The 72,089-nt window shown below is 36.9% G+C and overlaps 1 protein-coding gene, 1 long non-coding RNA gene and 2 other non-coding genes across 4 annotated transcripts; 3 read left to right on the top strand and 1 right to left on the bottom strand.

Annotated features, from left to right (window-relative positions):
• Positions 1-21,924: 21,924 nt before the first annotated feature.
• Positions 21,925-22,031, bottom strand: LOC120267987. The gene has a single exon (XR_005538657.1). It is a non-coding gene; the product is annotated as a small nucleolar RNA R71 (small nucleolar RNA).
• Positions 22,032-37,310: 15,279 nt separating this feature from the next.
• LOC120267243 (probable disease resistance protein RF45) lies at positions 37,311-40,254 on the top strand. Its single transcript, XM_039274928.1, has one exon. It carries the CDS (start codon positions 37,525-37,527, stop codon positions 40,252-40,254), a length of 2,730 nt encoding a protein of 909 aa, XP_039130862.1. The 5' UTR covers positions 37,311-37,524.
• Positions 40,255-46,550: 6,296 nt separating this feature from the next.
• On the top strand, positions 46,551-49,366 carry LOC120267877. Its single transcript, XR_005538612.1, has 3 exons — positions 46,551-46,659; positions 47,042-47,152; positions 49,120-49,366. It is a non-coding gene; the product is annotated as an uncharacterized LOC120267877 (long non-coding RNA).
• Positions 49,367-61,797: 12,431 nt separating this feature from the next.
• LOC120267999 lies at positions 61,798-61,904 on the top strand. Its single transcript, XR_005538669.1, has one exon. It is a non-coding gene; the product is annotated as a small nucleolar RNA R71 (small nucleolar RNA).
• Positions 61,905-72,089: the final 10,185 nt, after the last annotated feature.

Here is a 72,089-nt window from a genome sequence, read left to right as displayed (position 1 = left end):
TGCCGCCCCGTCAGCGGCATTTATTACCCCAAACGGCGCAAATAAAAGAAAAAAATTGATGTTATACGCTCTTTTTTTACCGACATTTATAGATAAAAACACTGGAATATTGGTGGCATTTATATTGTAAAATCCGGTAAATTCGTGCTATTCTTGGAGAATCGGCTTCAACATTACCGGTGCCTTATTATGAAACACCGTGACTTTTAGCGAGTTTTAAGTTAACAAACGCCGCTAAACGGCAGCATTTTCCATAAAAACGCCATTCCTTCAGCAACGTTAGTTTGCCAGGTGTTTGCTCTGGTGTTTTCTAAAATCGCCATGGAGTGATTTACTGGCGTTTATAAATGCTGCCAAAGGTCAATAAAAACATCAGGGAAGACCTAATATGCTGTAGTGTCATAACTGTATTTACCAACCGGGAAAAAGAAGTAAGCTATCTATTTTCCATACGTTTATTTATATGGAGCACTAGATAATTTGACCTATTCATTATTTTATATAAGATTCAAAGAAATATTTAATAATTTCATTTCTTTGAATCTATTTTAGGCAAGGAAGACGGTGGATAGAGTTAACAAGTCCACAGTGGCTGTGGGTAGGGCAACAACTATGAGTGATAATCCTCAAGCTGATAATTTCACTGAGAGTGGAAATACAAATGGCTGTGGGGGCATGGTAACAACAATGAATGATAATCCTCGAGCTGATAATTCACTCAGCGAGGAAATACAAGCATCAAGTGATTATTACTAGTATTCTGATTGATTATGAGTACTTTGATATATATATATATATATATTAATCTTTAGTTGAAGATAAATATGCTTTCTCTTTGTTCTGTATTGTTTAAGACATGGTATTAGTTGTTATATACTTCTTGTACTTTCAATAAAGTGTGATTTATTCGCTTTAATGAAAAATATGCCTTATCTTTGTTTTTCCTCAATTTTATTAAAATTATATGAAATTTCAAATGTATATAATTATCTCTCCTCAAAACACAAAATAGCATTGAGATTTAATTAAACATATGAACATTAAAAGGAACTAATTTTAATAATATAGAAGAAATTGTTGGAATACAAGAGTTTTATCTCTTCACATAATAATAAAATTACACTTTTTGGAAGTTCTATAAAGATAAATTGTTCAAATAGTCCCCCATACTTTACGATATCCACAAAAGACCCCTGATTTTGGCATATCCCCAAAAACACCCTCCTTTATCATGGTCATAAATCCTTAGTCCAACCACCTGATAACGGTGTGAAAATGGTTGTGAAATTACTTTCCTACCCTTGAAGCATTATCAAATTTTCAAGGCCTTGGGACCATCTTACCAATCAAATCAGTCGCATCATAAGGAATCAAAGAAGACTTAGGGTTTATCTTCTTCTCCACATCACTGTCGGAGTTCTTGCTATCCACACCTGAGAGAAAAACACTGTGAGTGTCCCCAGTACCGGAGCCTTCCTTTACTGATTGAAGCCACGCTTCATCGAGACGGAGAGGAGAAGTGATCTGTCCTCTAGCCTGATAGGTTCAACGCCTGATAACACCCAATCTTGCAACCCTTTTGCTTATCAATTCGAAGAACTCATGTTCATATGATTTAATTTGTGTATGAGTTTGATAAGAATTCTAGATACATTATTAGTTTCTTGCATTCTTGTTCAAATATTGTGAGTGAAGTGTTAGTCTTGACGCATGGACTACCACAGAAAATATTATATACAGTAAGATAAATAGAATTTTATTTGTAATCCAGACATTTTCTTTAAAATTGTAGAAATATAATCTTTACCCTTTTTTCCATTCAAATTTTGTGTCCTTGAAGGTGTTATTGGTTGTCATCGTGGGGAAATGTCATAGATTATGTGAAGAATTGAGTAATGTATAACATCTGCAGAGTAAATCCTATAACACCATTCTTTGCACATTTGAATCCCTCTCATCATGAATTAAACTCCAAAACAATCCCATTTCGATGTGTGTTCTGTTCAGTTTTTCATAATTATTATGTATACATATACAATTTTGTTCAGTTATTGGAAAACTCAGTATTTCAATTGGAGAACCAATGCATTTACTATTATTTCAATTGAAAATTTTGGTTTGATCATTATATTTATGTTGTATATATAGAACCAATGCATATTGCAATTCTGTTAACACTAAATGTGTCCTTTACTTGTAAACAATGCTCATTGAATAGTGCAAATTGTTGTGAACCTCACTTCTGTCAGCAATATAGTGCTTACGCTATTTACCTATTCCATGAATATGTTTACTAACATGAACTGATTTGTTTGTGCAATGACAAATTATGCCAAGTGGTTTTGGGAATCTTGTGAATGGACGGTGTAATTTGGCAGCGCTTGTAGACACCATAGATGAACAGAGGAAGAAGATGGCGTGAAGGCACTGGGACATACTAAAGAGAACACCATTTAGCCATCTGATGGGCATTCAACCCATGGTCCAAGAGCGCAGTATACTAGACACATTGATGCAAGTGTTGGAGAGGCGGATGAGAACATTTAAACTTAGGGATAGCCATTTGCATTTCAGGGCTGAGGATGTATCCCTTTTACTCGGCCTAAAGTGCGAAGGTATTGTTGTAGAGTTTAAGAGGAAGAAGGAACACTGCAGGTTGGAAGAGGAATACTTCACAAAAGGAGTAGACAGAAGCAAGGATTGTTTGGTGAGGGTATTACAGGGCTTGGTCCTTAAGAAAGATCATAAGGGTAAAGAAAATTCTGTTAAGCTTTTATTGATATACATCATAGGATTCTTGCTCTTCCCGACTACTTATTGTTCAGCACCAGCATGGTTAGCTCATTATATGGATGATTTGTTCTCACTTGGTGATATGCATAGGCACACGTGAGGCATAGATTTCTCATGGAAGATGTACCTGCCACATTCGGCCGAGACAAGGATAGGTGTTCTGGTAAGTTATCAAGTCCCGGGTACTTAAGGAATTGTGTAGTTGCCTTTAATTTTTTGGTTTTATGAAGTCACCGAGACTGGGAAGAGGACCTACTATAGAAAATCACCGTGCATCTTGAGCTATAGTGAAAGTAGTTTCAAGAACAATCTAGTCTTGAAGTCCTAATGGAGACACTTAAGGGACAGGAAGTAAGTTCTTACTGTTCATATCATGTATAAATGTTTACAAATTGTGTCAATTGATTATTTTACTTGACTAATGTCATTTTATTTAACTTCATGTTTTATATTGTGTATAATTGGTTGAGATCATGAGTTACCATTCACTTATTTATGTTTTTGTTTATAATCGACAATTAGTGTGTATAAAAAAACCTTTAGTATTATGTATGTTGGTTACTTATTTATTTTATATGGGTCATTATCAGTATTTACTAATGTTTGGTATTTCCCACTAGTTCTTCGCAATGATCCCAAAGAATGAGTACGAGGTTGACCTTATTGGCAGTGGAAAACTTGACTGCAAAACCACACGAAGACCCATTGTAGAATTATCCACATTAATACAATCATCAAGATTGGTGAAAACAAAACCCGAAAAAGGAAATGTAGTTACAGAAGAACACCCTCGGAAGAAGAGCCGATAAAATATCCATCCAAATAGTCCTCAATGGATGGGTAGCCACCGTTCCTCCACTACAAGCCCTAAAGGAAAAGTTAATGATGACGAAAAACTAGATCTGGTCTTGAATGAAGTTAACGAACTTAAAGAAAGAGCTAGCATACTTGATGAAAAAGTCAGCAAAAACTATGAAAAACCTAAGGCAGAGGCAGAATTGATGGACAATGTTGAACCTTCCTATCAAGAACTAACACACACACCTCCAAGTAAATGATTGAAAAGGAATGCAATAAAGTGAGAATAGAATAAACCTTATACCGATGAACAAGTGGAGGGTACACTTTATACCAGGCCCCTTACCTGTGCTATAAAAGCTTCAACTGCAGCTCATCCCATACTCGAATCTGCCCCAGTAAAAGAGGTTGGCCTCTCTGGAAGAGGGGAAAGAAATGATGCAAAACTACCACCTGAGATGACTACAGTTGATGCTAACACATTAGACCCCATTGGGAGAGCTGTAGAGTCACTCACATCCCTTAAAAGTGGGGTATCTTTAGTTGATGGAGACAATAACCAAGTGGATGATACAGATGAAAGTGAGAAGCTGGCAGATGTACCGATAGATTTCATCACTTAAACTAAGCAACCTCAGGGTTTTGCAAGGCTGGACATGATACAATAGATGACGATGTCAGTCTTCCTCAATTGTCAGATGGATGCATAAGTTTTTTCCTAGTTTTAATTTGTTTAATTTCTTTTAGCTTATTGTTTTGATTATGCTGTTTCCGCTGTGTATATATCCTCAAAATCAAATTGATATATTACTTTTCAAATATTTTAGTTTATGTTCAATTATATAAATAAATAGTTAATATTTTTGGTATATGATTTGTATTAATTTTGTTGATTCATAAATACTGTTAGGCTGTGTTTGATTGCCCTTTTTTTCCATGAAATTTTTTCTACAAGCCATTTTCCAGCTAAATAGGCTGTTTGTTTGCCAAAATTTTCCGTGGGAAATTTTTCCACAAACTCTATCACATGACCCTTTTTCCCTCAAATCAGTGGAAAATTTTTCCTACCTCCACCCTGGGAAAAGTTTTCCAGGGAAAACGTAAGGGATTATGTGAGAAAATAACATGCGATTGAAATATTTAAAATAATTTTTTAAAAAAATTTAAAAGAAAAGTTTTTCCTTTTCTTTTAATTTTTTTAAAACAGATAAATTATATAACTTGATAATATTTTAAATAAATTTATCCAGATCAGTGAACAGATTCAACGCGTTTTGACGGTAAGTTCAATTCCACGTAGCATTGTTTATAATTTTAAAATAACTTTTCTTTTAAAAATTTAAAAAGAAAAGTTTTCTTTTTTTTAATTTTTTTTTAAAAAAGATAAATTATATAACTTGATAATATTTTAAATAAATTTATCCAGATCAGTGAACAGATCCGGCGGCGTTTTGATAGTAAGATTCAATTCCACGTAGCACTGTTTATAATTTTAATAATTTTTAAAAAAATTCCATGGAAAATGCGACTTTTTCCAAGGAAAATTGATGCAATCAAACAACAAATGAGGTCTTTTCCAGGGAAAATGTTTCATTTTCAGTGGAAAAGAAGAGTAATCAAACACCAAAATCTGAATTTTCTATAGAAATTTGTTGATTTTGTAGCTAGAAAATAATGCCAATCAAATGACTATTTTTTCATTTTCCATGTAAAATTTTTCCATAGAAATTTTTTTTCCAGCCATTTTCCATGTTGCCAATCAAACACAACCTTAATAATTTTTAATTTCTTTCCCCACTGGTGCGGTACTAACATACCTCTTGCGTGTGTGTACCGCAAGTGCACGGGTGAGTCGGATAGTCGAATCTACAAGGAATGGAAGTATTAGTAGTAACTACTTAGTTATCTAGTTGATATCAAGGTTATGGTGAAATGAACTCAATCACAAGAATATGAATGTGTCAGGCAAGCAAGGAAGAGTAGAAATAAGGGAAGTCTCAATCTATAAAGATCAGGTACCTGGGCAATGCTCCCCCTAGGATCTAACATGAAGCACAAAATTTACCATGTGTTTCTGAACCGAGTTAATCTAGTCGAGGAAATCTAAGAATAATCAGTCCATGCCTTCAGGCTACCAATACTAGTCCCCTACGAGGTCCCGGTGGAGAAATCGTTTAATCTCACACCTCACACCACATATGACCACAATAGACTCTAAGAATTCCTAAGAGTACGCCCAATTCCTAAGGATAGACCAAACCCTACTTCTAGGTGAAAGATTCTTAACCCCTACAAGGTCCCGGTAGAGAAATCTCTCAATCTCATACCTCACCAAATATGGTTGCATAAAGCCTAGGGAATATGAAGATAGGATGTACTAATCAAAGGGGAAAGGGGACACCCTACTATCTCATGACTCACTCTCTCAACCCTCTTCAATCTTGGAGTTCTAGCCTTAATGGAGACCTTTCTCTCACCAAGGTAAACAAATCATGCAATACAAATTAACCACAAGGATTAATACGGCATGCAAGCAATAAAAAAGCAAGATTGCCACTCAATTAAACTCGGATTTAATAGAAAACACAAAGTAAATCAATATAAAGATAAAACCCTAGGGTTCACATGCCCAAATACCTACTAGGGTTTAGCCCTTCATGGGGTAAATTACAAAATAATTAATGCAATGTAAAAAAAAGAAAACCATGGAATAAAACCCACTTGAATTGGTGATGATGGCCTTGATGGATCGCTCAATGTCTTGAAGGATCCCTCTCCGAAGCTAGGTCGCCGATGGCTTAGTCGATGCTATGATGAAGAAGAGATCTATCAAAGTTGGTGATGAACGCCACCAAATTTGCCAAAGACCTCCTCTCAAAACCCTAGCCGCTTTGTGATAAGTGCTTGAGTAGACATATTTTTATATATGTTTTACATGCATTGAGCATCATTTTTACTGTGGTTTATGTCTCATATTGTGTATTTGGTGTTCTTTTTATGCATATAGGTTGTGAATGCCTTGAAGAGTAAAAAAAGGAAGCAAAAGATAGGCTATAAAGACACAATGTTGGGAGTTCTTGTTCAATTCAAGGACCAAGACACGAGAGCGATTGATAAAGCGTGGAGATGTGTGCCAACTTCCAAGAAGATTCAAGTCAATTCACCATTTGGAAGGGCACAAAAGGCAGACCACATCTTCATATTCCTTCTCTTTGTGAAGATTGCAAGACCTCTCAAAGATACGTCGATGAAGAAAAGTTTTTATAGCCTACCACATGGGACGTGTGCCCGGACATGTGGCCTTAGAGAAGAGTGTTCGGGATCGCGTTTTGTGAAAAAGTCCTGTAGTAATTTCGCTGTAGCGATCGTAGCAAAATTACTGCTCACGCTGACGCGTGGAAATTCCGCCAGCGTGGAAATTCTGCAGCCACGCGGTGCGTGGAAAAATCCACGCAGGCGCGTGAGGGCACGTGACAGACGCGATCTAAGGCCTATAAATAGCCGTTTTGCCCTATTCATTCTCATCTTTTGTGCGGCTCTTGAGGGTGAGACGGCTAGGGGTTTTGTAGAGGAGGTCTTTTGCGGCTTTGGAGGCGCTTCGTCACCAACTTTGATCGATTCCTCCTCCGTCATAGCATCAAGGAAGCCACCGGTGAACCTAGCTTCGAGTGGGTCCTTCAAGACGTCGAAGCTCTCCATCAAGGCCATCGGTTCATATATAAGAGGGTTTATTTCTATGGTTTTAATGTACTTTCATTCATTGATGGTGTGTTTTTGTATGTTGCTCCATGGAGAGCTAAAAACCCTAGAGGGTATTTGGGCTTGTGAACCCTAGGATTCTCATCTTTTTGTGGATTTGCTTTGTGTTTCTATTTAATCCGAGTTTGATTAAGTTTCATTCTTGATTGTTTAATGCTTGCTTGCCTTATTGATCTTATGGTTATTTGGTTTGCATGATTTGTTGCCTTGGTGGGAGAGAGATCTCCATTAGGGTTAGAACCTCAAGATTGAAGAGGGTTGAGAGGGTGAGTCATGAGATAGTGAAGTGTCCCCTTTCCCCTCCGATTGGTGTATTCTATCTCCATTCCCCTAAGCTCTATGCAACCATATTTGGTGGGAGGCGTGAGATTGCTCGATTTCTCCGCGGGACCTTGTAGGGGTTAGGATCCTTCGCAGGGAATTAGGGTTGGATCAATCTTTAGGAATTGGTTACCAGTTTGGAATCCCTAGAGTGCTTTTGCGGTCATATGTGGTGTGAGGTGTTGAGATTGAGCGATTTCTCCACGGGACCTCGTAGGGGGACTAGTATCGGTGATCTAGAGATAGACCCGATTATGTTTGGATTTCCACGACTTAACTTACTCATCATAGAAACACTTTGCTTATCCGGTACCTAATACCTGAATCCTAGGGGGAGCATTGCCCGAATACTCCACTTTTACTGATTGAGATTCTCCTTCCATTTTACCCTTGCATATTCGTCTCCGGTGTTCATCTCTTCGCACATTAGATCACCACACTATCCCATTATCATTTGGTTAGAAAGCAGAGAAGAAGTTAGTACTAGTAGCCCTGTTCCCTGTGGATTCGACTACCCACTCACCGGGGTAATTATTACTTCGACACCCGTGCACTTGCGGTTTACACACGCATATTTGGATGTGTCACTTTGCCTTTTAAACACTATCCAAAAGTCTCCAAAAAATGGGGCAAAAGGGCTATTTATACTTGAAAACCACATCTATCACATGCCTCCATGCGACCTTGTGAGACTCCCACGCGCCCGTGTGGGCTGCAGAACCGGCCATGCGACCACGTGAAAATTTCACATGGTTACATGAACTATTTAAAAACATATAGAGAAATATGTCTACTCAAGCACTTATCAAGTACATATGCTTGGAGCAACGGATTCGGCCTTACCAACCGTGACCATCTTCACACTTTGGTTGAAGGGAAGCATATGGTCCCTAATGATGTTGTTGATGCATTTGTCTTGGTATTAGTTGATTATTTGAGGAACTTCCCCAACTTGTTTAAGCAATCAGTCATGATTACCAGACCAATGGTGCTTTCCATGTCGAAGAGACCTGATTCTAAAGAAGGATTGAATAAATTGTTAGTCCCCATCTTGGATGAATACACAATTTTTGATGTTTTCCTTATGCTGATAATACTACACAAGCATTACCATCTTCTCATTTTGGATAAAGAACACCGGAAATATTGTCATTACTCCTCACTTACAAGCCCTGTCTACGATAAAGATGCGCTTGCAATGGTTACTCCTAAAACTTAATTAATTCTTGCAGTGTTTTTGTTATTTATTTTGACTTACACCTCCATTTTCTTCTTTGAAATGTAGTTCTTACTTTTAAATAATTTATTGAAATTAAAGCTTGCCATCATTGACACCGATACATACCCACTGGTGTACACGCGTGATTGTCCCCAGCAAAGGGCAGGCAGCTTGGATTGCCCTTTTTATGTAATGTGATTTATGGAACTGATACTACAAGATGAGAAACTTTAGTTGTCAGTTGGTGATGTGGCATTTTATCAACTTGTGTATGTTATGAGAATCTTGGGAGATGGCATACTATGCACCCCAATGGTGAAAAAGGATACTACGCACTTTGAAGAGGAAAACCCTACAGTTGATGATATAAAGGAACTTGCAGCTGACAATGACAGTGCTACCCATGTTCTAGAAAAGGATCCTGTCGAGAGAATGGTATCTGAATTGCGAAAGATAACATGGCCATAGATCCCCCCGCACCACCCACATTTGGAACAATAAAGACTTCAATTGACCCACCCGAGGGGTCTGAAAATGCATTGGAATGAAATACAATTATCTACTTTATGATTATCTGACTAATATTATTAGATCCACCCAAATCTGGACTTTCTTTACATTGTTTATTCTAGGTAGTATCATCTCTAGGTTGATGAAAATCAAAACTTGTGTTTTAGTATTTTGGATTAATATTTGAATCATGAATGTCATGGACTGTTTCTCAAATTTCTCTACATAACCTCAGTTTACTGTATATAGTGTTAATTTGCTGTACATATTCTCAACTGTCTGTATATATTCTCAATTTCCAGCATATATATTGTCAATTTCATGTATATATTGATCTCGTTTTGACTATCTAATAATTATCGTGATTGGTTTCGCAAGTCTTTGTTTATAACCGTAAGTTGACTTTTACTTTAACACAGTAGTCACTATAAACTGAGTATCATAACAAAATGATTAAGGAGATAACATTCATATCAAAATAGTTGCGTTTGAACATTCAGTCTACAATGACCTCATTGCGAGTAACTCTATTGTGGCCAACATCATTACAATGACTATAGTGCAACTCCCGTTTGTCAATAGCTTGTGACTCAATCCTTCGACTCCTTGGCTGCCCTAGCCGTCTCCTTGTTATAGGTGGTCAAAGACAAAGATCTCTGCAATTATCCATTGGTTTATCATGGTTTGGGATAGGATAAATTGGGTTACCATACACTATATTGTACGTGCCAACAGTATAGTAGTCATCAATGAAATGGTGAACATTGGTAACTATTTGAATGATGGCCGCATAAGCATGTTTACATTGTAGGCCATACACTTCCCAACATTTGCAAGAGCATGTTCTCTCCTATAAGTTGACAGAGTTGCTTTGATTCTCTATCACTTCAAATTGTACCCTGTTAGAATGACCTACAACTAAACACCAACTTTCTTCCACTGTATCTTCAATCTTCTTGTGTATCTGCGGACATAGGTGAGTTTCCCATTTGTGGTAGTGCTGATGTCAATCACACATCATGTTCATCAATTTGAACTTGTGACACATAAACATCAAAGGCTATTTATGAATGGGAACCAAAATAATTGTATAATAATCTCAAAAAATGATGGGAAAATTATATAAAGACCAATAAATTGGTATAATATACAAAAAATACAACATTATAAAGAGATATATCATTAAATAAACATGAACATAGTAACATGAACATAGTATTTATAGTAGAAACAAAGCTAAATAATCACTATTACACAGTAAATAATCAGTAACTCTTAAATACTGTCAGTAAGTATAAAACATAAACATGATGGTTGAATTAGAAGAAACACTATGAACACACCTAATCGAGTCAACCATATTGCATTCAGGAAGGTGACGTGCCTCCTTGATCGAAGCATTGAATGAATCATCTATGTTAGAGTACATCTTACCCCACCGCTAACCTCTGATTAGGTAATTGGACCAATGTGCTACTTCTAATTTATTGAACAACCAGAGATGTGCTTGCGATGAAGTGGTAGATAGCTTATTCATAGCTTCTTCGTATTCTGTGGGCGTGTAGGCATATGCGACCTTGGAAATCAACCTCAAGCACTTATCTTTTAATTCCTTGCCAAGATGGATGTTGCCCTTGAGGTAGTTTTCATGTAAATGTCGCAAATAGTATGCATGTGGAGATGAAGGAAAAACCTTAGTAATAGCATTGACAAGTCCCTTCGACCGATTTGATAAAAATGTAATTTTCTTCTCATAGTCCTCATCGCCATATAATGCATCACCTAAAGTTGAAATGAACCATGTCCAATTTTCATCCATCTTATTGTCCATAATGGCAAATGCTAAATGGAAGATTCCTTCGTTACCGTCCTTGCCAGTTGCGCCTAAAAGGATACCACCATATCTTCCCATCAAATGAGTTCTGTCAAAGAAGAACATCGGTCTGCAACTGATAAATGCTAAATTGATCATATTTTCTATATCATTTACACTGCATTTAACATGAAATTGTACTTGTTTAGCATCTCATTAGTACAAAATTTTATTTTTTTGTTCACAACGACCTTTATTTCTGTTTTAGGAAGAAAAAAGTGAATTCAAGGATTTTTTGAAGCAAAATGAAGTAAGTTGCTGAATCAAGGCTGTACCATGACTCACAATGGGGTTATGGAAACACACAACGCCCGTTGTCTACACTTACCATTACTGTGATCAAGCCGTGGTAACATAATCTCACTGGTAGCAACGTAGAAGCCATAATGGCCTCACAACGGCCATTGCGAAGTCCATAATAACCATTGTCAAGATACATAACTCCCAAAGACCATATCAAGATGCGACTTGGAGCCCAAGCAACAACTTACTCACAACAGGCATCACAACACCTATGGTGAGGTCGTGGAGGAGCTGATTACTATAAATACCACCGTATTCTCTAAATTCGGGTAGACTCTTTTGCCGAAGATCTGAGCGGTGGGAGATGGTGTTTCTTCCATATTCCAACAGATTCCAATGGGTTTCTTAAGAGTACGGCAACGAGCATCATCAGAGAATATCGTAAGTGATAAGCATCTTCAATGATGGTCGCACATGTGACGTTCATTTTTTCATTATTATTTTTTATGAAATAAAAGTTGAAATTACATATGATAGTGAAGTCATACAATGTCTTCTTGAAATTTTCTACATTTTCATAACATTTTTTGATCATAGTTATGCCATTATGATAGTTCCATGAAGAATTGATTGGTGCTATGGCTTCCCCATATGGCATCACTGGCACCAAGGGGTTTAGGTCACATGAGGCACTTTGTGATGCTAGTTACCTGGTTACAGTAGTATAAGAAATAATTAGTAAGTTATATAAGCAAAAATGCTCATAAATAAACAATTAGTAAGTTATATAAGCAAAAATGATTGTAAATAAACAATTATTACATTATATAATGAGAAGCGGTTATGAATAAACACTTACAGTTGGTTAGGACTAAACAAGTGATAAAATAAACAGAAAAATAAGAAATTAACCCCAATTTAACTTTATTGAGCGAGTGAGTGTCAACAAATTGAAAAGAGTGTAAAATCTAGAAGAGGTCAGTACTTACAGCAGCATCGACGACCCAGAGGGATGCTCTTCCATTTCGTCAACTAGCTCAACTACTATGTTAACTATATTCTTCTTGAACGCATGGTGAATGTTGCACATTCTTTGAAAATCACTGTTTGAGCTAATACAAGCTATCATATTTTTCTCATTAGGGATTAAATACTTTACCCTTACCAGAGGAGAATGAAGTGACCAAGTGTGCATATTTCATTAAACACAGACTCCTATTCAGATAAAATGGAGAACTATATGATACAACCATCTTCCTTTTACTTCGCAATGCCATAAAATGTATCCATTTGACACCTGCAGGTAAAAATAAATAAATAAATAAAAAGAAAAGAATAAAGACAAACCCACATAACATAACAACATCAACAAAATGACCCACTTTCACTCAAGTTCTTCGCCGGTTTGTCTTCACCAAACCAGAAACATTCACTATGGGGGAAAGTTTCCCACATCCAACAATGAATAAGAAGTTGAAGTTGAAGTTGAAGTTGATAATTGAGATAAAGCTGAACTTTTAAATATGCTCCTCCAACAAGTCAGTTATGCAATGATCAGAATGGAACAAGTATAAGCCAGTGAAGGAGAAGGAGTTGAAATTAAAGTTGATAAATGAGATAAAGTTGAACTTTTAAAGATGCTCCTCCAACAAGTCAACCATGCAACAACTGGAATGGAACAAGTAGAAGCTAGTGAAGAATGAGGAAGATAAGGTGTTATGGTGGAGAAGCTTCTCTTGCAAGACATCAAGGTACGGGCAACCATATTGTGATAAGATTGGGCTGCTAAATTCCCTCCAAAAGCAAGGACATATTTCCCTCCAAACACAAGGGTAGTTTTGGAATATTCAAAAATTATAATGGGGAAGAGTAATGGTGGTACAAAACTCAAAAAGGTTGGACTTATCATTATTGCAATATGTTAGAGGGGACTTATTGGAATATTCCAAAAGTTTCAAGGACTAAATTAGTATTCTGAGCCTTTCCTTAACAAAGGTTTATTTGCCATGGCCTCATCTCTTGCATAAAATGAGCTAAGTTTGTGATCAGTGGCTTAGATGCATCCTACATAATATTATTACTTTTTGCTTCTCTTACTATTTTTTGCTGGTTAAAATTAGGATAGGTCACCGTACAATGACCTTTTTTTACTTTGGATACTGGATTTCGATTTATATCTTTCTGGCCACCAAGCACCAATTCCATTTCACCGGGAGAGTACTGATGGGTTTTCGGTCAATTTTATTCTATATGGCCACCGGAATGACATGTGTTTTGTTGACCTGGACCTCACTAAGCCAAGGTAGACCTGGCACATTTGACTTTGGCGGACTAGATATCTTCTTTAACCATGAGTGTACCCCATGTCAAGAGGCCTTCCATGTCATCACCCCTTCCACCTTCACCGCCCTCCATCCGAGAGAGCAAGATGTTGTTCATGGGCAGCTTCTCCTAGTGGAAGGTTTCCAAAGAGGAAGAGGGCTTAAAAACCTTAGTGTGGGCTTTTTGAAAAAGGCTAGGGAGTAACCATTAATTGGGGAAAGCTAGGAAAATTTTAGTCTATGAAGTCTAGCCTACTCGTACTTTCCCCCCTCTGTGAATCGTTGGTGTTAAGTTTTTCAATATTTGTGAACTTCTTCAAAATATATGTATATGTTCTTATTATGTAATGAATGTTTTTAATTTCAAAGAGTAAATGTTGCAAATTAATGGTTTTAATTTGCAATGAATTTGTGATGAAATATTGTCTGTATTTTTAATTTACACAAAATTTACAGTCAGTGAATAATGGCAATGATGAAGCTGCATGATGCTTGAACTCATGTGTGCACTAATTCGCAAGTGTATGGGTCATCAAGTAACAGTATGTGTGTGTGTGTGTGTGTGTGTAGGGTTGTCATATCCACAGGGACCGAAGAACACTAATATTGACTCTACCTTGTTATCTAACTACGAACAAGTTATCAAGGAGTGAATTGCTAAGCTAAGAATTGAGATCTCTAAGGACTAAGGTTGAGGTTTTGAATGTGTGATTAACCAATCAAGAGAAAGATGTGTCCAGATTATATTTCACTGGCGATTAATGAATTTAAGTAATCACAATTAACATAGATTTGATTTAAGTGTTGTTGGACAGAGGGGAATAAAGAATATATCAAGTGCTCTCTCGAGATGTCGCAATATCTATTAATATACTATGGTAGAATTGAATCTCTTATAATTCTTCTTTATACAATTGCAATGAGATCTAGAAAACCCCTATTTAGAAATCGGAGCTCTAGCTTATCGGAAGAACATAAGTGGCCTATCTCTAATGTGTACTAATAGTTCCCTTCATCTATGGATGATTCTAAAGTAATGAATCTCTTGATATCAATCATGCAATAATAATGAAATAGCCACCCTTGTTATGTTAAGTCAACAAGAATAGAACATAGATAAACCCAACAATCCAAAGGAAATCTATATTAAAGCAATATGAAAATGTAAATATCTTAAGCTACATCAAATCCAAACATTTAAGGAAGTTAGCCCTCCATTGGGTGATGTTTATCTCTAAACAAAGAAAGTAAAACCCAAGAATAAACTCCATGAAATATAAACCCTTTGTAAATATCTTCAATGATGGAATCAATCTGAGACAATATTGTCACCAAGGATCTTCACTCCGGTGACTCCTTCGAACTACTCTACCTTGAACTTACCTCAAAACACTAGCCATCAGCACAGAACTTTCTCCCAAAAACCTAGATCTCCCAATACCTTTTTCAGCTATCTTTTTATACCCCTAGGAATCAGGTAAGTACATGGGAAGTACATGGGTGTGTACTTTACCCATGATACTTTACCCATGAAATTCTCTAGAAAACTTCAAAACACCAACTTTAGGGTTACAGGGCCATGTATCTTTGTCTACCCATGTAAATCTTTGAAAAGTCTTGTTACTTAGCTCTAGAGTTTGCACTGGCATACACATGGGCATGTAGTTTTTCCCATGTGCTTATCTAAATTCTTGTTGAACTCGGGGCTGGAGAGTACATGGTCATGTACGCATGTAGTTTTGCTCGTGTATTTCTCTGGAACTCTTCTTGCCAATGCTTGATGGATAGATGGCCAAGTACACCACCATGCACTATGGCCGTGTATTTTTCTGAATGTTATTTTTCCTTCTTTTTTGCTCTTGATATCATGATTTGGCTCAAGTTGAGATTATATTAGCTTGAAGGTGTAAATGGAACAAACTGAGTACTAAATCATTGATAAAAACACTCTTGAGAACAATGTAAGTGCAACATATAACATTAAGATGTATATAATATAGCACCTATCATTGCACAAAATTTATGAATTGAATCTTACCTATTTTCTTTTTAATTTATATATATGATGAAGCTATATAAACATATCAACCTATAAGTATTTCCGCAGCATATGAGGATACCAAACTTGTTAGTGCTACTTGAATATGCCAATAGATTTGAAATTGAGTTTTCATGATCTTAAACAAACAATACTGATTCTTACAAGAATTGCACATTAGGGTGGAAGAAAGAGAATCAAGAAACTTTTATATCACATTCTCATTAAATTAAAATGAGTACAATTTATTACCACATTAGAGTGTCTAAGTACATAGAATCTTTGTATCACATTTATAATTTTTTTGGTAAGGGCCACTTTTTGATAGGGGAACTTAATACACATACAGCGAAAATTAAAAAAAAAAATTTTTGCAAGGACCATTTAATGTGCTTCAATATTTAAGTGCACAAGGTCCCTACTAGTGTCTTGCAACATTCAAAAACATTGACAAAAATATGACGAAACACAGGCCTTTAAGAAGGTCTTCCACATGTACCTGCACGTCCACTATGATATGCAATCCCTAACTATACCACAAGTGCACAAATTGTACAAGTAGTAAAGTGTATCTAATAGGACATGTATTCGAATCTACAAGGACTGGGAATCTCTTATTACTAATTGCTCTTCTAATATCTAACAGGATCAAAGATTGGGAAAGATTCTAATCTATGAATCTAAGAAGGATAAGAAGGATGGATAGAGGATGGACAGAAACAGGGATTTAAACTGAGTTAGAAATACTGATATGAAGTAGCGCTCAGGACTAATCCCCTTAAGGAACATGTATTGACTCTCCTACAATACTATCAAGTTCATCTTCTTGGACTAAAGGGTAAACCTTAGATCAGAAGGCTAAAAACCATATGCCCTATCTCTAGGTATGTACTCGATCCTAAACTCTATGTGTGCTCTAAAAAGCAATGTTATAACTATGACAATCATACACATCAAGTTTTACAATCACAACTATGGCATACATGCACATCAAGTTTTGCAAGCATAACTATAGTAATCATGCACATCAAGTTTAACATAGAAGAATCCAAGAAAACTCCATAGCCATTATAAAAGATTAAGTTAAATACACATAATATTAAGGTTCAATAGCTAGGGGGTACTAGAGAACGGTTTAGCCCCTAATGGGTTCACACGATGATGAAAAGATAGAGAAAACAAATAAGTAAGAATTTATAAAACTCCCTTTTGTTTCTCTAATCCTCCCAATCATGCTCTGAGGACCTTCCCGCCGACTTAGTTCAGTACTAATTGGTGCTCTAAGATCTCAGCTCTATTCCTTATTTGGATTGTGGTGAAGATTGTCATGTAGCCATCACAGAAAATCCCAATCAAAGTCGCCTTGAAATCTTAACTTTGGGGCTTAAAAACTAATTCCTCACACAAGCAAAATTATACTTAGGCCGTGCTTAGCGCTAGTGCCTTTACAGGTTGGTATAAGGTTTGGTATCAGCTTTGAAATTCTCCATGGATAGAAGCACACCGGTGCTTGGGCCTTGTGATATGCCCTTGTGTATCAGCGAGTGTGTAAAAAGTAGTATAATATACCAAATAAGGGATCGGGTAGTCGATTCCATAGGGACTAGCAAGCTTCCAGTATTGATTAATCTTCCAATATCTAGTCTACAGATAAGTACTTGAGTCATGAACATATTTCATTATATGTTTTACATGCATTGAGCATCACTTTTATCAGGTTTTATAGCTCATAAAGTGCATTTGGTGTTCTTTTATAAAAATATGATTGTGAGAAATGGAAGCAAAGGTAGGTCATGGAGGCACATTTTGGGAGTCTATAGCGCAAGACAAGGATCAAGACACAAGATGTACTCATATGCATGGGAGTGTGTGCCTACTTATGAGGGATTTCAAGTTCATTCATGAGTTAGAAGGGCACAAAAGCACTCACACCTTCATGTCCCACCTTGTGTGAAGAATTTAAGAGTCTCCTAACATTCAGTCAACAGGAAGCCAATTGACCCACCACATGAGCGTGTGCCCGGCCGTATGGTCTCAGAAGAAGATGTCTGCAAAACACTATTCATAAGTATTATAGCAGTTACTGTACATGGCGTGTGGAATTTTCACACGCCCAAGTGGATTTTCTAGGAGATTTTCCAGCCCACATGGGTATGTGGGAGCCCGTGTGAAGCCCTGATTTGTGATTATAAATGGTCGCTTTGACCAATTTTAGGTTAACGTTTTCATGGCTTTAGAGAGACAAGGTGACTTGGGTTTGAAGGGGAGGTCTTTGCGACTTTGGGGGCATTTCTTCACCAATATTGATCAATTTCTCCTCTGTTATAGCATCAAAGAAGCCACCGACGACCACAGCTTCGGAGAGGAATTCATCAAGACTCTGAGACTACTGATTAAGGCCGTTATCACGAATATAAGGGGAATTTATTTCCATGTCTTTTGTAGATTTTTATTCTTTTAAATCTTGTTTTGTATCTTGCTCCATCAAGAGCTAAACCCTTGAGGGTATTTGGGCATGTGAACCTTGGGATTCTAATCTTGTATCGATTTGCATTGTGTTTCCTTTTAATCTAAGTTTAATTGAGTTTTAATCTTGTTTTCTAAGTGCTTGCTTGCTTTGTTGATCTATTGATTGATTGGTTTGCTTGATTCATTCACCTTGGTGAGAGAGAGGTCTTTATTAGGGTTAGAACCTCAAGATTGAAAAGGTTTGAAAGGGTGAGTCATGAGATAGTGGATTGTCCCATTTTCCTTCCTATTGATGTATCCTATCTCTGTATTCTGTATGCTCTAAGCAATCATATGTGGTGTGAGGTATTGAGAGAGTTCTCTGCCAGGACCTTGTAAGGGGTTAGGGACCTTTCACCTAGAAGTAGGGTTAAGTCTATTCTTAGGAATCAGATACATCCCTTGGAATTCTTAGAGTACTATGAAGTCATATGTGGTGTGAGGTGTTGAAAGATTTCTTTATCAGAACCTTGAAGGGGACTAGGATCAGTGATCTAGAGGTAGGGACTGATTTACCTTTGAATTTTTAACATTAAATGTCTACATGCTCTAGTTTTTACTTGAATTTCTAGGAATTTTTGCTCGAATCACACTTGTTGTACTACTCGCTCTTGAAACCTTATGGAAACACAAGTTTGATGTTTAAGGGACTAATTAGTTTTGTTTATTGTGTTAATTTTTGAAAAAAAAATGGTTGTTTTGGTTGTGCATTTGGGGTGGAAAGAGCTACCACTTATGAAGTATGAAGCTACTCTCATAAGTCAGATACTAGTTATGCGCTAATGAGAGAAAGAGCTATCTCATTAGATGAGTGAAAGCTACTACCCCTGTAGAAAGAGCTACCACCTCGAAAGTGTGAAAGCCACCTTAGCGGCTGCTTCGGAAAGGGCTACCTTAGAGGATGTGTGAAGCTACTACCGTCTCTTTGCTTTTTCTTGTACATAAATAAGTACTCTATGCTTAGAACTTTGAGGAGTATACGTTTGGTCGACTTGAGTGAGTCTACACACACTCACACGATTTCGGGTTTGTTGTCCTTTTTTATTCGAGTTTTTAGCTAGAGCATTGACTTTTCGTATTTAGTGTTGAAATTCCCCTTACTTGTAGAATGCTTCCCTTGCATGCTTTGGTGAATATAAGGCCAAGCACTTTCAATATTTCCTTCTTCTATACTTCAATGTTTTATTTTTTTCTTGAGGACAAGCAAAAGCTTAAGTGTGGGGGAGTTTGATAAGTGCTTGTGTATTAGTAATACGAAGTATTCTTTTCTTATGATGAATATTACTTTTCTCAGATTTTATCGCTAATACATGTGTATTTGTGTTCTTTTGTGCATGTAGGGTTGTGGAGATAAATATAGAAGAAAGAAGCCAAAGTAGATTGCGAGTGCACTTAGTTGATGAAATCTTGGAGTGAACAAGCGTGAAGACACAAGTTGTGCTCAAAGACATGTGAGTGTGTGCCAACCTCCGTGGTGTTCAAGGAAATATGCAAATTGGAGGAGCACAAAGGCAGTCACACTCATGTGTTCTGACTTGTGCAAAGCTAGCAAGATTGTCGTCAAATGTACTTTTATTTGAAGATGCAACGCAATCTACAGCGTAGACGTGTGCCCGTTTATGTTGCCTTGATGAAAAGTGTGGACTCGGGCATATTTTTGCGGAGTAATGCAGCAGGTACTGTAGCATACCACTGCAGCAATTCACTGTAGCAGTTACTATTTACAGGCCGCAGAAAATCAATTTCCTTGAGATTCACACGGGCATGTGGAAATTCCACACGCCCGTGTGGATGCCCCATTCCAGCCCTATTTAAGTCATGATTTCAGCCCAATTTCAGAATCCTCTATTCCATCTTTTGGCTATCTTTTCTTCACCTTTGGAGGCGCCCACGGCTAGGGTTTGGAGAGGCTTTGGCTAGGTTTTGGAGGGGTTTACAGCCTTTGACATTGCATTTCCTTCAGATGAGAGTTATTGGGGGAGCTTTCGTCGGCACCGATCCAGCGAGGTGTGCCCTAGGCTTGACGAGGGGAACTTTGGAGAAAATGCGGCCAGTCCACAAGACCATCGACACGAACACTAAGGGGGTTTTATTCATGGATTGCATATTTTTACTTTTGATTTCATTATTGATTGTATTTTGCTCCATCGAGAGCTAAACCTCTAGTGGGTACTTGGACTTGTAAACCCTAGGATGATATTTTCTCTTTGACCTTTTATTATGCTTTCTTTAATTGATGTTTTAATTGAGTTCCAACCTTGAATGCTTGTTGAGTTGATTTTCCCTTAGAGTGACACTAGGGTTGAGAATCCATATTGGTAATCCTTGTGGATGAGTGACACACCATGAGGGTTAGACAATGCTAGATTGAAGAGGGTCGAGAGAGTGAGTCGAGAGGTAGCGAAGCGTCTCCTTTTTCCTTTAGTGTGATTTATTCTACCTCCACGTTCCAAGAGTTCTTTGCGGTCACAATAGAGTGAAGTGCTAAAAGATGAACTCCGCTGGGGCTTAGTTGCGCAAGTAACAGAGTGAAGCGTTGAAGTAATCCTTAGTATCTGGGGCTTAATTATGACTAGGTGTCTTTCGCCTGGACCAAAGGGTTAGATCTATTTTAGGGAATAGGGATTATCACTTAGAATCCCTAGAGCCTAAAGCAACCTAGCACAGTATGAGGTGTCGAGACTGAAAGATTTCTCCATCGGGGCATAGTATAGGGTTAGTCACAGTTGACCTTAAGTTTTGGGACCGTGTGTTTAAGGATCTCCACGACTCATTAAGCATTAGTTAGGGAACATAATGATTGGTCTTGCACTTAAAACAATAGTCCTAAGGTGAGCAATGTCTGGGTGCCCCATTTATCATCGATTGCCTCTCCTATCTTTTATTTGCGCCTCCTTCTTCTTTTCTTATTTCTATTTGCATTGATTCTTATTCACATCATTATCGATTCATCTTCATTCTAGTTAAATAGCAATCTTTGTGTTTCTAATCACTATTCCCTATGGATTCGACTACCCACTCACCGGGGTTTTATTATTTTGACAAACCCGTGCACTTGCGGTACACACGCAAAAGGGTGTTTGTTAAAAAGGAAAGGAACTTGCATAAGAACAGAATTTTTCAACTGAAATAGAGGTTGAAGAATTTGTAAACTTGGCAAAATAGAATGAGCAACAAAGAACACTTTAGATTTTGCCCGACCTATAACTCATGGGACACAGTCAATCATTGTTTGACCACTTGTTGTAGCCCAGAATTTTGAGCTAAAGCCGGGTTTTATATAAATGGTTCAGCAGTCCACATAGTTTAATGGATTAGCCGATGAAGATCCAAACAACCATATTGAGAATTTTCTTGAAGTGTGTGACCTCCTAAAACTTAATAGGGTGTCAGATGATACGATTCACTTGAGACCTTTCCCATTCTCAATGAAAGGAAGAGCAAACAGTGGCTCCAATTATTTCCAAGAGCCTCCATCACAACATGGGATGAAATGGTGGAAGCTTTCCTTGCAAGATACTTCCCTCTGATAAAATCAACAAAGCTCCACAATGAAATATCTTAATATGTTCAGATGGAGCTAGAATCCTTGTTCGAGACATGGGAACAGTTCAAGGTCCTTTTGCAGAAATGTCCTCATCATGGATTCCCTGATTGGATGTTATTTTACACATTTTACAATTATATGAATCCAAGTACTAGACAGCTTGTAGATGCCATCGCAGGAGGAATATTAGGAAACATGACCCCAGAAGTTGCCCGAAAGCTAATTGAAGAAATGGCTCGAATAACTATCAATGAAATGCTGGCAAAAGAAGAAAGTTGTTGATATTCATGAGGTTGACACAATCACAGCCTTGGCAGCCCAAGCAGAGGCATTTACTAAGAAATTAGACATTTAACTTCACCAAGAATGGCGGTGATTATAAGTTGTGATGGTGGTGGAGGTGCATATATTTTAGTAGATTGTCTAATTTCAGTTGGTACGTCAGCACTCGTTGAGCAAGTCAATTTTGTGGGTAATGAGGGGAGAAGACAAGGAAATCCTTATAGCAATACTTACAACCAAGAGCGGTGGAACCACCCAAATCTTTCATGGAGTAACTGATAAGTACTAAATTGACTATATTTAATATATCATTTACACTGCATCTAGTATGAAGTTTTAATTGTTTAGTACCTCTTTGGTAGAAAATTTCATTCTTTTGTTCACAAGGACCCTTATTTCTGTTTTAGGAAATAAAAGCAAATCCAAGGGTGTTTTGAAGCAAAATAAATCAAGTTGCTAAATCCCTTATTTCTGTTATAGGAACTTACCACACCCATTGTCTATACTTACCACTATCATGATCAAGCCGTGGCAGCATGGAACCACCAGAAGCAACACAAAAGCTACAACAACCACATAGAGACCGTTGTGAATACCATCACGACTGTTATCATGACACATAATACCCAAAGACCATGCCAAGGTGAGACTTGGAGTCCAAGCCACAACTTAGTCACCACGAGAATCACAACGCCCGTGGTGAGGCCGTGGCTGAACCCGACTCTATAAAAAGCATAGTTTCCTCTGAAATTTGGGAGACTCTTTTGTTGAATAAGTTAGGGTGGCCAAATTTCTGAAGATCTGAGCAGTGGGAGATAGTTTTTCTTCCATATTACAGTAGATTCCAACAGATTTGTCAAGAGTACGTCAATGAGTATCATCGGAGAAGATCGTGTGTGATAGACATCTTTAAGGATCATCATCAGAGGAGTGCAAGTGACACTTGTCATCCGGACAATTTTGGGATCCTATAATACCTAACCTTTGGAGAACTATTGGAGGAAGTTAGTCTAGGAATACATTGAACACTTATTTATTCTTTATTTGGTCTTGTGTCTCTCTTGAGCTTTGATGCTTTGCTTTTTATGATCCATAAGAACCTAATTCTAGGGGAATTGTATGTCTAGCTCCCTCGGTTATTATTTATGAATATTGATTGATTAAGATATATTATTCTAGATTTCATTATCATTGTATGCTCCTAATTGATTATTATTATTAATATGGATGAGGAGGTTATGCCCCCATGTTGATGATACCCATACCATGATAGATCTATGCATGTTCTAAGAGGTTAGGCATAGCTAGGTTTTCGGATTATGGATTGATTGCCCCTTAGGTTTAGGGTTTGATTAGTCTCTCTTATGGGATTCCCGCACTTAAGTTAAATGACACACCTCCTGCGTGTGTGTATCGCAAGTGCATGGGTGTCGAAGTAATAAAGTACCCAATGAGTCAGGTAATCGAATCCATAGAGAATAGAAGTATTAGCAATAAGTACTTTTAAGTTATCTAGTTGGAATCAAGAATATGATGAAATGTACTCAATCAAGAGAAATATGAATATCGCAAGCAAACACAAAAGAGTAGAAATGAGGGAACTATCAATCAATGAAGATGAGGTACCCGGGCAATGCTCCCCTAGGATCTAACATGAAGCGCAAGACTTACAAGTTCTTCTAAACCGAGTTAATCAAGTTGAGGCAATCCAAGAATAATCGGTCCCAGTCTCTAGATCATAGAAACTAGTCCCCTACGAGGTCCCGGTGGAGAAATTGCACAATCTCAACACCTCACACCACATATGACTGCAATAGGCTCTAGGGATTCCTAAGAGTACATCTGATTCCTAAGGATAGACCTAACCCTACCTCTAGGTGAAAGATCCCTAACCAAATATGGTTGCATAAAGCCTAGGGAATACAGAGATAGAATGTACTTGTCCAAGGGGAAAGGGAACACTCCACTATCTCATGATTTACCCTCTCAACCCTCTTCAATCTTGAGGTTCTAGCCCTAATGGAGACATCTCTCTCACCAAAGCAAACAAATCATGCAAACCAATCAACCACAAAGATCAATACGGCAAGCAAGCAATGAGAAATCAAGATTAAAACTTAAATTAAACTCAAATTTAAAAGAAAGCACAAAGTAAATCAATACAAGAATAAGATCCTAGGGTTCGCATGCCCAAATACCTACTAGGTTTTAGCCCTTTATTGGGAAAATTACAAAATAATTAATGTAATATAAATCAATAAAAACTATGGAATAAAACCCCCTTGAATTTGTGATGATGGCCTTGATGGGTGGCTCAATGTTTTGATGGATTCCTCTCCGAAGCTAGCTCGCCGATTGCTTCTTTAATGCTATGATGAAGAAGGAATCTATCAAAGTTGGTGAAGAATGCCCTCCAAATTAGCCAAAGACCTCCTCTCCATACCCTAGCCGCTTTGCCTCTCAAACGCTATCCAAAAGTCTCCTAAATAATAGGGCAAAAGGGATATTTAAACTCAAAACCCATGCTTGTCACGTGCCTCTACACGATCGTGTATGCCTTCACACGCCCGTGTAGGCTACAAAATTGCCGACACGACAGGGTAAAAATTTTACCCAGTCATATGAACAGTGTTTCCTATAGTGCTCTTCATAAACAAGACACCAACACTTTTCTCTTGAGGCTACATGGATAGGCACACATCCGCATGGTAGGTTATGAGGCTTCTCATCGTCTAATCATCATTGAGAAGGTTCTTGGATTCTTCGCACAAGTTGGGACATGGGGGTGCGACTATCTTTGTGCTCTTCCAACTTACAATCTAGCTTGAATTCTCTTAGAAGTTGGCACACGCCCTTATGTGCATGAGCTCCTCTTGTGTCTTAATCCTTATGTTGCACAAAAACCCCCAAAAGGTGCCTTCATAACCTATCTTTGCTTCTTTTTTTCTTCTTTCAAGGTCTTCACAACTTATTTGCACAAAAGGAACACCAAAAATAAATTTGTTAGACATAAAACATGATAAAAATGATGCTCAATGCATGTAAAATATATAAAGAAATATGTTTACTCAAGAACTTATCAGCAAACATAGGAGGCTGGGGTGGAAGAGGTTCCATCTTAAGTTCCACGTGATTTAAATCTAGTCGCAATGGATTTTTGGGACTAGTAGGCCTTTGAATTCCCTGGGTTTGATCCTAGAACACGAATGTCACTTAACGCCTATCATAACTAATAATCAAGATAACTGTAGTACATACTCCCAACTCTTTCCAAGTGTGCTTAATGACATCTCCAATTGTATTGTTAATAGTGTTGTATAAGTAAACTAAAGAAAGAGCGTAAATAATTAGGCTATTGATGAAGTGAAATGGAAGTAATAGGAGCCTCTCGCCATTCTTGGGGAAATACGACCCTCATGCTCACCTACGAGGTATTACTGGATGACCCGTACACTTGCAGTATTACGGACCAATTGTAGTATTAATTGCCTACTTGCATTCATATATATTTGCATAATTTACACACCCCATAAGTGTCCATCAGTAAATAAGGACAGCAAAAGCCTACTGCCCTACTAGGATTTCAACAAACATCTTCGATTTTGAGAGAGTTTCAGAGTTAGAGAATGTTTTGGCAAAGTTTATTCAGTCGAATGATACTAGATTTCAAAATGTAGAGGCGGCACTTTTGTAATCATATTGCTTCACTGCATAATTTAGAGAATCAAGTAGGTCAAATAGCAAAGTCATTAGCGAGAGACTTCAAGGAAACTTGCCAAGTAACACCCAAACCAACCCACAGGTGCATGTAAAGGGTATCACTTTGAGAAGTGGTTGAGAGCTTGAAGAAAGACCCCCCACTAAAAAAACTACTAAAATTCCTTAAGAAAAGATGAAAGACAAGGAGAAGGAGATAGCTGCAACACCCCCTCCATTTACACCAAGAATCCCTCATCCGGGATGTTTGAAATAGGACCACACCGATGAACAAAATAGAAAAATCTTAGATCTTTTCAAATAGCTGTACATTAACATCCCATTCATGGAGGCATTGTTACAAATGCCCCGGTATGCAAAGTTCTTAAAGGACCTCTTAACCAATAAGAGGACAATAGATCAGAGCGTAACTATAGTATATAAAGGAAGTTGCTCGGCCATGCTTCAAAAAAATCTGCCCAGTAAGAGGAAAGATCCTGGAAGCTTCATCATTCCATGTGTAATCAGAGGTTTGGGAGAAGAAAAGACACTAGCTGATTCGGGGGCCAACATTAGTGTAATGTCATATACACTATTTCAGAAACTTGGGCTAGGAGAACCAAAGCCAACCCGAATTACATTGTAGCTAGTTGACTATTCATTCCGTCATCCAAGAGGTATAATGGAAGATGTTTTAGTAAAGGTTGACAAGTATATTTTTCCTATATATTTCATGGTTCTTGATGTCGATGAGGATGTGGATGTCCCATTTATTTTAGGGGGTTTTTCCTGCGCACTTCCAAGGCACTCATTGATATGGATGGGAGCGAGATGACGCAACATTAGAGAAGGAAAGATCACATGCCGCCTCACCGAAGCCATGAAGCATTCTCTTAACTTTGATGATATATGTTATTTTTTATATGTTACTAATGAGATTACTAATTAGTATATGTAGGAATTTCACCATCCGCATCCATGTGAAGGGTGGCTTGATATTGAAGAAGTGGAGACGAATTCACAAGTGATGCAAGTTCCCGAAGAGCAAACAAAACCCGATAATTCTGAAAAGAATGTTCCATAACTTGAAGATGTCAAGACGTCATCACAAAAAGCATCCCAACACTCTTGGGGATAAGCACGCACAAGTAGAGAGTGATACTCCCTCATTTGGTAACATGCTTTATCATCTTATTTTAAACCTATAGAAATTCTGTCCTTCATGTTTGCAAGCTACAAGTAAGGAGATTCTCTACCTTCATAAGCCACTGTGAGGTAAGAACATGTACATCAAGCTTAGTGACGTAAAACAAGTGCTTCTTCGGAGACAACACAAGTTTTTCTTGTTTTCTAGTCTAGTTTATCAATTCTGAAGAAATAAATTTTCATGAGTGGTTGTCATTTTTCAATATTGTTGGTGTTGAGTTTTACATGATGATTTTTGGTGTTTTAGTGAGTATACATGTGTGTGACATGGCCTAGGATGTTATTCATGTTTTTAGTCTAGAATTCAGACTTGGTTTGTGGGGTTTGCACATTTTCTGCACATCCATACAAGCAGCCACATAGGGGTGTGAGCGCCCGTGTGGGCTCCAAATTTCAGCTGAAATGCGGCACATGGGTGTGTGGAATTGCCACACACCCGTGTACAATACCCACAAGGGCATGTGGAATTTTCACATGCCCATGTGGCTTTTATTGATGAAAGGGGTAACTATTCACTTTCTTCATTCTCACACCCGTTCATCTTCCCACACCTCTAGACTAAGAGACACATCCCTAGTGCTTCCAAACCATTTTTCTCAATGATTTAAAGGGTTGGAAGTGTTTTTTCGGCCATTGCATCAAGTTTTCTTCTCCAATTCTCTCCGGCAAGCTCTCATATTTCTTGCCTTCACCATGCTTCCTATTTCTAGATCCATTGGTATTTCATGGTTTTTATCATGCTTTCTTCATGGAAATCATCATCTTATGTTGAAGTAGGGTCTTTAATGTGATTTGGTGTGCCGATGTGGCCTAACCATGGCAATTTTGCCATGGTCCGCGCTCCACACAACCGCGTGGCTAGCCCACATGCCTGTATAGGGTGGAAATCTTATCTAATATACCCGCACGGTAGTGTGGCTAACCCACATGGCTATGTGGATTTATAAACTTCACCTATTAATGCTAAATTGCTTTTTCTTTGTTCTCTTCTTGCAGGAATGACACCAAGGACCAAGAAGTTGGCTCAAATATGTTCTCGCCAGGCTCGGGAGCCATCCCCACTACCAAAATTAGAGTTTGTTGTACCCGAACATTAGCAGAGGCTTAAGCATCTTCAAAGGCTAAAATTTGGATAGACTCGAATAATTGATTGGAGACACTTGAGGAGATTGACCTGGCTGACAAGGTTCGAAAGCTTGTTGCTGTGGGGGGATAGAATCCACTTTTGTCCATTCGTGAACCAATTTGATGTGATCTCACCATAGAATTACTTGCTTCATTCGACTTTCACCGTTCTCATTCTAAGTTCAACAAAGAAGGCACCATCTGATTCTGAGGTTTTAGTCATTACCATGGTATGACTATGACTCAGTTTTCTATTCTGCTGGGCTTATATGATAAAGACTATATACACACGGAGGAGTATGCACAGCTACCTGTTGACTATCCTCCTAGTCTTACCCAGGGTCATGCATTTCGAGTCATGTGTGGTGACCGCCAGTATGACCCAAGACATTCCAAGGCTACCTCACTCACTCATCCGTCCTACAGGTATATCCATGTTATTCTCAGTAGGTCAGTGACAGGACATGATGATAGTACTGGTGTGCTTAGTTGATTGGATTTTCTCCACCTCTACTCTATGATTTAGAGCGAGCCCATTCATCTTGGGCACGCTGTGGCAGACTATCTTTACCACCAGAGCCAATATTAATGTGTGGGGGTACTCTTCGCTAGACCATACATCACGTGGCTCATCTGTGGGATGGGTCTTCTTGAGGCTATTCGCGGGAAGTTGAAGGTCATCGTTTCAGCAGCATTGGGATTAGCTACTCTTCCATCGATGGGTATAGTGAGGAAGACTGGCATTAGTGGCCACAAACTTGTGACTGATTTATCAGATGAATCCAAGGAGGAGGGTGATAAGCCCGACGATATCTCTATTGTACAGGCCACAATACCACCACCCAAGAGAGAGTCGATGGATATAGAGGCCACTGCAATAGCAGAGGGGCCCCATCAGAGCTTGATCCACTTTTCACTCGAGTTCATGACCGTTTGGTGAGGTTTGAGGTTGTTGTGGCCATTGTTCTTGCCAACCAAGCAGTGATTATGGCACACCTTGATTGTATACATGGACCTTCGATGAGGATATTGCTTCCGACAAGCAAGTAGCACCAGCAACACCAGCAACACCAGCAGTACCAGCACTAGTAGATAACACCGATGTTTGAGGCGTCCCGGTCATGAGATTTTTGTTTTCATTATTTCATCATTTGGGATTTTTGTACTTAGAAAGGTTTTACCTTCTGAGAGTTATCTTTATGCCTTTTTTTTATTTGTTGCAAGTTTGTTCTTCAATTGCTTTATCTATATGAACTCGTGCATCTTTTCTATTTTTCTTGAGCTTCGCTGAACCCTTATTATTTGTGCAGATGGCCTTGAGAGTGATGTTGAAGATGGCTTAGTCATGTACATGGCTGTGTGACCTCCATGGATATTGAACACAAAACTCTCACGAGTTAGACTTCACAAAATAATCTATGAGAAGTTCAGGGGAGTATTGTTTCAATTGCTTTCTCACACAGACTTTACTTTTTATTGATGACATCTTTATTATGCTTACGTGCGTACATTGGGGACAATGTACATCTTAAGTGTGGGGAAGGGATCACCTTATACATGTCTTTTGCTTTTGTGCTTTTCATGTACATGCTCATGTTGCTAATGATGGTTCATCTTAGGGTTAAGAGTTTAATTCTTAATTATAGGAGGCTTTTGAACACTTGGTTTTATCATTCTCTAGTTGTTATCCAATTTTTTTAAAATTTTTGTCTAATTGCTATTTTGTGCACCTTTCTCATTCATTAAACTTGTGGAAACTCTAGTTTAGTATTTTTGGGACTTAGTAGTGTTAGTTTTCTAAAAAAAAAACATGTTTCTTGTTTGTACATAGGAGGTGGAAAAAGATACCACCTATGATGTATGAATCTACTCTCATAGTCAAATATTAGTTATGCCCTAATGAGAGAAAAATGTATCTCATGGGATGAGTGAAAGTTACCACATCAAAAGTGTGAAAGCCACTTAAACGGCCACATGGGAGAAGGCTACCTTAGAGGATGTGTGAAGTTGCTACCTATTCTTTTTGTTTTTAAATAAGTCCCTTTGTTGACATTAGTTGAGTTCTTCACACACACCTACTTCCAGATTTCACCTTTTCCTTTTTTATTAGATTGTTTGCTAGAGTATTGATTGTTTCATCTAGTGTTTGAGTCTCTCCATGATTTTAGAATTTCATTCCTGTACTCTTTTGTTGTACCTAAGGCCAAGCACTTCTTATTTCTTTCCTTAGGTTTAGAGATTAGTTTTTCTTGAGGACAACAAATGCTTGAGTGTGGGAGAGTTTGATAAGTGCTTAAGTGAACATATTTTGTTATATGTTTTACATGCATTGAGCATCACTTTTATCAGGTTTTATAGCTCATAAAGTGTATTAAGTGTTCTTTTGTGCAAATAGGGTTTTGAAGGCATGAAAAGACAAAAGTAAGCAAAGATAGGTCATGGAGGAACATTTGGGAGACTTTTGGGCAAGACAAGGATCAAGACACAAGCTATGTTCATATGCATGGGAGTGTATGCTAACTTTTGAGGGATTTCAAGTTAATTCATGAGTTGGAAGGGCACAAAAACAATCACACCTTCATGCCCCAACTTGTGTAAAGAATTCAAGAGTCCCCCAACATTTTCAGTCTATAAAAAGCCAAGTGACCTACCACATGGTCGTGTGCCCAGCAATGTGGCCTTAAAAGAAGAAGATGTCAACAAGCACTATTTATGAGTACTGTAGTAGTTGCCCACAAAATTTACTGTAGCAGTTACTTACATGCGTGTGGAATTTCCACATGCCTGTGTGGATTTTCTGGGAGATGTACCAGCCCACACGGTCATGTGGGAGCCCATGTGAAGCCCCAATTTGAGATTATAAAAGGCCACTTTACTCGATTTTAGGTTAACTTTTTCACGACTTTATAGAGGTAAGGCTATTGGCGGGGTTTAAAAGAGAGGTCTTTGTAACTTTGGGGGCTTTTCTTCACCAACATTTATCGATATCTCCTCCATCATATCATCAAGGAAGCCACTGACAACCCTAGCTTTGGAGAGGAATCCATTAAGAAGTTGAGACTACCCATCAAGGCCATCATCACGAATATAGGGGGTGGTTTATTTCCATGTCTTATGCAAATTTTTATTCATTTAAATCTTGTTTTGTATCTTGCTCCATCAAGAGCTAAACCCTAGAAGGTATTTGGGCATGTGAACCCTAGGATTCTAATCTTGTATTGATTTGTATTGTGTTTCCTTTTTATCCGAGTTTAGTTGAGTTTTAATCTTGTTTTCTTAATGCTTACTTGCTTTATTAACCTATTGATTGATTGGTTTGCTTGATTCATTCACCTTGGTGAGAGAGAGTTCTCCATTAAGGTTAGAACCTCAAGGTTGAAGAGGGTAGAGAGGGTGAGTCATGAGATAGTGGAGTGTCCTCTTTCCCTTCAGATTGATGCATTCTATCTCTGTATTCCCTAAGCTCTAAGAAACCATATGTGTTGTAAGGTGTTGAGAGAGTTCTCCACTTGGACTTTGTAGGGGGTTAGGGACCCTTTACCTAGACGTAGGGTTAGGTCTATTCTTAGGAATCATATATATCTATTGAAATCCCTAAAGCGCTATGCAGTCATATGTGGTGTGAGGTGTTGAGAGATTTTTTCACTGAGACCTCGCAGGGGACTAGAATCAGTGATTTGAAAGCAGGAACTTATTTACCTTTGGATTACTATGACATAACTAACTTAGTTTAGGAACACTTTGTGAATCTTGTGCTTAATGTTTGAATCCTAGCGGGAGAATTGCCCGAATACCTCACTTTCATTGATTAAGACCTCCCTTCATTTTACTTTTGATTACTTGCCTATGACATTCATTTACTCATGCATTAGTTCATCACATCATATGTTTGATCATCTGACTAGATAACTTAGAAGTAGTTATTACTAGTAATCTTGTTCCTTGTGGATTTGACTACCTGACATATTGGGTACACTATTATTACTTGAGCGACCCATACACTTGTGGACACACGCAAGGGGTGTGTTATCTACTCAAGATTTGGGGAAAAGTTCTAATCTAGAAATCTAAGAAGGAATAATAGAAGAGAAGAGAAGATGGGAAGAGATGAGATAAATCTAGCAAGTAGCAGTGATGGGGAGTAGCGTCCCAGATCAATCCCTTAGAGCAACATGCAGTAATTGTCCTACAATGATTATCAGGTACATCCTATGAATTCTGGGTGTGCTCTTAAAGCCTTGTCACATCTATGACAATCAAATACATCGAGTTTTTCGACTTTTAACTATGGGAATCATACACATCAAGTTTTGTAACTACTTTACGGCAATCATAACTATGGCAATCAACACACATCAAGTTTTACAATTACAACTATGCAAATCATGAAAATCAAGCACATCAAGTTATGTAACACAGATTTTAACATAGAAAACAATAGAACTCTATAACCATTACAAGAGTAATCAACTACAAATATACATCTAAGTTCATGAATCTAAGGCACTGCAGAACGGTTAGCCCCTCATAAGTTTACACAACATTGGAAAGAATGAGAAAACTATCATGCCCCGACCCGCAGGCCGAGCGCGTAACATCATGATGACCCAAGGGATGGCAAACACCGCCTCAACCTTGGATCATCGTAAGCTTAACCTGTCTCCTGTGCATAATCACTATAACAACAAGGGAGAATTCAACAACACACAAGATCACTTAAGAAGATGCATAATAAATAAGTGCTAAACTGACCATGTTTTCTATATCATTTACACTATATTATTTACACTATAATAATAATGTGCTATTATTATTATTATTATTATAAAATGGTGAGGTCCACATGGAGCCTAACACCCACTGGGAAATTTATTGTGAATTCCTTTTATGGTTTCCTAATTGATGGGGGACAATGATGTTCAATAACGCCAATCCTATTAAAAGATGATTACACAATAAAGATCAACCTTTTCAATTGATTGGCTTGGACAACAAAATACTTACTCTAGAGATTCTTTCTAAAAGACAATTTAATAATCTCCCTATAACTCAGTGGCGAAACTAGAACTAAAATTAAAGGGGTGCTGAATTCAAATTTTAAAAAGTTATAAATATTAAATAATTCTATTAATTTAAACCTAAAATCAACATTACAACAATATAAAATATACATCCATCCAAAAAACTTTGATTTATATATTAAAAAACCTATCATATCGACATAATTAGCAATTAACTAACTAACAATTAAGCACTAAATTAAAAAATAATTTAACACAAATTCACAATCTAATTCAATTATTAAATACTGTAGAAACTTGAATTAAATATTAGAAGTGACTGGAGGCCTCAGAAAGATGACGGACAACTGCTACCGGTAGAGGGCCTGGCACTAGGCCCATTGGGGAAAGAGATAGTGAGGCTAGGGATTTAGAGAATATAAGTATATGGACCCGGTCTAGGATTGTCTTTTCAATACCATGTAGAAAGTAGAAACCAATTTTCTTACTGATGGATGGAAGCAAGGGTCTCCTTATATAAGGAGAGACCAAAGCCAAACCTACGAACAAATCAACCATACATAGCAATAAACAAGAAAAGAAAAAGAAAGAGGAGGAAAATCTAAATAAGGACATATAGTTGTCTCTTATTGGTTTCCTATTGGTTTCCAACAAATACAACAATTTTTCAACAAATTATTAAATGAATAATCAAAATTTTCAGAACAATTAATCACAATAAATATCTAACACTTTTTGCAACAATTTTCATAACAAAATGATCAAACGAGCATTTAACAAATATCTAGCAATTATTCAACAAATATCAAATATTTTTACACAACAAATAATCATACAAAAAATTAAACAAATTGAATAAAATATAAAACAAATAGAAAAAAAGATAAATCCTCATGCAAGATAAAATATAAACTTGGAAAAGATTGTGCAAAGAGAGAAAACTCACTAATCAACGCAACCTGTAATGATTTTTTGAAGAAATTTTGAGAGAGCAATTGTAATTTTGTTAAAGTTTAATTTTTTATTACTATGTATTATTATTGTTTTTTTACATTAATATTTTAAAAATTGATAATTATGTATTGATAAGTTCAATAAAAACTTGCATGTCTTTCACCATGCAGTAATAGAATCTACAAATCATCTCCTCATTCAATGCCCTTTTGCAAAAATCATAAGGGGTCATTTTGCCCAAATCTTCAGGCAACCTCACACAGCGCAATCATAGAAGCAGTGAGGAAAAGCATACAGTTATTAGGGACTTCTATGCGCAAGAAGACTCGTAACCCTGACACTCAGGTGATAGACCCAACTATACGTTAGACCATGCTGACCACCTTGGCAGGAGAGCTTTCGGCTGTAGGTAACCCTGTCTTGATGCGCTTTTCTATCTATTGTCAATCTTTGTCATGTTATTCTCCTAGTTATTTTCCATTTTATCATATGTTTCATTTGTTTGTGTCCACACCTAATAAATCTTATACTTTATTTGTTTTTGTGTATGTACTTTTTTTTTTCTTTTAATAAATTCATCGTTTATCTACATTAATTATAAACAAATTAATTCAATGATTTATTTATTTATTATTATTATTATTATTATTATTATTATTATTATTTTGCTAATAATTTTTTGGTCTATTAGACCCATAACCCTGGATGGTGTGTTGGTGTTTTACTGAAAATGTGGGTTCAAATCCCTTCTCACATAGGGTGGAGAACAAAGGCTTGTTTGGGGCATTAGCTCCACACATATACACAAATGGTTTGTCAACATTTGGTTAAAAAATAATTAGTTTTAAAAAATAATTTAGGATAATTTTTGTTCTTAATGTGGAGACAAAACAGTTTCATTTTTTTTGTTTTCATTATTTTTTAATATTTGCATCCATGCATTATAAATTATTGTTGTTAACTTAGCGAGATATATGTACCAATCATTTTTACTCCATGGACACACTCAAAATATATAAGTAATGAAGTGTATGTAGTATCTTAAGAGATTCAAAAATTCTCATTTATTTTTTTATTCATTTTTTAGGGGAAAAGAGATACTCGTAGCTATTTAATAAAGGAAAAAAAATAAATGTAAGAATAAGTAAATGCATGTAATAATATATAAATGAATTACAATTTGAATATATTTGTCACCTGAAAATAAACTACTTTGAATTATATAGGTATAACCCTATGCCTTTTTTGAAGAAAATATTTAGATTTGGCGCAGGGGTGTGCCAACCCGAAGCAATACCCTGTGCCAAATCTCATTTTTGCTACACTGTAGCAATGTTATTTTTTTAAAAATATTTTTACTTCTGTTTTGATTTTCTAATTTGATTTTCTGTTTTTTATTTTTTGTTTAAATTCTTTTTTTATTTTTTTAAAATTTATATTTATAATTTTATATTTTAATTAAATTAATAATTAATAATTTAAGTTTATATTTTCAATTAATAAGAAATATATAATTAAAGAAAATAATTTATGAAATATAAATTCATTAAAATTAATGAAAAATTACGTCAACGATAAAATAAAACATTGAAAATAAATCCTAAAACATACATTATCATCGATACCAAAAAGAAAAAAAAAATATGTTTGTTTGTATGTGTTGTTTTTTTAAGTGATTAATGTAATGTTTGTATTTGTATTTTTTTAGCAATAAGATTTTATTTTATATTTAAAAAATATAAAAATAAAAATCATATTTTAAATAGTATAATATTTAAATTCAATTATTAAGAGTGAAAAAGATTTAAAGATGATTAAATTTGTTGATAGTATGAATATATAAATTATTAAAGAAGAACAATATTATTAGAATATTCTATTTTAGAGTTAAAAATAGAGATGGTGGTTGGAGAAACTTTCACTGTAGAATCTATATTTTTAAGTACTGAAGCACTAAAAATAGAATTTTGGGTTGGAGATGGCCTAACTACAGGATGATCTCCTTATTATAGTCAAATGTCTTATTTGTGCTTCTATTATTTTTTTTGTTCGTAGTAAGTCTGTTATTATTCATTTCAAAAAAAGTTAGTCCCTTTCCCTAATAGCCATTAGGTTTCCCCTTAGGGTTGCTAATGTGACATTAAATAATATAAATTTTTTTAAAAATATTAAAATATTTTTTAAAATTTCAAAAAATAAAAAATATTTAAATATTATTAAAATTTTCGAAATATTTAACAAAAAAAATAACAATTTAATAAATGTTAAATTAAAAAGAGTAATTTTTATGTTTATATTTATATTTATGTATTTTATTAATAATTTCTCTAATTATACAACAATGAATTCTACATCACAAAAGAATGTGTTCTAACTTATTCATCATACGTTAGTTTTGATGGATGGACATAAAATTAATAAGATCAATTAAAATATAATTTTTTTGGTAGATAAACCATTGTCGTATAATTAGAAAAACATTTTATAAAATAAATAAATATAAATATAAAAATTATTATTTTAAAATTATCATTTATTAAATTATTAATTTATGTCCAATTTGTGTTTCGTCAATTGTGTCGCCATCAATTGTAATACGGCATCATAGCTGATGCGTTAGCAAATTTTGGAAGAACGAAGAATTCAATCAAGAATATCTTTTTTGCTCAAGGCCGTGACTGTTCTCGTTGGCCGGAGGACATCTGCAATAATTTTTATTTTTAATGTATGCTTTTTTATTTTCTCTTGGTTTCCACTAAAAAAAGAAAAAAAAAATTGTAATAAGGCATCACAAAATATCGAGACATTATGTCATCTTAAGGTATACAAAGAAAAGATTGCATTTTCATTTATTTAGTATGACAGGCATTACAACTTGAATGCAATTGTCACATTAAAAACAAACTACTAACAATAACATTGATATTTTATTGTGCATTATTAGAGAACCACCACGGAAGTATTGAATGAACGCTCTCTTTTGTCCGTGGTGTGGTTTCTACGCAAGTAACCCAGGTCCCCCGTCCCACCAATAAATGGAAAGCATTGAAGGCGGCAACCCTTTCGTCAGAGGATCGAACAACTCTAGCAGCACCGTGTACGCATCTCTAGTCCGTTGACTACATGTATTTGTTCAACCTTCCAAATTAACAATGACAATTTGTTCAAAAAATAAAATAAAATTAACAATGACAAAGTCAAGCGGAGAGCAGAGGAGATCTATGTTTCCCTGCCTGTTTGGGAACTAATCAGTAATCACGACATAAAAATACAACCGGAGAGAAGAGATATCATCAGACCTCACTGTGAGATGGCGCAAAGCGTAGTCTCAATTGTTGTTGGAAAACTAGGAGAGCTTCTGATCCAAGAAGTAAACTTCCTCCAAGGAGTAGATGAGGAGTTGAGATCCCTCCATAATGAGTTCCAATGGTTTCAGGCCTTCCTCAAGGATGCCGATGCTAGTATCCAAGGAGGCAACGAGAGGGCTAAGACTTGGGTGAATCAGGTGCGAGATGTTGCTTATGACGCCGAGGACATAATCGACATGTACATCTTCAAGATTCATCGACACCGCCGAGTATCCCATGGATGCTTCTCTTCGTTAATGACAACATGTGCTTGTCATCCATCCAGACTAACAATCCTCCATGACCTTGGCAATGAGATTGACAAGGTCAAGAGGAGAGCTGTGGAGATCTCTGCTAACCGATCCAAGTATGGCATTGAGAGCATTGGAGCTACTTCTGCTGACTCATTGACGTCCAATGAAGCAATACTGCCTTTGAGCTGGAAGCAGACTCCGGTCGTGGAGGAAGTTGATGTCATTGGCTATGATGAGCATGTTAAGACATTGGTACAACTATTGCTGGCGGAGGATAAAGGTCGGTATGCTGTCATATCAATTGTAGGCATGGGAGGCTTAGGCAAGACCACTCTTGCAAAGAAGGTTTTCTCTAACCAAAGAATCAAACAGCACTTTGCTTGTCATGCATGGGTGTACATCTCTCAATCTTACAGAGATCGAGAGCTTGTGGAGGCCATAGCTAATCAACTCATGGTCGTTGATAAGGTGAGGATGAATGAGTCCACCGATGAGGAGATGAAAAAGATAGTTCATGAGCACTTGAAAGAAAGGAGATACTTGGTGGTGATTGATGATATATGGACCCGAGGAGCTTGGGATAACATCAAAAAGGTGCTGCCAGAGACAATAAATGGAAGTAAGGTGTTGCTAACTACTCGTAATAGAGATGTTGCATTGCATGCTGATAGACGGATCCCTCCTTTTGACCTCAAGCTCTTGGGAGAAGAAGAGAGTTGGGAGTTGTTCTGCAAGAAGGCGATTCCAACAAAGCACAGTGAGCACTGTCCTCCAAACTTGGAGACAATTGGAAGAGAGATGGTGGCCAAATGCAGTGGCTTGCCTCTTGCCATCGTTGTGTTGGGAGGTCTCGCATTGAGGAAAGAGCAGTCTGAAAAGGAATGGAGAAAGTTGTTCAAGAGTGTGAGTTGGCAACTAAGAGAAGGTGAAGACCAGATTTCCAAAATATTGGCTCTTAGCTACCACCATCTTCCGTACTACATGAAGCCCTGCTTTCTCTACTTTGCAATGTTCCCTGAGGATTCTCTCATTGATGCGGAAGATCTAATGTTAAAGTGGATAGCAGAGGGGTTTATAGAAGCAAGAGATGAAGAAACAATGGAGGAAGTCGCAGAGGAATACTTAGAGGAGTTGGTGCATAGGAGTCTGATCCAAGTGGCGAAGAGAAATGCATTGGGAGGTATTATGGAATGCCGAATCCATGATCTTCTTCTTGACTTGGCCATCAATGAAGCCAAAGGTACGAACTTTCTCCTTGTTACTAAGACCAATAATAGTGAGGGGAGCATTACTTTGAAAAATACCCGTCGACTGGTTCTTCATGGTGATCAGAGTTGGGAAGTAGCTCGACAATATCCAATTGATTCCACTAGAAGCCTACGGACTGTTACTTTCTTTGGTACAGAACTGAAGAATCCCAAAATACCCCAAATTCTAATAAGCATGAAGCTACTTAGAGTCATAGATCTCCGTGGCAAAGCAATAATTTTGCCTAAAGCTATAGGGGAGCTGATTCATTTAAGGTACTTGAATGTACGAGTTGGAAGATCCAAGCCGGTTCCATCTTCCATTGGTGAACTTAACAATCTGCAAACACTTCAAATTGAGGGCTATTATTCTACTACTGGGCTACCAAGTGAAATATGGAAATTGCAAAGCAATCTGAGGCATTTGGAATGTGGATCCTCTTCAATCAAGGGCCAACCATCAGCTGACAGCCTGTCAAATCTCCAAACACTTTCAGGTATTAAAGCAGGAAAATGGCTATTTAAAGGATTAGAGAAGATGACCAATTTGAGGAAATTGAACATTTGTCGTATTCATAGCTCTTATGGAAAGGCGTTGTCAGACTCTCTTGGTAAACTAAACAATCTCATTGAATTGGACTTAATAGCAGGGCTTATCCATGAAATACCAACCTCAATACTGACAGCATCCCATCATAAACATCTCCGAGTTCTTCATTTGAATGCGAAATTAGAAAGATTCCCTGAGGTTAGTATTGAATGTCTCCTAACAAACCTCATCAAGTTGACCTTGGAAAGTTCTAGTCTTAAGGAGGACCCACTTGTGACATTGGGGGAACTTGATAACCTTCAAGTTCTTGAGTTACGGTATAATGCTTTTGTTGGGAAGGAGATGGTTTGTTTGGAGAAAGGGTTCCCTCAGTTGAAAGAGTTAGTATTTAATCATTTGTATTCATTAGAGGAGTGGAAAATAGAGGATGAAGCCATGCCCAAGCTTAGAAAATTAGTAATTGATAATTGCTCGAAGTTGGTGATGCTCCCTTATGGCCTTCGAGGGATTACTAGTCTACAAGAGTTGAATGTGAGAGGCATGCCTTCTGCCTTTACCCAGAGATTGAGAGTCAATGACGGTGATGATTGGGATAAGGTCCGACGCATACCTCTTCTCAATGTGATAGACTCAAAGTATTAGTTATATTGTTTATTTTTTTTTTTTTATGTAGCATTACATTGCAATGCAACTGAAGATATAAAATAGAGATGGCTAAAATTTTCTCCTTTGAGCTTGAAAACCCTTAAAAAATGCTATTGAGAAGAATTTTTTTTATTTATAAAAATCCCATAACAAATTACAACATAACTAGTAACAAAAGAAATCCAATTAAAGCTACTATGTTTCCATGTTACATTTCCATATTGTCAGGGATCCCCACTTATTCTATTAATGTCTTAATTTTTGGTGGTTTAAGACTTCACCCCTGCTTTACTACATGGTAGTCCAACAAGCACAATTGCTCAAACTCGAGAGACTGAAGAGTAATGGTTTAAGCAAGCGCCATTTAACTTTCAAGTATAGTGTGTTCAGTAAGCACTGAAGTTTTATATTTAAGAATGGTTTAGTAAAAATATATGTTAGATCTTTGCAAGCTTACTTGATTCTACCCATTTGTGGCGTTTTTTCAATTTGTTCTTTTTCCCCTGTCATTTGGGATTCACCAATGTCATGCCCCGAACTCGACTTGCCGGATCCGGTGCAACAACAAACGATCACACACCTACAGTTCCTAACAAAGTAGGTATGCAATGCCTCAAAACTGATCATACAACAGAAAATATAAATTTCTAAATTACAACTTCAAATACAAGCTGATTATAACAGGGTTCAAAACAAAGAGATTTTCTAAATCAAAATTCACAAACTAACACAAACATAATGATAGCCCAAGCTCTTGCTAGCCCACTTAATTGGTAGCCAAACTATTTTACTACTGATCTAAAAAGAATTTAACAACAAGATTATGAGCTTGACATCCTAGTAAGTAACCTACTAAAAATAACTGGGATCATGTGAAATTCAAAAATTCAGAAACAAAACGCAAATTATATTAGATAGGATCATGTGAAATTCAAAAATTCAGAAACAAAACACAAATTATATTACATATTGCAGATATTTATCAAAACTATAGTTCATAAAATCAAAATGGTTCAACAAAATACAATTTAATAACAGATAGAAATATATGTCAAAAAATTGCTATGGCCAAAACAAAATATCAGAGGTCATTTGTTTACACTCAGTTACCTGATTCAGAATTTTAGAGCTCATTTGTTTACCGTCGGTGACCCGAGCTATATTATCAGAAACCGTTATTCTTCACCATCAGAATGGTGTGAAACTATAGTTTCTTATCATAGTTAGAGGTTCATGTCGATATGGTCAGTGCTTAACCCTCGGTGACAGTGTTAGTTCTTAGTTAATTGGAGACGAAGCAGATTTATCCACCTTTTATAAGAACAAAAGATATAAAATAGAAATGGCTCAATTTTTCTCCTTTTGAGTTTGAAAACCCTTAATAAATGCTACAGAGGAGGATATATTTTTTTTTTGTATCTATAAAAGTCCCATAACAAATTACAACATAACTAATAAAAAAAAACCAATTAAAGCAACTACATTTACATATTACATTTCCATATTGTTAGGGATCCCTAGTTATTCTATTAATGTCCTAACTTTGGGTGGTTTGAAACCTCATCCCTACTTTACTACATGGTAGTCCTCTAACAAGCACAATTGCTCAAGGTCGAGAGGATGAGGAGTAATGATTTTAGCAAGAGCCATTTAACATTTTAGTATAATATTCTAGTATAGTGTCTTCAGTGAGCACTAAAGTTTTATATTTATGAATTGTTTAGTAATAATCTATGTTAGATCTTTGCAAGCTTACTTGACTCTACCCATTTGTGCGGTTTTTTTTAATTTGTTCTTTTTTTTTACCTGGTGTTTGGGATTCACCAATTTACAAGAGTTGAGAGTGATGAATATGCCCAATGAGTTTACGCAACGATTGAAAGTTGATAGTGAGGACTGGGAAAAGCTCAGATAGATACCTTCTACTGTCGTGACATAATTATGATTGATAATTTGTATCATTTCTTTTTGATGGAGCATTGAAATGAAGAAACATGTTTTATAATTACATTATTATCACCTCCACCCAAACACTGTGATGATGATAGGATTCACACCCCACATGCAAAACTTTGAAAATATTTTTTCCTCCTTTCTTTTCCAAGTGAAGATGATATGATGATCACCGCCAATTTACCATTCTGTTATGATCTTCAATATTAAAATTTCATGTGTTCTAATGGAAACAATATGAATGAAATTATGAATAATTGGAAAGATTAACTCTGAATGAAAAGATTATTCTTCTTATTTAGACTTCAAGAGAATGTGTGAGAGACAAGCCCACCTTAATGAGACCCAGAACAGAACTCATCACAAGCAAGGTATTGTTTTGCTTAGTTGGGCATTTCGCACTCCCTCGGAGTTGAACCCTCAACCTAAGCGTTTTAGCTCACTTAAAGTGAGCACCTCTCACCAATTGATCCATGGAGTCGCACTTTGCCCATTTTAGCAAAGCTTTACTCTCTCCTTTTCCACTTAGGAGTTGCACTAGGTGTGTAAATGAATCGAGCTACTCGTGAGCTACTTGAGATTGGCTTGGTTCGTGCTCGAATTTGATTCTACTTTTCACGAGCCGAGCCGAGCATGAGCTACTTGTTTACTTTGGAGATTCGAGATCGAGCCCAAAATTACTCAGCTAGTGAGGCTCACGAGCCTAAACGAGCTTATATATATATATATATATATATATATATATATATATAATATTTAATTAATTATATTTCAATTATGAGCCGAGCTTTACATTGAGATTCTCGAGCTTTTATGAGTCTGTAGGCCAACCAACGTAAAAGAGTTTGATGAGATGAGCTCGAGCTTCTCGAGCTTTGCAGTGAGGCGAGTTTGAGCACAAAAAACATGGCTCAAATGAGCTCGAGCTCCTTTCAATAATATACACGAGCCGAGCTCGAGCATGGTGATACTCGGCTCAACTTGGATACTCGAGCTGGCTTGGCTCATTTACACCCCAAATTGCACTTGTATCTATAAATCCAATTTTCTCCATTAGGACTGTCAACTTAGTTTTTCTTTCTTTTAAAGAAAAACTAAATTGTTCCAAAATGTTGACTGCGTTGCTTGCTTTTGCAATAGCCTTCCTTAATAGTGCAGTACTTTGATGTTCCTTGGTGGCTTCATTTGGTTTGACACCCTGATTTCTTCAAGTCAAGTACTTTCCCTTTAGCTTTGTAGGCTCCTTCTCCTGCTGACACTTGATTGTCATCGATAAATTTCAATGTTTATATTCATCACATAATGTTGATTACCTTGTCCTTCCTAAGCGATTCAAGATAAACTACAGTAATGAAAGGTGAAAGAAATGTGCCTAGGCAATTGGGTTTTAAACCAACTCATGTGTAAGGGAGCATGGATGCTAAGTCATACTTTCAAGTAAAAGTTCTAGGAATGAATGGAGACATTGGAAGGATGCTAACCTGGTGAAAAAAATGAAAGGGAAAGAAGGGAAAGCATGCACCTCAAGGAATTAGTTACTTTGTGACAACGTGGTAAATAGGGAGGGGGAAAACCATGTAAGTAGAAGAGATAGCTATGCCCAACTGGAAAGGAGAATAAAAGGATGGAAGAAGATAGAAAAAGGTAGAGAAGAAGCTGAGAGTCCTTGTATCACGCCCCAACTCACATTCAGGCATGGGACAACCACCGCATTAATTCAAGTTGGGTAACCAACATCATCCCTGAATTAGCGCAAGGTTGTTAGAGAACTGGAGCAAACCTATATTGGATTACAACTTGGGAATACACCAAACAAAAATGAAAAGAACATAATTTATAAACATATATATATACATACATAAAACCAAAATGTGAGTACGCGATGTGATATATACAGCTCAAATATACAATCCAATGAATCTAGCCTATACAAGGATGTTTAATATACAATATGATACAAAAGATGTGTATAGACACAACTCAAAACAACATATAAGCAGTTGTCTAGCATTGGGAAATGGCGCACACACTACTATGCCTGAGGAGGGAGAAAGATGAGTGATGAGTAATACTATTACTGAATGAGTGAATAAGCCACATAATTCGAATAAAATCAAAATGAAATCAATTGAGCATGATTAATATCATAGAAATAATAAGAAAAACTGTTAGCTTAAAATCGGGTATAGTGACTGTTAAATTCAAAAAAAAATAAAGGAAATATAATCATTTTGGGACTGCGTATTGCACCAACAAATCATTCTTTTGAAAACTCATTGGCTAGCCTCAAAGCATGTTCACCCTAATTGCGGCTACAATTAGGGTTTTGAACCCTCAAAGGTTAGTTTTAAGTGTAACAAAATCAATTAGATAGCCTTCCTTGGCATTGGCCTTTGAGAACCTCATGTGATGACCCCGAGTGTCTCAGTCAACATTTGTCCTATTCAGGCTCTCTACGCACCTCCTGATATGGGTAATATAATGGTCAACCACGCTGCCTTCATAAGCCAGCTGTCAGGATCTCCAGTGCAATGATTCACACAATGCATGTAACCATCAAATTACATCAAAGCATTTTCGCAACATTTGCATAACAAAGCACAATACTTTCCCTTCACAAGTAGTACCACATTTTTAATAATATAACCTTTCCCTTCACAAGGAAGAATAAGGATCAAAGAAAAACAAGGATCAAAATACATAAAACAAATATGAGTTATTGAATATCAAGATGAGAATCACTTCCAAAGCCATGCACAAATGTAAATACTCCTATTAGTTATCATTTAAATCCTACTCCATTATGTGTTTTAACAACACAAATTCGCTCACAAATGAAGGCCAAGATGTGGTTAAGCTTCCTCCAATGCCTTGCCTTCACTCAAGGGCTCTCGGCCTACAAATAGGAAACATCCAAAATATGAAAACATAAGAGAAAAAAAATACAAAAAATAGAGATGAATTGAAAGCAAAGAAATGACCACAATTAGTTGCTGTAAATGAGGAATTTCGGCCTGCCCTATGATGGTGGAATGATAACTTGATGAGGATTAAACCCTAACTTCAAAGATTTCAAAATGACATGCACCAACACGCTATTGCTACAGTACTTAAAAACTCTCTTGGGTCTTCAGTAGTTCTAGGATGGGCTACTGTAATAAAGAATTAAAACAATACAATTCTCCTTAGAATACATCCCTCATCTAAAGGAATTCCAAGAAAAGCAATTAAGGGATGTATAAACAACTTCTAGAGCATTCAAAGCCCATGGTTTTAACACAAAAATCTATCTAAAAATAGCCATCCAAAACTTTTCCTTCCAAATGGGATCAAGAACACTATAAATAATATCATGGAATTCAACACTTCTCTAATCCACACAACAACCACATAACCTCCAAGCAAAAGCTAAAGAACTTAGAAAGTTTAAAGAATCATTTCAAAGTTCCAAAGAGCATAAACAAGAAACTAAATACACCAACTTGAAAGGATGCTCACCCTAATCAACTTCAATGAAGGATGGTTTGATTTTTAAATCCAAAGAAGCTTGAAAATTTGAAACCCTAGAGAAGATGAATGGCCAAAAGGGAGTGAATTTTGTCTAAAATTCCAGACCATTGGAGAAGAAGAAGGTATAAAAGATAAGATTTGAGGCAAAATGGCCATCCTATCATTTGCTCTACAAATAAATCACCACAATGCCATAACACAAACACAAAGACAAAAATGCCCTTCCATGTCCAAGAAAAGACAATGCAAAAGAAACAATAATGGACCTAAACATTTTGTGCTCAAAATTTTCCATTCAGAGTTACAAAACTATTCTGAGACACACTACACTAACTATCTCTGTAGAAACCACTACCTTCCCTCATGCTCCCTCTATCTAAAACTCACTCCATAATCATGCAGTATCTCACTGACAGTAATATCACATAGTCAATCACAAATCTTAATGTGGCATTTCAACTTCTTCCTACTTCTCTTTCATGTTTTGACTTGTATTCTTGAGTATTTTTCATTTGTGGGAGATTTTGGGAGTATCTCAAGTTGTTAGACACAAAAAGGGGGGTCAAAAGACCACTAAATGGGTTGTTTAACACCCATTTTATAGGGGTTGAGAGGCCATGATGGATTCCATACAGGCTGTATAGAACCTGGCATAGAATTCAGAGAATTTTTGAAGTCTATGCGGGTCCTTATAGGGGGTGGTATAGGACCGTATGAGACCCCACATAGGTCGTAATCTTATAGTTTTAAAGCCCCATTTTTACCTTGTTTATCATTTCTTTTCAAGACCCTTTCTTTCCCCACTTTTCTCCTCCTCTAGAAACTTCATCTCGACTCCTCAAACTCATCATCATTTGCCTTGAATCAAGAAGAAACTCAAAGATCTCTTTCCTCTACTCTTGAAAAGAGTCTTTTCTTAAGATTTTGAGAAGCTTTGAGGTAAGGTTACTCTTCTCCTTGTTGTTCTTTTTCTTCTTCTTTCTCCTCTTATTGAGTTTCTTTGAGATTGTTGGTGGATATTCTTGGTATTTGTTTGAGATTGGAGTTTGGAATAAGAGTTTGGTTGTATTTTTTTTATTTTGTTGAAGATTGGGGAAGATCTCTTCATCTCAAAGCTATGATTACTGTAGCACCAAACCAACTTGGTGTTCTTTGTTATCTTTGTTGCCATTGGGTGTTGGGAAAGATTGTTTCTTGTGAGATCTTTGAGGGGAGGTGCTTAGTAAACCTTAGATGCTTGTTTTCCATCTTGAGGTGTTCCCCCCATCTTTGTGCCTAGTTATTTTGACTTTAATCCATCATTTTGCTTGGATTGTGCTAGGAGGCGAGGCTATGGCCAAGGGTGATGGACCAGTTGAGGGTTAACACCGGAGTTGTATAGCTCGCCAAGTTTGTGAGTGGGACTTACCCTTTTCATGGACTATACTATCATGTATGTTTTCTATATATATTTGAGTATATTTTATTTTGAATATTTCTCATGAATTTGAAATCATGGTTGATTTTAAATGAGTTATTGAGATTATTTGCGAGTATATTCATGGTGTTTAAAAGCTTGGTTCTTAAATTACCTATTCAAGGAAATTATTGATATTCATGGCTTACACTTGTTAAAAGTTTCTTGAAATATTATTCATAATTCTTTAAAACATCATCTTGAATTTGGATGAGTTTATGAAAATGCTTTCCAATTTATGTTGCTCGTGTTTGAGAACTTTGATGTCAAAATGTATTTCTAAAGATCCATCTTTCATGTTCTATTATTAATGTTTATGCTTTAATAAGTTAGCTACGACTTTTGGAAATGTTATTTGACCTTTAGTGAACTCGTTGCAATACTTGTGAGTGAGTATTATTTAGATTTCTAAGAAATCTTGTTTCTTGGAACGTGCAACTAAATACTAAAGATAACTTTCATTTTTGAGATGTGAATGTTTATGACTATGTGGATATTTTGAGATTGAAATGAATTGTGAAGCTTTGTAAATTTATCTTTCCTTTGCCAAATGCTTTTGAGAAAAGAGGCTTCATTTCTTGAACTGCTTCCTATGGTAATTTAAATCCAAGTTTGGATTATGATCGAGTTTATTCATAGAGTTTACAAAAGTATCGTACTTGTATTTGAAAACTTTATTATTGAATTATATATTCCAAAGTGAATGTTTTCATGAAACTTGAGACTCTCGTTATGATATTAAATGAGTCTATGCAAACTATTTATGGAACATATTTTGTGTTATAGACGATGTTATGCCTGGAATGTATATTCAAAGATTATTTCCAAATGATGTTTTCTTGATCAAATAGTATTCACTAGAGTTGTTATGATTAAATTACTCACTCTTAGAGTGGGAGTTGAATATGTGAAAACTTGTGAAATCATGATGAGATTTCAACAATCATGTTGATTCATACATTGAGCCTATGACAGTGTTATGTTTATTTGTTTTGATGGTGACAATAAGCTAGTATCCACGAGCCGACCTAGTTGAGGTAGCATAGAGAACTCAGATGAGGGACCACCCTTTTAGGCGGTATGTAGAGAACCTGAAAGGTGTGCAGGGATGGGTGCTCGAAGTCACCACACAGGTTTCCCAACGGCCAAATCCAAGAGTTGCTTGTATTGGCGGCTCCAGACCTAATAAAGGCCACAGTTAGCGATGGAGGGTTTTGGAGGCTATTTATTATATTGTCAAGTGTCGACTTATCTATTTCTTGAAACCCTGTTTTGTTGAGAGATTGAAAGGATGGATGATTTTTGGATTTGAAATTTGTTTTGAACCATTGATGTTTGAAAAAAACTTATTAGTGTATATTGTCCATTAAAATTATGAGTTTTGCCCCATTGTTGTTACTTATGTTATCCTCGTATATTGTTGGACTTTTAGAAAAATATTGTCAATGTAGTGTTCATTGAGACGTTGATTTCATACTTTGAAACATTTGGTATTTTCATGCAAAGAACTTTGAAATGTGGTTTGTGACATAATTTTGGTTTCTCACTTTTGAAATATTTAACATGTTAGAATTATTAAACCTTATGTTATGCAATTTCTTGGTTCCTTTTTAAATTGTGGAAAGATAATGATTTTAGTATGCTATTCATGTTTTCTCAAATCCTTGGTATCTTGAGTTGTTTGGAAAAATGATGTTAATCGAGTAAAAACTTGGCTTTGACCAAAAAGTCAAGTAAATGTAAATATTTTTACTAGTGTATGTTTTATTTGAGTGTTACCCTACATTTGTTATTTTCTTAATTTTTGGACATTGGTAAACTTTTAGAATATATCTTTGTCATATTGATTATATTTTATTGCTTTTTAAATGTATGATTTCATAGTTCCATGCTAATCCCCTCACTGAGTAACCTAGTTACTCACCCCTCTTTCCTCTTCCCAGGTGTTAGTTCAGCGTAGTGATGCAGACGTGAAGTGCTTAGCAAGAGTCTATCATCGTTGCATTCAATCTAAGTTTTGTATATGCTTATTTCTCATCCATGGCATGTATTAGGAGGGATCCATTAGTGTGTATATCGACTTATTTGTACCTGGTTTCCTTCTTTGAAAACCTGTTATTTGTTGTTGTCTAACAGTTGTATAAGAAACAATACTCAGGGTTTGGTTTGTAATATGGTCATGTATCTTAAATTGTGAACCTTTATATTTTCAATACCTTCATGTTGTTACGATGGCCATGTATAGAAAATTATTATAGCAATATATTATTGAGTTTTCCCCTAATTGTTTTGGTGAATTTGATACAGGTAACAGGTCAACCTCACGATAATACTGGATTGAGGTAGGGTTTAACCTCCCTTGGGTTCTCGTGGCGGTATGTTGCGTGTAGGACCCACGGGTCAGGGTGTGATACTTAAGCAAAGCAAAAAGCTCTCACTCCACTGCATATCATTACAGTACACAAATATACCTAAAGATATACAGTCCCAAAGCACAGCAAGTTTGGACAGACAATATAGAAAGAAATAACCAAGATGACGAAAAACACACACATCTATCAAGCACACACAACAATGAACAACAACAACAGTAGTCCCAGCAAGACAACTATTACAAGACAAGCCTTAGAATCAAACTAACGCCTTTGGCATTGCCTTCGCTGATTCCTTTGCTCAACTACCACATCATATTGAAGAACTATATGAGCGCCATCATAGGTTGTCACCATCTCTCCAGTTACTCTATATCATCTACGTAGTTGTGGAATTTACCATGGTTCTATGTGGTACTATTCTATATAGATGTCTTGCAACTTAGATTCAATGATTGTGGTAAAGTCTCTAGGTCTCATGCTTACCACCATGCACATCTACAGCATAAAGACTGAGTTTGAACTAGCTCTTACCTGACAAGTTCCATGCTAAGTTGATCTGTCAATGTTAGGTTTGGGGTTTCCTGGGACATCTCCGGAACTTTTCCTTGCTTGTTTATAGCAGCAATGACTGTAGTAATAGTTATGAGAGCTTCTTTTTCCTCCCTCATTTTTTTTTGTAAATAACTCTCCACTCTCAGTCTATCATACCTCAGAGGAGGTGATCCTCATTGCTATCTGGGTGGCATCTTAGCTGACTCTCCAAGTGAGTTGATCCTGGTTGAAAAATCTTCAATCTTGCCTCTACTTAAAGCCAAATTCCAGTGGTGTAGGCCATGATAAAGCCTATATATAACACAATTCTAGAAAGTAGGTAGTCCCAACACTGTCATGGATTAGCAAAATGAAAAGGTGAAGCTCTTAGAGCAATCATTACACAATATCTCCAAATGCCTAGAAGAATTGCAAATATCTAAGCCTATTAACTCAGGGAAAGCATCTCACACACAAGTGATTGAGGATCAGGATAATATAGGTTGTTATCATTTCAAACAAGATCGTTCAAAGTGGATTTTCCCTGATTTATAGGAAGAGATGATGCCTATCGATGGATTTTCAAAGCGGAGCAATTCTTCAAATACTATGAAATTTCAGATCCATATTGTCTGTATACAGCTTCCATTCATTTTGATAGACCAATAGTCCCATGGTTCCATATGTTGTTGAAGACTGAGACTATTAATTCTTAGGCAGCTTTGGTACAAACCTTGCAAGAAGATTATGCACCTTCAGTGATGGATAGCCCTGAATACTCTTTATTCAAACTCACTTAAACAAATTCTGTCAATAGTTACTATTCTACTTTCACAACTTTAGCCAATAAAGTTAATGGGGTAGCACCCAAAACTTTATTAGAATATTTCATTAGTGGGCTAAATAAGGAAATTCAGCAAGATATCATTCCATTGAAGCTAGATATCATACCAAAGGCAGTTGCATTAGCCAGGTTATATGAAGACAAATATATTCCTCTTGCATGACAGTATTCCAAGAAACATCAATTTACTCCAGATATTAATTCTATGTCAATGTCTAGGAAATTTCCATCAACTCAAACAAAGCTAGTGCTGAGCTAATATTAATTCTGTGTCAATGTTTGGGAAGACAAATCAATTTACCTATTGCTGGTGCTGAGCTAATATTGGGTGCTGCATGGTTAGCCACATTGGATCCACAAATGGTTGATTATAGCTCTCGTTCAACTAAGTTTTATTATAATGAGGCATTCATCACACTGAGAGGATAAAATAATCAAGGACCTCAACATGCATGAATTCATTAATTGCATCAATTGTGCATAACTAAATATATATTTGAATGTTTTACATTAACCGTAATGGATAACAGTAGCTCAATTGAGTATTCTATTGCCAATAATATGTTTAAAGTGACTACTCGGTAGAAATTAAAATTTCCACTTGAGATGTCTGATTCCTTGAAACAGCTGCTCTTACAGTATCAACATGTTTTTAATATACCAAAGAGTCTGCCTCCTTCTAGACAATGTGGTCATAGAATTGAGTTACAATCTAATGCTCAACCAGTTAAGGTCAGACTATACAGATCTCCATGATAAGTTCTTGAGTGAACACATTTCTTTATATGTTTTACATACATTTAGCATCTCTTTTATCAGGTTTTATATCTCATAAATTATATTTAGTGTTCTTTTGTGCAAATAGTGTTGTAAAGGCATGTAGAGAGAAAAAGAAGCAAAGATAGGTCATGGAGGTGCATTTTTGGAGACTTTTGTGTGACACAAGGATCAAGACACAAGTTGTGTTCATAAACATAGGGTGTGTACCAACTTCTGAAAGAGTTCAAGTTAATACATGAGTTGGAAGAGCACAATGACAGTCACATCTTCATGTCCTGACTTGTTTGAAAACCACAAGAGCCTTCCCAATGGTGTTTAGTTGACAAGATGCCACATGATCTACCACACGAGCGTGTGCTTTGCCGTGTGGCCTTAAAAGAAGGAAATTTTCAAAGCATTGTTCTTGAGCGTATTTTAGCATCACTATGGCAAGTTACTATAGTAGTTACTATTCATGGCCTTGTGGAATTTCCACACGGTCATGTGGAGAATTTTGTAGCCCACATGGGCATGTGGGAGACCGTGTGAAGCCCCGATTTCAGGTTATAAAAGGCCTCTTTGCCCGATTTTAGGTTAACTTTTTCATGGCCTTGGAGAGGTAAGACGGCTAGGGTTTGGAAAGGAGGTCTTTGTGACTTTGGGGGTGTTTTGTCACCAACTTTGATCAATTTCTCCTCCATCATAGCATCAACGAAGACATCGAAGACCCTAGCTTCGGAAAGAAATCCGTCAAAACGTTTTGTAGATTTTTTATAGATTTTTTTACTTTTTTAATTGTTTTGTAGCTCGGCACCATGGAGAGCTAAACCCTAGAGGGTATTTGGGCATGTGAACCCTAGGATTCTATTCTTTGTATTGATTTACATTGTGTTTTCTTTTAAATCTGAGTTTAGTTGAGTTTTAATCTTGTGTTCTTAATGTTTCTTGGGTTATTGATCTATTGATTGATTGGTTTACATTGATTCATTCACCTTGGTGAGAGAGAGGTCTATATTAGGGTTAGAACCTCAAGATTGAAGAGGGTTGAGAGGGTAAGTCATGAGATAGTGAAGTGTCTCCTTTCCCTTCCGATTGGTATATTTTATCTCCGTATTCCCTAAGCTCTAAGTAATCATATGTGGTGTGAGGTGTTGAGAGAGTTCTCCGCTAGGACCTTGTAGGGGGTTAGGGACCTTTCACCTAGAAGAAGGGTTAGATTTATTTATTTAGGAATCAGATATATCCTTTGGAATCCCTAGAGTGCTTTGCAGTCATATGTGGTGTGAGGTGATGAGATTGAGAGATTTATCAGCCGGGACCCCATAGGGGACTGGTATCGGTGATTTGGAAGCAAGAACCGATTATCTTTGGAATTCCATGACTTAATTAATTTGGTTTAAGAACACTTTGTGAATCTTTTGCTTAATGTTTGAATCTTAGGGGGAACATTGCCTGAATACCTCATTTTCATCGATTGAGACTTCCCTTCATTTTTACTTTTGCTTACTTGTTCATGGCATTCATCTTCTCATGAATTACTTCATCACATCATTCTCTTGATTATTTTACTAGATAGCTTAGAAGTAGCTATTACTAGTACTCATGTTTCCTGTGAATTTGACTATCCAACCAAGTGGGTACATTTTATTACTTGAGAGACCTGTGCACATGAGGACAAACGCAAGACGTGTGTCACTCCATGATGAGCTCAATTTATATCATGTTTTTCTTACTCCCAAGTCATACTATTGCTTGTCTTTTAGCACCTTTTGTATATTTTTGATATTGCTGTAGGTGATTTTGTTCATGGTAGAGGAATTTAGGGCTCGAAGCAATGAGGAGTGAATTTGAGGACAAAACAAGCAAGAAATGAAGAATTTTTCTAAGTGTCCAAGCCAAGCACGGGCAGAGCACGATCGTCCTCTGTTCCCATGATTTTTCTTGACTAAAGTTGCTTGAGTAGCTGATTAAGCAAGGGGATGCTCCTAAGATGAGCACGGTCGAGGCACGGTTGCGTTTGACTTCGTGGTTTCCTTTAAAATTAACGCGCCATCTGCTAGAAGAGAAAACACACCCAAGATGCTCCTTATACGGTCCTGCTCAAGCAAAGTACACATGGAGCACGACCGTGCTTCCTCCCTATGAATATACATGGTTGACACTTAGCCGGTTCAATCAAAGCCTCTCAAGAGAGTACAGTCTAAGCATGACTGTGCTTAGACCGTGTCGAGCCCGAAAACACCCTTTTTGACTCCAAATTCTAGGGTTTCTCTTCATCTTTTATTCGGGGCTTTTCTTCTCCACCGGGAGAGCACGGATAAGGACAAAGATCAAGCTTCACCGTATCACCTAAGCGGACCAAGGTCGAGTTGAAGGCTCAAAGGAAGTGGAGCTAGCTCATCCATGAAGTTCTGAAGCACAATTGAGAGGAGATTTGTTAAGAGGAAGATCATGTTTTCTTCCCCTAGTTCTTTACTTCATTCTTCTCATTTGTTTCAAATCATGAGGAGCTAAACATTTCTCGGTGCCCGGGATGTTGAACTATGTTGTTCTTGATACTTTGAATACTTGTTTTTTTATGCCTATGGAGTTTTAATACAATCTTGTGTTTTTCATGTGTTTGCATAACTTGATGTGCTTGATGTGCTTGATTTGCATAGATACTTGCATAAAACTTGACCTATGTGGATTACCGTAGTTGCGATTGCCTAGTGTAGTTGTAAAACTTGATGTGTATGGAAACCCATAGTCACGCTTACAACACTTGACGTAATTGAGAGCCATAGATGTAACATAGCTTCTGAGTACCCACAAGGATCTTGGAATGTACCATGGTAGGCATTAGATTCAAGTCAATATCTCGAGTGCATAGGAATCATCCCGGGCATTGCTCTTTTGTTACTAAAAACTCGATCCTAGTCTACCCGTTGATTCCATCCTTATCTTGTTATTCTTTTTCATCTTTTGTAATTCTTAAACCAAATCTGCGATTTGCTAGAAATTTGAAGAATAATTAGTATTAGAAGTCCAGTCCCTGTGGTTCGGCAATCCTACCCCCTAGGGGGTACCACTCTATTAGTTGTAACGATGCGTGCACTTGCGGAGATTACATCAAGTTTTTGGCACCATTGCCGGGGACTGGCAACTTTTAGGAATATTAGGATTCTTGTGATTGAGCCTTTGTTTATTCTGTTTATATTTATATATATATATCTTTTATTTTTTCGTTCTTATGATTCATCGTTCTTATCTATGCTTGTCACACTTTTGAATCTTGAGCTAATTCTTTCTATCTTATCTCGTGAAGGAGCAATCGTATGAACCAAGGAAGTACCTTATCTCCTTTAGTGAACCCTGATCTAGAAGTGAGTATAGAAGTGAAACAAGGTATGTGGAAGTGATTATAGAAGTGAATCAAGAGGAAGAAATGGCTGAAAATCAATTGTGACAAAGTATTTCAGATTTTACCTGCCGAACATGGAAGGAGTGGGGTCTATCATCATTCATCCCACTATTGTGGTGAAAAATTTTGAGTTGAAACCCAACTTTATATAGTTGGTACAGTAGATGTGCCAATTTGATGGGTTTAAGGATGAAGACCTGTATGAACACTTGAAGAATTTCTTAGAAATCTGCGATATTGACACGTCCGCATATGCGGGTAAACCGCAAGTGTACGGGTGTCGAAGTAATAATTAAACCGGTGAGTGGGTAGTCGAATCCACAGGGAACAGAGCTACTAGTACTAACTTCTTCTTTGCTTTCTAACCTAATGATAAATGGAAAGGTGTGGTGATCTAATGTGCGAAGAAATGAATACCGGAGACGAATATGCAAGGGTTAAATGGATGGAGATCTCAATCAATAAAAGTGGGGTATTCGGACAATGCTCCCCCTAGGATTCAGGTATTAGGTACCGAATAAGCAAAGTGTTTCTATGATGAGTAAGTTAAGTCGTGGAAATCCAAATATAATTGGATCCGGCCTCCCGATCACCGATACTAGTCCCCTACAAGGTCCCGGTGGAGAAATCGCTCAATCTCAACACCTCACACCACATATGACTGCAAAGCACTCTAGGGATTCCAAGAAGTGTATCCGATTCTTAAAGATTGATCCAACTCTAATTCCCGGCGAAGGATCCTAACCCCCTACAAGGTCCCGGCGGAGAAATCTCTCAATCTCACGCCTCACACCAAATATGGTTGCATAGAGCTTAGGGAATGGAGATAGAATACACCAATCGGAGGGGAAAGGGAATGCTCTCTATCTCATGACTCATCCTCTCAACCCTCTTCAATCTTGAGGTTCTAACCCTAATGGAGACCTCTCTCTCACCAACGTAACAAATCATGCAAACCAAATAACCAAAAGATCAATAAGGCAAGCAAGCATTAGACAATCAAGATTAAAACTTAATCAAACTCGGATTAAATAGAAACACCTAGCAAATCCACAAAAGATGAGAATCCTAGGGTTCACATGCCCAAATACCCTCTAGGGTTTTAGCTCTCCATGGAGCAAAATACAAAACACACCATCAATGAATGAAAGTACATTAAAACCATAGAAATAAACCCCTTTATATATGAACTGATGGCCTTGATGGAGAGCTTCGACGTCTTGAAGGACCCACTCAGAAGCTAGGTTCACCGGTGGCTTCCTTGATGCTATGACGGAGGAGGAATCCATCAAAGTTGGTGACAAAGTGCCTCCAAAGCCGCAAAGACCTCCTCTCCAAACCCTAGTCGTCTCACCCCTCAAGAGCCGCACAAAAGATGAGAAAGAATAGGGCAAAACGGCTATTTATAGGCCTTAGACCTCGTCTGTCACGTGCCCCCACGTGCCCATGTGGATTTTCCACGCGCCCGCGTGGGCTGTAGGAATTTCCACGCGGGCGTGTAAACAGTAATTTTTCTATAGTACTACTACAGTGAAATTGCTACAGTACTTTTCACAAACCGCGGTCCAAACACTCTTCTCTTGAGGCCACATGTCCGGACACACATCCATGTGGTGGGCTATAAAACTTTTCTTCATCGACGTATTTTTGAGAGGTCTTGCAATCTTCACAAAGTGAAGGAATATTAAGATGTGGTTATTTTTGTGCCCTTCCAACTAGTGAATTGACTTGAATCTTCTTGGAAGTTGGCACACATCTCCACGTTTATGAACTCCTCTCGTGTCTTGGTCCTTGAATTGAACAAGAACTCCCAACATTGTGTCTTTATAGCCTATCTTTGCTTCCTTTTTACTCTTCAAAGCATTCACAACCTATATGCATAAAAGAACACCAAATACACAATATGAGACATAAACCATAGTAAAAATTATGCTCAATGCATGTAAAACATATATAAAAATATGTCTACTCAAGCACTTATCAAACTCCCCCACACTTAAGTCTTTGCTTGTCCTGAAGCAAAATTAAACATTAAACCTATGGAAAGAAAAGAGAAGTGCTTGGCCTTAGGTTCACCAAAAGAGTACAAGAATAAAATTCTACAGTCATGGAGAGAATCAAACACTAGAAAAAACAATCAATGCTCTAGAAAACAATCCAATCAAAAATGAATGTGATAAAATCCGAATGCGTGTGTGTGTGTGAAAAACTCAACTCATGTCAATATTATGTCCACTACCAAGTTCTTATTAACATGGGACTTATTTATAAACAGAAAGAATAGGTAGTAGCTTCACACAACCTATAAGGTAGCCCTTTCCCAAGATGCCTCCCGAGTGGCTTTCACACTTTCGAGGTGGTAGCTCTTTCTACCAAGGATGGTAGCTTTCACACATCCCATGAGATATCTCTTTCTCTCATTAGGGCATAACAAGTATCCGACTTATGAGAGTAGCTACATACATCATGGGTGGTAGCTCTTTCCACCCCCTATGTACAAACAACAAACAATTTCCAATTTTTTTTCTTTTTCAAAATTTTCTGATTTTTTTCTGATTTTCTCTTTTTTTTTTAAAATAAAAACTAGCACACTAAAATCCCAAACATAATGAACTAGAGTCTTCATAGGTCTAATAAGCGAGAAAAGTGCACAAAGAGCAATCGAACAAAAATATTCAATAAAATTGGACGAAAACTAGAGCATCATAAAATCCATGTTTATAACCTCCAAAAACTAAGAATTAAACTCTTAACCCTAAGGTGAACCTTCATTGGCAACAAGAGCATGCTCATGAAAACACAAGTAAAAGTCATGTATAAGGTTAACCCTCCCCCACAATTAAGATGTACATTGTCCTCAATGTACGCATGCAAGCACAATAAAAATAATAACAATGGAAGCATAATGTGTGTGGGAATGCAATTAAAACAATACTCCCCTGAACTCCTCATTAATCATTTGGTGAAGTTTAACTCATGGGCTCGTTGTATGGGTTGTGAAGCTCACACGACCATGTGACAATATCGTATGATCGTGTCTATGACTAAAACACCATCAACATCACTCTCAAGGTCATCTGCACGTAGACAAGGGGTTCAGTGAAGCTTAACAAAATAGAAAAGATGTACGAGTTCTTATAAGTAAACACATGAAGCACAAACTCGCACAAACAAAACAAAACACAAAGTTAACTAAAGTCTAAAAGATAAAATAACGAAAAACTAAAAATGAAAACAAAAGTAAAGAAAACTAAAGAATCATGAGTGGGACGCCTCAAGCATCAACGTCGACTTTTGGTGTTGCCGGTGTGCCAAAAGAATGTTCTTATCCAAGGTTAATCGTATACGATCAAAGCTTTTCGGTCCTTGGTGGCATATCTGCAAGAAAACTGCCAAAAAAAATGCAAATTTACATGAAATGGCAAGCTGCAGGAATCCACACGGGCGCGTGGAATTCTCAAGCTTCGCATTCATATCCCGCAAGTGCACGGGTTTGTCGAAGTAATAATCCGGGATGAGCGGGTATCGAATCCACAGGGAGTAGGGAATAAAAACACTTAATCCACTTCTTAGCTATGTGAAATATCAGTAGTGATAAGTGTGACAATGATTCAATTCTCAAAAGTAAAAACAACAAGTAAGAGAGCACGAGTAAAGGAGGAGGTAAGGCAATCGATAAAGATGGGGTACTCGGATAATGCTCCGCCAAGGACAATCATTTCAAGTGCAAGAACCCTCTATTATGTTTCCTAATCAATGCAATGGTGAGTCGTGGAAATCCTTAAATACATAGTCCCAAATCTAAGGTCAACTATGCCTAACTCTATACATGTCCCGTAGGAGAGATTAGATAACCTCTCAACCTCGCACTTGAATAGAGTTGCAATGAGCTCTAGGGATTCCAAGTGATAAATCTCTTCCTAATTATAGACCTAACCCTTTGGTCCAGGTGGAAGGTCCCTAACCACGATTAAGCCCTAGATATTAAGATCACCTCAACGCTTCACTCCGTTGCACGCGCAACTAAGCCCCAGTGGAGGTCATCCCTTAGACCATTCACTCTATTATGACCGCAAAGAACTCGAGGAACGGAGGTAGAATCTATCACGTCGGAGGGGAAAGGGGGCGCGGAGGGGAAAGGGGGCGCTCTTGTACCTCTCGACTCACCCTCTCAACCCTCTCCAACCTAGCTTTGTCTAACGCTCGTGGTGTGTCACTCACTCACAAGGTTACCAACAAGAACTCTCAACCCTAGTGTCACTCTAGGGGAATTGTTTATACAATCAAGCATTCAAGGTTGGAATTCACAACAAACATCAATTAATCAAAAGCATAATAAAGGGATTCAATGAAACAAATACATCCTAGGGTTCACAAATACCCAAGTACCTACTAGGGGTTTAGCTCTCCATGGAGCTAAGTACAATCAAAGAAATAGAATGTAAAAGCAATGAATCCATAGAGAAACCCCCTCGATAGTCGTATCGATGGTCTTGTGGAAAGTCCTCTACTCATCGTCCAAGGATTCCCTTGTCCGGTATAGGATACGCCTCGACGGAAGCTCCTCTACCAACCTTTTCCAAAGGAATGACGATGTCGGAGCCGTAGAACCTCTCCAAAACCCTAGCCAATACCTCATGAAAACACTCGATGAATACTCAAAGCTCACAAGAAAATCTTAGCACAAGCATCTAAAAATCAAGACACCAGCACTTAACAAATTATTCATGCAAACAAACTAAACTAGAAGATAAGAAAACAGTAAACACTTGGGTTGCCTCCCAAGAAGCGCTTGTTTAATGGCACTAAGCTTGACGTACCTTGTCTTACCTCACGGGGGTTCATAAATGAAGGTTGCTCTCTTACCCATTACTTGAAAGCATGATGAGCACAATCTCTTGAAAGTGGAGGGCGTATTATCGGGCTTGGGACCACCTAGCAATGGTTCATCCAACTCCTTCCGTTCACGGACGTCTCCAACAACCTTGGAGTGTTTCCAGTGGCGTCTCCTAGCCCTCTTCATTTTCCGGGGCACCTTCTTCAAGATCCCCAGGGTAGATGTTACTTCTTCCGTCGATCCAAGCATCATTACATCTTCATGTCCCTCCTCTTGGTTGAACAAACCTTTATACGGATCCGGATTGAACATTTCCTGCATGTATTCATCAACAATCTCATCAGTAGTGTCTAGGAAGTATAAAGTATCATCAAAATCAAGAGAATGCCACATGGCTTCAGCAAGGCGGTATGTGAGCTTGTCATCTCCAACTCTCAAAGTTAGCTCTCCGCCGTCCATGTCAATCAATGCCTTGGAAGTCTGCAAGAACGGTCTCCCAAGTATCAAATGTACTTGTCCACCTTGACAAGCACATCTTCAATGATGCCTCTCGGATGTCGCACTGTTCGGTCCGCTAGTTGCAAAGTCATCCGAGTAGGCCTAGGCTCGCCTAAGCCTAGGTTTTGAAAGAAGGTGTATGGCATAACGTTGATACTGGCCCCTGAGTCCGGCAATGCCATTTCCTCACCTAGATTGCCAATATTACACGGAATGATGAAGCTTCCCGGGTCTTTCTTCTTGTTCGGCATGTTCTTTTGCAATACCGCCGAGCATGAAGCATCTAAAATCACTGAAGCACTTTCCTCCAACTTCCTCTTGTTAGTCAACAAGTCTTTCAAGAACTTTGCATACTTAGGCATTTGGGCCAATGCCTCAACAAAAGGAATATTGATGTGGAGTTGCTTGAACAAACTCAGGAACTTCTTATACTGTTCATCCCCTTGGTCATTTTTCAATCTAGAGGGATAAGGGATTCTTGGCTTGAAAGGTGGGGGTGCCACCTCTTTCTCTTTGCTTGTTCCCTCTTCTACCTCTATAACCTCGGGTGCGTGTTCTTTTGGCTTCTCACTCGGAAGCCTACCTTCAACCTCACGACCACTTCTCAAAGTGATCGTCTTCACGTACTCTCTAGGGTTGGTCTCTGTATTGCTCGGCAAGATTCCATGTGGCCTTTCAGAAAGAGACTTCGCAATTTACCCCACCTGATTTTCAAGGTTATGCAAAGAGGCGGTGTGGTTGCGAAGTGTAGCCTCGACTGATTCAAACCTTGTATTTGCAGATTGCACAAATCTAGTCAAGTGCTTCTCTAAGTCATTCATTTGGGTTTCCAAACTTGAGACTCTGTTTTCCACCTGAGGGGCTTGTTGTTGTTGTTGGAAACCCGGTGGCCCCATGCCCTTTTGTGGACCCTGATTACTCCATGAAATATTGGGATGATTCTTCCAACCCTGATTGTAGGTATTGCTATATGGGTTTCCTTGAGGTCTCATGCCATTACCTACAAAATCAACGTTCTCCACCGAAGAAACATCACCGATAGAGATCGGGCAATCGGAGGGAGCATGTCCTCCACCACACCCGGTGCAATTAGTCACGGCCACCACTCTATTTGAAGTTAGAAGATCTAACTTCTTACTCAAATTTTCTACTTGAGCCGCCAATGAAGTTACCACATCTATTTCATGGAGACTGGCCACTTTTTTCTTCTCCGTAGCATTCCATTGGTAGCTGTTTAACCCCATTTCTTCAATTAACTGACGGGCCTCATCGGGGGTCTTGCTACGTAGGGTACCTCCTACTGCCGCATCCAAGAGTTGCCTTGTACTTGGGTTCAAACCATTATAAAAGGTCTAAACAATCATCCACTCCGGGAATCCGTGTTGCGGGCACTTTCTCAGGAGCTCCTTGAACCTTTCCCATGTCTCGAATAGAGACTCCAATTCCATCTGAACAAAGGATGAGATCTCATTCCTAAGCTTTGCTGATTTTTCGGGAGGAAAATAACAGGCTAGAAAAGCTTCTACCATCTCCTCCCACGTGGTAATTGACGCTCTAGGTAATGAGTGTAGCCACTACTTCGCTCTCCCCTTTAGGGAAAATGGGAAGGCTCGCAACTTGATTACATCATCCGTAACCCCGTTTATCTTCAACATATCACACACCTCAAGAAAACTCTCTATATGACTGTTTGGATCTTCATCGGCCAAACCATTGAATTGTGCGGATTACTGCAACATGTGGATGAATGCCGGCTTCAGTTCGAAGTTCTGAGCTGTAATCGGGGGACGCACAATACTCGATTGTGTCCCCAACACCGAAGGTCTGGTATAATCAGATAATGTTCATTGTTGCTCATTCTGTTCTGCCATGTTTTCAGATTCTTCCACTTCCAAATCAGCTAAATTAGACTGTTCTTGCATAGGCTCTTTCCCTTTTCTTCTAAGTGTACGTTCAAGCTCAGGATCTCCTTCAATCAATATTGAGGGATTCCCTCGGGTCATAACTTGGAGCTGCACCCAAAAAGAAAGAAAAAGAAATCAGAACGATGATAGAATAAGAAGATATGAAATAGAATGTATGGTGAAATAGCTAAGAAAACAAAGTGCAAAGTATCTCTAAACGCCTACTCCCCCGCAACGACGCCAAAAACTTGACAAAGTCCCATTGCGTATATCCCGCAAGTGCACGGGTTTGTCGAAGTAATAATCCCGGATGAGCAGGTATCGAATCCACAGGGAGTAGGGAATAAAAACACTTAATCCGCTTCTTAGCTATGTGAAAGATCGGTAGTGATAAGTGTGACAATGATTCAATTCTCAAAAGTAAAAACAACAAGTAAGAGAGCATGAGTAAAGGAGGAGGTAAGGCAATCGATAAAGATGGGGTACTCGGATAATGCTCCGCCTAGGATAATCGTTTTAAGTACAAGAACCCTCTATTATGCTTCCTAATCAATGCAATGGTGAGTCGTGGAAATCCTTAAATATATAGTCCCAAATCTAAGGTCAACTATGCCTAACTCTATACATGTCCTGGAGGAGAGATTAGATAACCTCTCAACCTCGCACTCGAATAGAGTTGCAATGAGCTCTAGGGATTCCAAGTGATAAATCTCTTCCTAATTATATACCTAACCCTTTGGTCTAGGTGGAAGGTCCCTAACAACGATTAAGCCCTAGATACTAAGATCACCTCAACGCTTCACTCTGTTGCACGCGCAACTAAGCCCCAGCAGAGGATCATCCCTTAGACCATTCACTCTATTATGACCGCAAAGAACTCGAGGAACGGAGGTAGAATCTATCACATCGGAGGGGAAAGGGGGCGCTCCTGTACCTCTCGACTCACCCTCTCAACCCTCTCCAACCTAGCTTTGTTTAACGCTCGTGGTGTGTCACTCACTCACAAGGTTACCAACAAGAACTCTCAACCCTAGTGTCACTCTAGGGGAAATGTTCATACAATCAAGCATTCACGGTAGGAACTCACAACAAACATTAATTAATTGAAAGCATAATAAAGAGATTCAATGAAACAAATACATCCTAGGGTTCACAAATACCCAAGTACCTACTAGGGGTTTAGCTCTCCATGGAGCAAAGTACAATCAAAGAAATAGAATGTAAAAGCAATGAATCCATAGAGAAACCCCCTCGATAGTCGTGTTGATGGTCTTGTGGAAAGTCCTCTACTCGTCGTCCAAGGATTCCCTTGTCTGGTATAGGATACGCCTCGACGGAAGCCCCCATACCAACCTTCTTCCAAAGGAATGACGATGTCGGAGCCATAGAACCTCTCCAAAACTCTAGCCAATACCTCTCAAAACCCTAGCCGAAATCCTCTCTCAAGTTGGGGAAAAGATGGAGAAAAGAATGCTGAAATCGGGACTGAATCGGCTTTAAATAGGGCTGGAATCGGGCGACCACACAGGCCTGTAGATCTTTCACATGCCCATGTGGAATTTCCACACAGGCGTGGATAATTTCCACACCCCCGTGTGGGTTCTCTGAATTCCTGTTTTCTCGGCCGCCTGTGAACAGTGCTACTACTGTACTTTGCTACAGCGTTGCTAAAGTGCTCTGCTACAGTATCACCCTGAATAGCTTCCCGAATCCATACTTTCATCGGGGTAACGCAAACGGGCACACGTTCACGTCATGGATCACTTGCTTCTTCAATGATAGACAAGTTGGTGGAGCTTTTGTTCTATGTGCATAAGTCGGAATGCTCGAGTGTGACTGCCCTTGTGCCCCTCCAAATGGATGTGCCAACTCGAATACGAGGAGGTTGGCACACACTCTAGCATCTCACACCCGACCTATGTCTTCGCGTTTGAACTTTAGCAAGATTTCCTCCAAAATTGGTGCATTATGAGCCAACAAAACCTCAACATGCATCCTTATTGTTACAAAAACTAAAACTAACACAAAACTTGAATTGAAAACTTGTGTTGCCTCCCAAGAAGCGGTTATTTTACATCACATGCCTAACGTACCTATTTTCTCATGGAGTTTCTCTAAGATGGAGGACCTCCTTACTTGATTCATGAAAGTCTTCTCCGAGGTAAAGCTTCAACCAGTGCCTATTTACCTTGAATGCCTCTTTTTCTGGATGCGTCACCTCAATTGCACGATGGGGTGATACTTGTGTTACAATGAAAGGCCCTAACCATCTTAACTTTAGCTTTCCTGGTAATAATCTTAATCGAGAATTAAAGAGCAGGACCTAATCACCTTCCTTGAAAGTTTTTTGCAATTTGATGTGCTTATCATGGAACCTATGTATCCGCTCTTTATAAATTCTTGTATTCTCATATACTAGCAACCTCCACTCATCTAGCTCATTGAGTTGAAGCTTCCTTTGTTCTCAGGCATGACCAAGATCAAAATCCATTGCCTTGATTGCCCAATTTGCTTTATGTTCAAGCTCCACTGGAAAATGGCATGCCTTTCCTTACACTAAATTGTAAGGAGTGATTCCTATAGGAGTTTTATACGCTGTACGATATGCCCAAAGAGTATCATCCAATCACTCTAGCCAGTCTTTCCTACTATGATCCACAGATTTTGTCTGAATCCTCTTTAACTCCCTATTAGTGACTTCAACCTGCCCACTTGTCTGAAGATGATATGGGGTGGCAAGATGATGATGTACCCCATAGCATTTTAGGATCTTTTCAAGTTGAGCATTATAGAAATGAGTTCCTTTGTCACTAATGATAAGCCTGGGAGTTCCAAATCAAGTGAAAAGCTGCTTAAGGTATCTGACCATAGTTCTAGCATTGTTAGTGGGTAAGGCTTGAGCTTTAACCCACTTGGACACATAATCCATGGAGACTAGAATGTACTTGTTACCATTGGAGTTAGGGAATGGCCCCATGAAGTCAATACCCAAACATCAAACACTTCACAGAATTGAATCAGATTTTGAGGCATTTCATCATGCCAAGAAAGATTTCTAGCTCTATGATAATTATCACTTTGCTGTACAAATAGATGAGCATCCTGAAATAGAGTTGGACAATAAAATCCTACAGCTAGCACTTTCTCTGTCATCCTACTCGAAGCATAATGACCTCTAGTAGATCATGAATGATAATGAATTAAGATATTCCACCCTTCTTCTCTTGTCACACATCCTCAAACCACTTGATCCACACAAACTCTGAACAAGTATGGATCTTCCTAGAAATAGTTCTTCAAGTTGGCAAAAAATTTCTTCTTTTGTTGAAAATTGAAATCTTAGGAAGAACTCTTTTGAAAAGATAATTGGCAAAATCTGCAAACCATGGTATCTCCGAACCTATCACCTCTTGCACTTTACACAAATGCTCTTTAGGGAAGGAGCCATTAATTTCATGCCTTTTTGACTGGTTCTCCTTAGCACCTTCAAACCAAGATAAATGATCCGCAACCAAATTCTCAGCATCCCTCTTATCTTTGATTTCTACATTAAATTCCTGTAAGAGTAATATCCATAAGATCAATCTTGGCTTGGCATCGTCATTGCTCATAAGATAACGCAATGCTAAATGATCTGTGAAGATGATTACTCTGGACTGAATAAGATATTGTCTGAATTTGTCAAATGCAAACACAACTACGAGCAACTCTTTTTTCATTGTAGTGTAATTTTCTTAGGCACTTGTGAGAGTTTTGGTAGAATAATAGATTGCCTGAAAATGCTTATCCTTTCTTTATCCTAACACTACCCCAACAGCATGGTCACTAGCATCACACATAAGCTCAAATGGTAGGTTCCAATCTGGTGCTATCAAAATAGGTGCTTGTGTGAGCTTCTTCTTCAAGGAATTAAATGTAGCCAAGCAATTCTTACCAAATTCAAAGGGGGCATCCTCCTATGGTTGAGCAAAATGTAACAAGAACAAACAAAAGCGAGAAAGAAGGACCAACACCTAACATAGACGCATTAGGTCTCATTGATAAGAATGTTTGCTTTGGATGACACAAAGATGGAGCTAATCCAACTAATCCATTAGGGCCAAAACTAAGCCTCTTTAGTAAGTCTAACATAAAGTCTCAGTCGACCATATAGAAAGCTTTGTAAAATCCATTTTAATGATATTCCCTAGGATCATCCTCTTCTGGAGACCATATTTGTTTAATCCATCAACTTTATTCTGGTCATTTATACATATTAATGTAATAATAAATTACTTTACTTTGTTTATAAAGAATACTAGATAAATTCCCTTCCTATGCATCGGGATTTTTGCAATTGTAATAGTTTTGGAGTATGTAGTTTTATTTGAGATAATTTTAATAGAATTTTCTCCATATAATTAACTCTAAAATTTTGAAATTAATAATTTAATAAAATGACGCAAATTAATAATAACAAAACAATTAAAAACTAAACAATATTGACATAGAATTCTATTAATATTGCATATAAATATATAATTCAACATTTAATTCAAAATATAGACAATATTAACTAAAATTAAAATAATATTTAGAAGGGAAATAAAAGGGTAAAATAAATGTAATTAAGCAATAAAATATTGCATAGCTTTATTGACAACATATTGAAAGAATCAAAACCACAATAATTATTATTTTGAGTATTAAATCACATGATCAATGAACGGGCTCTAAATTATATTGTTGTTCTTTATTAAAATTCTGTCAATACACTTTATTGAGAAACTCATTTTGTTAATAAAATTCCAACACTTTCTGTCATTTGATCTCCTATAATTCTATCTTCGATTTTTCAACACTATTTGGACATTTTCGAATTTTTCAACTATAACTCTATCCATTTTCTATAAACCCCAAAAATAATCAATGTCCAACATTAATGAAAATATATGCCCACAAACTCTAGCATCTATTTTTCATATAGTTATTAAACCCAAACTGGCCGACTTAGAAACTTGATACCTAAATCTAGATCCCTCACTTATGTAATTAACCTGGTGTAACCTATCATGACCACCATGAACCAACCAAACCAACTAAATCGTCGAGATTCATGTGACCCAGATGAGCAAAATTTTATTTTTTAAAATAATTTTTTTTTCTTTGGCTATATTTATTTTTTATGTTAAAAAACATGATACATAATTTCCATTAAATTTAAAAATTGTAATAAATAATAGCGCTGCCTTTTTCTTTTCTAACAATCATGCTTGAAGCTTTTCTTTGTTAAGATTTTTTTTTGTTAATTTATAGTTACAATTAAGGGATTAACAATTTGCTTATTTTCCTTCAAATTATTTATTTTACACTTAACAAATAGTATTGGATATAATATTATATATTAAATATCAAATAATTAAAAATAATAATTTATAATTCTAAAATAATATTTGAAATTATTTTTATTAACCTAACATTTACCCGAAGATTGAACTATTTAATTCAATACCCAAGGCCGATGTTTTACTCCAAACATTTTGTAGGCTATCAGTATATTTTTTTCATAAAATGATTTTGTTAATAATTTAATTTGTTTGAAACATATAATGAAACATTTAATGCAGTTAAATAAGTAAAAATAAACATCTCTCATTATTAATATCATATTTGATACAAATAAAGACTTAAATGCAATAATAGAAATTCTTAAAAAAAATTAAAAAATTTCCTTAAAACTTTGTAAAAGCTGATTATACATCTACTTTAAATATATATATAGATTATATTTTCCTAATATTTATTATTAGGTAATGAACTATAATTAGTTAACAGAAGTTCAGCCATGATTAGTATTTATCTAGGAACAAGGGTAAATTAAAGGAAAAAATATTGTTTAACCCCCAGAAGTTTGAAAACTTTCCAAACAATCCCTGTAAGTTATGAATACCTCGGACAACCCTTCCTTTTTAGTTTCACTTCCTTTTTATCCCCTACAGCTCACTCCGCTGTCTCCATGTTGTGAAATTCCATCGTTGCCCTTGAGAATGGTTAGAAAAACTGCCCAGTCATCATGTTCATAAAAATTGTACTTTGAGCCATCACATCTCCATCCTTTTTGCGTAACTTTTTTGTCTCTTGTTAAATAGACTTTATAAGACTTTTTATCACCTTGGAGAGTTCTTCAATTTCTCCCCATTTGGTGTGTCGGAGTTTGCCGATTGCCCGAGAGAGAGAGAGAGAGAGAGAGAGAGAGAAACAATTATTGTTGTGTAGGTCTACCATGGAGAGTTTTTGTGCTATATATGTTTAAGATATATATTAAGCAATTACAATGTCATGATTTCTCTTAACTTATTCTGTTTCCACTTAATAGTATATGTTTGTGTTTAACTAACCCAGTTTCCGCTTAAAAGTGTATGTTTGTGTTAAATGAGACCCTGTAACTTAAAGAGGAACCGACATTGTTAAACAGGAACAAGTTTTTTATAAAAAAAAAAATACCCAAGTTACATGAAAACGCGCACACTTAAACAGAAACAGGAGAACTCTCATCGCACACATGCTGGCTAAGAGTACAAGAGACCTACTGGGATACTAGAAATAGACCTTTCTTACAATCAGTTTACTGGAGGCATCGACGAGGACATCGAAGAGTTACCTGCGATGGACACGATGGAGAGTTTAGTGTTGTCGAACAACCCATTGGGTGGAAATATTCCGGTGACATTGAAGAAGATGGAGAATCTCAAGATGGTGGCCAAGGCGAAGAATGGGTTGATCAGTGGTGTACCGGCCGGAGTGTTGGACCTTGCCAATTTGACGGAGTTTGATGTCCCTAACAACTAGCTCACCAGAGAGATTTTGATACATACGGCCAGAGTTCTGGTGGCGGTGTTTAGAGGCAACCTAGGGTTATGTGGGAATCCACTGCCATCGTGTCTTCGTGAAATTCAATGAAAGTCGGAGAAGATTATTTTTCCTCATTTTCTTTGTTTTTTTAGAAAAAATTGATCTTTGTTTTTGTGTGTCTTGTTGTTGTTGTGTTTGTTATTTGGGCTTTTGGATAAGAAAGAGTTAAAAAGAGGAATTTTTAACTTTAATCGAGTGAGAGGTTGGTGGAAACAAAATAGAAGCATCTTTGGTTCTTCCAAGATATTTTCTTTTAAATATTATTTTAAACATTTATTAAAAGGAACAATTTGAATTTGAGTTTGATTTTTATTTTTATTTTTAATCGAATAATTTCTAAAGAGTTTTGTGATCTAAATTAGTCAAAATATAATATATTATTGTACTAGCAACTTAACTTAGTCTATTTCCACTTAATAGTGTATGTTTGTGTTTAACTAACCTAGTTTCTACTTAAGTAATCCAGTTTCAGTGAAGAAGCACTAATGAAGATGGCTCCATCAAAGGAAGAAGAAGAAGAAAAACTCTGAAGTTATATAGGAGATCTTAATGACTTAGATCCAACTGAGAAGTTTATCAAGGCATTAGTAAACATACCATTTGCTTTTCCAAGGATAGAGGCCATGTTATACATTGAAACATTTGAAGATGAAGTCTTATATCTCTGAAAATACTTCGAAATGCTAGAGGTAAGTAAAGAAAACAATAGATTTGATATCATGTTAAGATATAACTAAATATATCTTAATTCTTTAAAGATAAACGTAGGCATTAAAAGATACATTTTAACATATTGTGATTAACATAAAAATGTTAACTTAAACAAGAAATAATAATGCTAAATGGGAACTAGTAAACTTAAACAAAAACCAATATTGTTAAACAGGAACAAGTTTTTCTAAACAGAAAAGACCAAAGTTACCTGAAAATGTGAAAACTTAAACAGAAACAAATTGTGTATCTCTTTTTGGTGTTGGTGTTACATGCAAACTTAAACAAGAACAATTAAATATTTAAGGATATCTCAAAATGATAGCCACATCTTTCGGCTGGAAAGATTACACAACAAAAGACATTGCACGGCTAAAAAAAGGAACTCCTTAAACACAAAATTCTTTTGGTTTGTATGGTTTGAGATGAGTCTCCGAAGTTGTAGCGGTTTGAGATGAGTCTTCGAAGTACATAGAGCAAATAAAAACCTAAACCCTAGGAATGCCTCCCTACTTCGGAGTATGACCATTGGCTTGTATGGTTTGAGATGAGTCTTCGAAATTGTAGCAGTGTCAGGCAGGAGTTCTCCTATGGAGATGCAGTCTAATAGACAACTGGTCAAGTAGATGGTGTTCAAGAATTAGACGCTTGGCGAAGAAGAGAAAATATTTCAGGAACTTTCTTAAAAGTAGATGAAGGCCCGAAGAAAGAAAAAAGACTACACTAATAGAAGGTCATTATTGTCAAAAAAATTCCTAACCGACTCTATTTATGCCCGAAGAATTAGACGCTTGAGGGGTTTAAAAATAAGTAGAGGGAAAATGAGGGTTTTTTTTGGGATACCAAAATTAAAGAGGGCCAAATGTATATTAGCGAAACTTTCAAGGGGTATTTGGCAATTAACATTAAATTAAATCATATAAAATAATATTTTCATTTAGAATCTCATCCTTGTATTTCATTCATTTAAGTGACTGAATCAATGTAACATTGCTGATATATAAAAATTGAAGTTCATGTAAATAAGTTTAGCATCTCATAGGTATGGTATGGTTTTTAGTTGACTTTTAAATTCTTAGGAAATAAAAAAAAAGGAAATGAAATTAAAATTACATGTTACTTATGCTTTTGGATCAATAATAATTTGATTTCAATTTATAAAGACAAAGAAAGCACCGTCACCAACCACTTTTTGTTTATCTGTGACATTTGATATAACATTTACATCACATCAAGAAGCAACATTCATAATAACATCTTCTGAATTATTTAGTTTTGTTACCCGATTATATAATTTTTTATAATAAAATAGGTAAATTATTTCTGTCTATGGTATGAAAAGAAATTAATCTCTCAACTCTTTCCTAGGCTCTTACTAAACTCTTACTGGACAAGCAAAATAATTACCATTCTTCTAATGTAATGATAATATAATTGACATTTATTAATAACCGTTTATATAAATTTTTTAAACAAAATTACTTTTAAACATATTGTCACAATTTGATTAAGTGAAAAATAATCAATTTCAACAAACGTTTTAGTATGAAAAAAAAATTAATTCTTTTTTAATATTCACCTCCATGCATTATAAACCAGTATTGCTAACTTCTTGAGATACATTTGACAATCATATCAATTTATGTGCACACATTCAATATTATATTGTTAGTCTATTTAACATTTTGCAGAAAAATATTAATATATCGTACCATCTTAAAATTATAAAAAATGGATAATATAGTTGGTCTAAATTGTAAAGGTTCAGATCATTTAAATAATATTTTAAAATTAAATTATTTTTATGTAAAAAGCATCCATTTGAAATGTTTTTCATAGAATTTTTATTTTGGTAATTGTTGTTTTTAGGAAATTAGTGTGTCAATGGACAAAAAAAAGAAAAGAAAAGAAAAAAGAAAAAAGTGCATTCTCATTTATTTAGCATCACATTCATTACAATTTCATTATAAAAATAACCCCTTGGAATAAGAAAAAAAATACAATATATATAAAGAAAATATAAAATGATACTAAGATAAATATTTGAGTATGTGGTACTATTTATTAAGATTGTTTTTTTAATAGTCCTTTTACTTTTTTAAAGTTCAACTCACATGAGTAATTCGGAAAACCAAATAAAAAAAAATTTATTTATGACAT

This window comes from Dioscorea cayenensis, chromosome 8, assembly GCF_009730915.1.
Source record: "Dioscorea cayenensis subsp. rotundata cultivar TDr96_F1 chromosome 8, TDr96_F1_v2_PseudoChromosome.rev07_lg8_w22 25.fasta, whole genome shotgun sequence".
NCBI classification, from domain to species: domain Eukaryota; kingdom Viridiplantae; phylum Streptophyta; class Magnoliopsida; order Dioscoreales; family Dioscoreaceae; genus Dioscorea; species Dioscorea cayenensis.
Note: the sequence above shows the minus strand (reverse complement) of the source record. Positions and strands in the feature narration are given on the sequence as shown.

Coding starts and splice junctions, on each gene's coding strand:
- LOC120267243 (XM_039274928.1), top strand. CDS start 37,525: ATGGCGCAAAGCGTAGTCTCAATTGTTGTTGGAAAACTAGGAGAGCTT.